Source organism: Macadamia integrifolia, chromosome 5 (genome assembly GCF_013358625.1).
Source record: "Macadamia integrifolia cultivar HAES 741 chromosome 5, SCU_Mint_v3, whole genome shotgun sequence".
Lineage (NCBI taxonomy): Eukaryota > Viridiplantae > Streptophyta > Magnoliopsida > Proteales > Proteaceae > Macadamia > Macadamia integrifolia.
The window spans coordinates 41,941,063-42,005,634 of NC_056561.1; the positions used below are offsets into that span (position 1 = coordinate 41,941,063).

Genomic DNA, 64,572 nt, shown 5'->3' on the forward strand with positions numbered 1-64,572 from the left:
TTTTACACAGCTCCTTCTTGGTGTGGTTATCAATGTTAGAGTTAAAGGCCAGGCCACTCTTGTCAAAAATTATGGTGAGACCAGAGAGATTAGAGAATAGCTCCATAATGCATTTAATTGTCTTCAAGTCTTCATGATTTGCTCCGCATAAAATAAAACTGTCATCGGCAAAGAAAATGTGAGTGATTTTAGGGGCTTGCCAAGCAATTTTAATGCCTCTAAAAAGGTTAAGATCCATGTAGGTTGCTAAGAGTCTAGAGAGTGCTTCCATGACAATGATAAAGAGGAATGGGTTGAGGGGACATCATTGTCAAATCCCTCTCGAGGTAGTAAAGTGATTGAAACCCGATCCATTAATTTTAATGGAGAATGAAGTGGTACTAATAAGGTTATTGATCATAGCAATCCACTTCTCTCCAAAACCCAGGAATCTAAAGAGAGCTATGAGGAAGCTCCATTCCACCTTGTTATAGGCCTTGGCCATGTCAAGTTTAATAGCAACAAACCCCGACTTGCCCTTTTTCCTTTTTAAGAAATTAAATATTTCTTGTGCAATAATAATATTGTAGGTAATTTGTCTACCTGGGATAAAGCAACCTAGCAGGGGGATATGAAAGTGTACAAAAATGGTTTTAACCGTGTAGCCAGAAGTTTCGTAATGATCTTGTAGGACACATTGCAAAGACTTATTGGTCTATAGTCATTAACCAATTGAGCATTGTCTTTTTTGGGGATCAGGCAAAAAAGGTTACGGTTGGCAAATGATGGAATGTTGGTTGAATAGAAAAAATCCAACACAAATTTACACGTCTTTGGATAGGAAATCCCAACACTTCTGGAAAAATATTGTCTGGAAACCATCAGACCCTAGAGCTTTGAAGGGGCCGATGGAGAAGACAATATTTCTAATTTCCATTGGTGATGGGGGCTCCGTAATCAAGCTGAGTTGATATGAATCCAGAGGGGAAATAGGCATTCAATGAAGGTTGGGTCTAGGGGGTTGGTTGTAGAGAAAAGTTGTGAGAGGAAATTTGCAAATTCTACTACAATTGCCCTAGGGAAAGATATTTTTTCCCCATAATTGTTAACAATGAATTCAGGTTTCCTCTTATGGTGATTTACCTTAGAAACAAAGTAATAGTACCTTGTATTTATGTCACCATCCTTGATGTAAGATTGTCTTGACTTTTGGTGCCAAAATCTTTCCTCTGCATCCAAAATCCAACTTACCTTATTATGGAGCCACTCCAAATTGTGGTTAGTATTATGGAAATGGTTCAATTCCTTATTTTTCAGGAAAAGATAATGGGATAAAAAAAAATTAGATTTCATGTTATTTATATGTCCAAAAGTTTCCCAGTTCCGTTTGGCCATAATTCTACTTAATGCTGCAAGTTTCGTGGATAAGCAGTTGTCCTCTAGGGATATCCACTTACCTTGGCAGAAGGAGTAGAATTCTGGGTGAGCCATCCAAGCATGTTGGTAGTGAAAAAATTTTTTGGATTTGGCAATTTTCTCCGATGTGTTAAGAACAATCGGGTTATAATCCGATCTGATAAAGGCAAGTTTGGCAAGTAAAGGATTGGGACATATAGATATCCAATCAAGGTTTGCATAAACTCTATCCAGGCACTCTTTGATTAAATTGGGTGGTTTCTGTTTGTTAGACCATGTGAAAGGGGTTATCCATGAGTTGGATAAGGTGCAAGTTATGTGTTGACAAAATATTTTCCAATAGATGGATAGAACTAGTAGGCTTGAAAGGGTTCCCTCCAATTTTTTGTTCTTGAGAAATGATTTCATTAAAGTCTCCTATGAAAACAAAAGGGGTCTTGATAGATGCAAGGTGGGTATTTAACATTGACCAAAATTCTGATCGAGGTTTGGGATGTGGAGGGGCATAAAGGCAAACCAAGGCCCAACATATGGGAATGTCTACTGTAGGGTTGACCATAATGGTAAAGATACCCGGATCCAAATGAATGGAGCTAATGGATAAAGAGGGTTTCAACAGGAGCCACATGTCTCCCATTTTACCATTATTCCCCATGCTATTTATAAATGGGAATAGTTAAAAGTCATTAGGTGCGGATGCAATTTAAAAGAGCTATGATCACTAATTTTTTTCTCACACAAGAAAATAATATTAGGATCAGTAGCTCTAACATGGGAAAGAAGGCACCCTTTAGTAGTGTTTGTGTGCAATCCTCTAACATTCCAACTTAAAATATGCATTGTGAAGAAAAAGCTGCAATAGGAACTAGCAACAGATAGTATATGTACAACGATTTGAAGGGAAAAAAGAACTGCTAAGATAGATCTCAACAGTAATGGTTATGTTGTGCAAAGTGGATAGCAAGTTAGATATTACAGGTAATAGATGATTGAAAATATAGATTTATGGAAAAAAGGAGAAAGATTGAAGTAACACAGGGGGTTATTACCCTGGGAAGAATTGTCTTTTCCAATATTTCTTTTCAAGGTTATACCTGAGATCATTAAACTTAAACATAGGTAAAAGAAGCAAGATAAATAAACCGAAAAAAGGATGGAATAAGGTAATGATACATACCCGGCCCTGCGTGGAGCTTTCTGGCTCTCCCCCTTGTGAAAAGTCATCTTCGTTTATTTTCCGTAGTGTTCAGGCTCTTCAACCAGCTTGTCACAACCCTCTTGAACAACCCTCCCTTTGAATCTCTTCATCAGTAGGTCAACGGTAAGTTCAGGGTCATCGGTTTCAGCAATTAGGTCACAAATGTTGGTGAAAGTCCCATTATCCTGTAGTTCCAGACGGGTCCTTTTACATGGCCGACGTTTAGGTACACCTTCACCAGTCATATTGAGCTGGTTCAGGGTTGATTGCAGGGATGGGAAATTATAGTTAATGGTGACATGGCTTGCATTGTTTAGCTGGTTGAATGGGTTTTGATGTTGCTTTTTGGTAGCTGGAATGATGTCATTCTTTGAGTTGAATGGAAGTTGACAAGCGGTTGGCCGATTAGCTTTTGTAGTAATAGACTTAAGTGAAAGACCAGTGGTTAAGAGGGAGGCATTGAGGGGCAACCCACTACATTCGCCAGTAGATGCTGGCAATCCCACGAACATAGGATTCACCGATGGTATCCCAAATGGGATTGGGGCGAAGAAGATAGAGGAGGGGACCACAACATGGGTAAAAGGAGCCAACATATTTGTGTACAGGGAAAGGAAATTTTGCAGCCAAAGAGGGTATTCCAGCTTGTATAATGTGGATAGGGATGCGGACAATTCAGCACGGTTGTTAGGAAAGGGCATGTTTTGGACGACTGACATGGATGAGGTTGCAAAGGTTGGTGGTAGGGCTTGGAGACATGAAGGCTCGTTATCTGCATTCGATGGGATCGCTCGTCCATGTGACAGAGTGCCACCAAGCGTGGCCATTGAGACGGGAGCCATCACAAGGAACGAGGCTAGTTCAGTATCTATGGTGATAAGGGGTCTTCTTAGGTTGACAAATAAGGGTTTTGTTAAGGCATCTTTGTAAGGGAGAGGGATGGAAGGGTCACAATGCTTGGTTACCTCATGGCATAGCTCCACATGGTGGGTGATGCAGCCACACAGAAAGCACACCGAAGTTAACTCAAATTTGAAGTTCACAAAAATGGGTTCTCCATTGTAGAGATTGATGGTGGAGTTGAGGCACACTGGCCGATTTTTCTCGATAGCAATCTTCACTCTTGCAGTGTTGGATGGAAGACCGATTTCAAGCAGGTTGAGGATGAGGTCTAAAATTTTCCCCATACATGAAACAGCATTGTGGACATTAAGAAATGAGAATGCATCAGCAGGAATTTTTTCGATTAGAACCTAGATTGGAGTGGATTCCATCTCTTTGTGATGCTTCAGAATCAAAGGGACAAACACCAAGTTGGAGCAGAAACTTATCACACCACCATGGTGAATAGCTTACCACACCCTTCTTACCTTCATAAGAGAAAAAATCAACAAAGAACCGTCCCTTGTCAGAGCAACATATGAAGATGGCACCTTTAGGTTCCCAAATGGTCATGAGCATGTCTCTCAAAGCCATAGCAGTTGGAAAGGGTTCATTGACAACCATTCCTAAAAGGGAGGTTGTCGTACACTATATAATTTTTTTTCTTTCTTTTCTTCACCACCAAACTTAGGCTTAATTATTGACAATGCCACATCACTCTATTAAGCTTGTTGGTATACTCATAAAAAGATCCTCTTTTAAGTGCGCCAATCCTTTCAGTTTACATCGGACAATTGGGAGGCGTTTGGGGTGGGATTCAAATCCTCTCTCATGCATCCAATCTCCAACACATTGGATAGCTATTGACACTAGACATGCACCCCAAGTGCCTTTAGCTGTCCAGTGCACACTGGGTGCACTTGAGATGATCTCATTTCCTAGGGGTGCATGCCTGATGCTACTAGCTATCAAAAGCATACTGGAGGGATTGGCACATTAGAGAGGATTCGGCCTAAATTTAATGATTTGGATCAATCCACTGTGACATGCCATATAACAACAAATTGGACACGGAGATCATCATCCATGAGCCCCTAGCCATTTGTTCTACTATGGCTACTTTTGGTTCAACTTGCAAGTGAAATCAAAGTAAGAAAAGTGAAAAGTTTTAAATTAAAATAAAATTAAAAAAAAAATTATAAGATAAAATGTTTTCTATGAGGAGTGTGGCCCTTGTGCCTAGACAAATGGGGTGAAATGACCACCCCCCCCCCCTCTCTCATTGAATGGAAAATGATGTTTTTGTGGATGTCTCCTCATGCACTTTTATTGGTCCTTACGCACACAAAAGAAATACACTTTTCCTTATAATTATTACCCTATATGATAGAATAAATTACTTAAATTTCTCACCATATATAGTAATGATACAATTTACATGTAATTTGTATCAGAGAAATGATGGCCCTGACCCTATGAAAAACCAAAAATCCACCCCATTTGTTCTGCCCTTATGCACTTCTTCAGTGATCCATACACTAATGCAAAGTCCACGTGATCCAGTAACATGCTTCTTTATATTTTTATTTTACATTTTAAATCAAAAGAATTTGAATGTAAAACAAAAATCTATAAAAAAAGATCAATTAAATATAAAATAATTTCCAAATTTTAATTTTAATTTTTTCCTTCTAACATAGAAATCGGCTTTGATCCTTTGTTGTGATAGAAGAAAGAAGACTATCGAAAATCACTGCCTTAATCATTTTCGAGAAACACCTTCTCCTTTTTTGTTGGTTTAAGGGGCGAGAAATTTTATTTTGTCGAAATTTTATTTATTGTATTTAAAATTTTAATTTTTTCTCTTTTTTATTTTCTTTGTGAACAAAGTCAGTAAACATTTGCACGAAAGTATGAATATCCACGTGACATGCTATTTAAGCATGTAGAAACATTTGGACCTTCCGACACTTGACATATACTAATACTTACCACGTATACAAAATTTTATAAGTAAAAACGAAATTAAATAGAATCCAAAAAAAAAAATACTACTCTTACATTTTTATTTTTATTTTTTGTTGTGAGTAAAAACAAAATATCCTTTGTTTTTTGTTTTTATTTTTTTTTAAAGACAAATTATCGTTTGTTAGAAGTTCGAACCTTGATAAATAAGTTTTCTTCTTATCCAATAAATAAATAAAGGGAAATTTATCGCGCCACCCCTGGAGAATGCCACAATGATAAGACCACCCCATCTGTTTCACCAAATTATACTCAGACACCTTGCCTTCAGTCATGGTTAAGTCAAGAGATAAAATGACCATTATACCGTTTTCACTAAAAAGCGTCCGTTGGCACCTACAACACCGACCTAGCATGTGCCACGAATAACCACACGGCTGGTACATGCAGCATCAACTGTGGTCGAGGTTTTTACCGCAAGCCTCATTCACGCCGTTGAATAGCTCTGAATCAAGATATAAATCAAATTGCCGAGGAAGAAAGAATTTCCAAATTTTATCTTTTTAATTATTGCAGAAACAGTAAAACAAGAATCTAACCAGAGAATAACCATAATTATGAGGAACAAACACATGGGGATGGGTAGAGAGAGAGAGAGAGAGAGATTTACTTGCAATCTTAAGATGATCTCATTTGTTCAGTGGGCGATGAGAGAGGGTGAGAGAGATCGGGAGTTGGATTATGACTCGGTTGTGCCGTCCAAATCATCCAATGTAGATGCCAGAGTGTCCGTCGGCACCTGCAGCTTGGACCTAGCATGTGCCACAAATAATCACACGGCTAGTATTGGCAGCACCGGCTGTGGTTGAGATTTTTCCAACAAGTCTCCTCATTCACGCCATCGAATAGCTCGGCTGAGAGGTCTTGATGGCAGGTTTTTGTGTTTGTGTCTGGACTGGAAATGTAGTATCAAAAGTGGGCCAAATAGAAACAGAGTCGTTCTTTAAGGAGAGATTACCTAAATCATCCAATGTCGCAGTAGTAATGCCACGATTGGCGGTGTCGAATTCCCAAATGACGCTGCCATTGTTGTTAAGGATACTAAGATTGCCATTTTGGAGGAATTGAAAGGATCCATCTAAGTTGACGATGCCAAATTTGCCACCGGCTTTCAAGACTGGAATGTCGTAATAGGAAATTGTAGTGTGAAGGAAGGTGGGTTTGTTGTGGTGATGGTGATGAAACCAGAGAGAGAGTATTGTTGGGAGATGGTCCAGGTGGTCTTGGAATTGGAGGGTCTAAGGGTTGTTCCAGGTGATAAGTTTGCAACGAGAAGGGAGAAGCGAAGAGATTAAAATTGGAATTGAAGTACATGGTTTCACCATCTCTCTCTTTTTCTCTCTCCACACACATATACACAGGATCTCTCACAGCAGCGGCATAAAGGTAGAAAAACAATCTTCTGAGTTCTTTCATAATAGAGAGAGAGAGTGAGAGAGAGAGAGAGAGATAGATGACGAAGGAAGTCAAGCTGAGGTTTTCGTTCGAGAGTAACGTCAATGTTTTATCATTTGAAATTTAGCTGAAATTCCATCGAAATCCGATGGTGGCCCCCAACAGCTTTTAAAGCCCGGAGATTTCTCCAATCCAAACACAGTTCCATCAGATTATCGTTATTCCTGTGGTGCTCAGTGGTCGGTGAGACGGTGAGTACTTCGTTTTAGACTTTTTTTATTAGACTCACAAGTGTGAGGATATAGGTCTCACATGCTTGCTAATGTACTAAGGGTATTTTGGTATTTTACAAAAAATATAGTAGATGACATTAGCATATAAGGTATATTCCTTAACAGTGACTGACAAGGGATCTGAAAATAATTTGGTAAAACAGAGGGGGTTGGTCATATCATTCTGGCATTCTCCAGAGGGTATGGTAAATTTTCCATAAATAAATAAGGGAAAATTATATGATTACCCATTTTTAGGTTTCTCCTTACAAAACTATCCACTATAGATTTTAGATATAAAAAAATACAAAAACATGTTTGGGTTTACAAAACTAATCAAAACTGTGATTTTCCTTCATCCTCCAACAGATTTTGACGTTTTTGCCCTTAATTCCCTATACCAGCTTATCCCCCATCCCCTCATCTTCAACATATCAATGCCGTTGCTGCCATCTCGTCCACCACCACTCCCATTGCCTTCACTACCTCTCCCTTCCACCATGCTCACCAGCCACCAACTCCCACACACCCCTTATTGCAATAGCCCCCAATCCCATCGCTCTTGTGAGAACCCACTACCTATGACGCCCCACCGCTCTTGTGAGAACCCACGACATGCAATGCCACATGTTTGCCGGCTTCGACGAAAATTTTGAGGCTGATTTTAGGAGTTCAAGGACAAGTCCTATGAGGAGGAAGAAGACATCAACCCATTTAAATGACTCATCTCCATCTCCCTTTCAATTATGGGGCCGTATAAGTCCAATTAAAGCAAAAAAAAACTCAAATTAGAACAATAAAAGGAGAGAAATAAACATGAATAAAATTATTTTTGTGTCCTCATTGTGCATCTCAGTAGATTAATGGTGGCGATCAAAGAAAAACAATCATCTAATTATCCCTGGCTAAAATGAGAAAGATATTAAAATTATTACCTCTGGAACCCTAGATCATTAGTTCATTCACGAGAGACTTCGAACCAGTTATTTATTTATTTTTTCTTTTCCAGATGGAGTAAGATAGATAGGAGGCTACTGGTATTGATGGCGGCAGTGCCAAGCTTCGATGTACTTGTGGTTCCTTTCAGGTGCTTTGTCGATTTTGCTTGCCTGAAGGGTTTGCAGGTGCCGGAGGATTTGTTGATTGAGGAAGAGTGCGATGGAGGTGTCGTGGCGTTTAGGATGTGAGATTTGCAAGTTCAAATTGGCGGTGGGCGGCAGCAATGATCTGTAGAGATGGGGGCCGACGGGGTGGAGGATTGCAAGGGTGGACACTGTGATCGGAGAAGAGAAGGTGGAGGGGTTAAAAAGTAAAAAAAAACATGCATAAGTAAAAGAGCAACAATGTTTTGGTTATTTTTGTGAAACCAAACCTAATATTATGCATTTTTGTTAAGTGAAACACAGAATGGGTAATTTTGTAAAGGAAAACCCAAAAATGGGTAATCGTGTAATTTTCCCAATAAATAAGTCTCATGTGTCGGGTGAAGTGTGGAATGTAGTGTCGGCAAGTAGCAAGTTGTCAGGTGAAAGGGGTCTGGATTTATTCGTTCCTCTGTGTTCACGTATTTAGTATTTTAGTTACTTCCAAGTTCCAACGGCGAGTAGCAGCAAGTTTGTTTTCCCTCCTTATGTTTTTTGTCCCTCCAAGATCCAAAGTCCCAACCATCGAAGGCTTCCTCCTGATCTTATTTGTTTCCATGGACCCAGCAGTTCCGAAGGATGGAAATACGAAGCAGAAGAGCAGAAGAAGAAAACGTTGTATTTGTCTGGGTTGGATATTAGGATTGCTTCTTTTGGTGGTTGTTGTTGCTGTGATTCTAGGGTCCACAGTGTTCAAACCCAAACACACAGTGACTGCGATCAAGTCTATCAACGTCGAGGGTCTCAAAGTTTCACTAGACCCTGCAATAAGAGTAGATTTGAATCTGAGCCTTAACATGGATATTTCAGTTAAGAACCCCAACAAGGCCGGTTTCAAGTACGGCAACAGTTCTGCTCTCCTGTATTACAGAGGTGAAGTCGTAGGGGAAGCGGCGATACCCCCAGGTAACATATCACCCGAGGGAACAGCTGAGATGAACACAACCGTTACCATATTGGCCGATCGGCTGCTGTTCGATTCCAAATTCTACTCCGATGTCTTATCCGGTACGCTGCCCCTCTCTACTTACACGAGAATTTCTGGGAGGGTAATCATTCTAAATCTGTTTAAGCATCATTTGGTGTCCTCTACCTCTTGCAATGTCACCGTGAATGTCCGCAATCGAACCGTGAACGATTCGGAATGCAGATACAGGACTCAGTTCTGACTTATGGATACGCACACGGTCATACAAATTGGATTGGGCCCATTCGGATCGGATGTTCATCTACTCCCTTGGCGTTTAATTCAAGATGTGTATGCATTCTTTCTGCTTTACACTCCATTTTTTTTTTTGAATATATTTTTAACATAATATTAAATAGTTAATTTCTCGTCGCCACTCACCTGCTGGTGATTCTGTGAGATTAATTAGGTATTGTACATGAGAGGTCAAGCTATGGTCTTCTGTTGTCCACACTGATTAGTTATCAGAATTCTGGCTTGTTTTGTATTTGTATATGCAATAGAAATTTCTTATTACTGTTGTCATGTGTGTGCTCGAAGGATGTGCAATTTATTTTTGGCTCTACTGATTGATAACTTAATATATAAGAAGCTGCTTCGATTTGTTTTTTCTTTCTTTTTAAGTGAAGAATCGATTTTGATAATTCTTTTTAATCGTAGTGTAATCTAGTTGCATACTTTAGCTAATTTGGTGGCGTTAGACATTTGGTGATATATGCATGATGCTGTAAGGCCGGTTAGAAAATTACCGTTTCTTAGGCTCTTTTCTCTCTGAATGCTGGTTCCAAGTGATAATGGTGCGGAAGGTAAGGGGATATATTGTTGAAAACATCCAAAGTATCCTCTTGGTTGGTTCTACTCAACATTAATCCATATCTATCAAAACTATTGAATACTATTTTTGTTTAAGCCCAATGCTCCATAATTTTTTCATTTTTGACGTTTAAACAAGTAAAGCCATAGATAAGATTTTTCTGATCTAAAAGAAAAAATTGCAAAAGGCAAACCCCCAAAAATACAAATAAGAGAAATTTTATGGCCTGAAAATACAATTTCCATGCCCTTCTAATAGCAAGCCTCTCACAGGATGCAAATTTTAGCCTCATCACAAAATTTTGATAAACTGGCCTCTCACACTTCAAGTCATGTCCAAAATCAGGAAAGTTTTCCACTTCTCTACAAAGAAACCAAGAGAGCAAACAGTATGGGGCTCAAAGAGGAAAAAGGAAGTGGAGCAGGGGGGAGGGGGACTATGATCACTGCCCATGGCCTTTGGATAAAAGACTACAGTATATAATAATTATGGCAGTAGACTATCCAGGAAGCCAAATATGGAGGGCAGAAAAATCGCAATGACAGAGGATTAGCTCTGCAGAGGCTGTTGTTGCTTTGTGACTTAATCTTCAGTGCTGCTTGTTATCCTTGCTGTTAAAGGGGCACCTTGGAAGCTTCTGTAGCACCTTCATGTCCAATACTGCATATTGCTTATTGATTTCTACCATTGCTTTCTTAGCAAAAGTATCCACATGATCCTCATGCTTCTCATACAGCAGTGGCACTGTATGCAGCAACACAAACACTGGAACCCAGAGTAAGAAAAAGAAACCAAATCAGAATTCATCTTGATGTATGCACACACACAAGTACTTTGGAAGCTTCTGTAGCACCTTCATGTCCAATTCTGTTCATGTGCATACCTTACTTGTTAGCTATTTATTTCTCCATTTTCCATCTGAGATTTTAAATCTGGTTCCATAATTGGTAATTGGATAGTATTCTAAACATACCCACAGTTTCAAAGTTTGATCTTGCTGCCGTTTAGAGTCCTACTTCAAGTTAGAGTCCTAGTTCTTCTCTAACTTTGAGATCAGAATTAATTTTCGATGTATCCTTATATTATTGCTAAAATCTGTTGTTGTTTTAGTGCACTTTTGATTACTGCTTTGAATTCATTATGATCTTCTATCAGTAGTCAATTCTGCCATTATGTTTTAAAAGAATCCTATCCCTAAAAGAATATCTTTATAAATATAGATTAGACCATTGGATCAGACTCATCTTTTGAGGAGTTGTTCTCCTCTATAATTCAGACCGTCGACCAAGGTTGTGCCCTTAAATCTGAATTTCTGATCATCAGATAATTAATTTCTCTTGAATGTGATCTATATCCCTTCACCATGGTTCTGGTTTTAATCTCAGTTTCTAAACCTAATCCTTTAGGCTTATAGAATCCCATCAACCCTTTGGGAATTCTCCCAACAACCCAAATCTTAACAAAAATGGGATCACTCTCTTGGGTCGTATTGGACAATGTTAATGAGATCTTAGAAGGATGTCTTTTCAGTATTCTCAAATAAGACTCCACAGGTTACTCCATCAACAGAAGATCTTCAGAAATGTGGAACTCTACATTAGAAAGGATGGAGAAAGCCTACCAATATGGAAAAAGAGACATCTGCCTTCGGATGGTAGAGTGACTCTCACAAGGAGTACTCTTAATAGGGCCCCAGTTTATCTTATGTCAATTCTGCTTGCCCCTCTGAGGTGTCAGAAAAATGGAGAAGATCATTAGAGATTTCATACGGGAAGGAGTGGAAGACAGGAAAAAGAGGTGCCGCTTTAATTTGGTAAGTTGGAGTTCGTGTCTTAGCCTAGAAGGTTGAGATGCCTAGGAGTCTGTCATCCAAATTTTATAAATAAGGCTTTATTAACAAACTGGCTGTGAAAATTGAGCAATGAGGGTTTGTCTCATGGAAGGAAGTTATTTTTTTGCAACTATAGACTCTCTTGTGGTAACTGGGCACCTAAACAAGCTAGAGAACCTCTTGGTGTTTCAGTATAGAATAATATTATCTAGCTGCATGGAGATCTTTTAGCAAATTGTTCTTTTGTTCTGGGGAATGTTTGAAGTTTGGGAGGATGAATGACTGCCACAGGCAAGGTTGTGTGAGCTATATGGGAGATTATACAGTTTGTCTACTCAAAAGAATCCAATGACAAATCAGGTCTTAGAGATAGAGCATGGGTATAAGTACTGGTGCCTCTGTTTAGAAACTTTTGGATCATGAACTGGACCAGTGTGCAGATCTTCTTCAAAGATTACAAAATATCTGTATAGACTCCTCCTCCATAGAGACAGAACGAGATGGAAATTAGTGTGAAAGGTGAGTTTTCTGTTAAGAAGGGAATATTCTGAAATTAAAGACAGCTGTAATATGGAATCTAATGTTCCTCCAAGAATTGGAGTTTTTACTTATGGGCTGTCACTTAAGAACGTCTAATTCTAGACCAATTTAAGAGTAGAGGTGTCAGTTTGGCCAGTAGATGTAATGTATGGCTATGAAGATGTGGTCTAGAATTATGTCAATTCGTGAAGTATAATCTGGCCTTTTTATTTGATTATGGTTGGGTCCCTCCCCCAAGACTGAAATTCCTTTTTATAAAATGCACAGATGTTGTCTAATCTCCAAAGGCCGAAGTAATTTGGAGTATGATTCCTTATGCCATTTGTTGGACCATTTGAGAGGAAAGAAATAGAAGGGTGTCTGAAGGCTGAAGACAAGGAACGGGATCTAACTTGAAGCTGTCCAGAGGGTAGCAAAGTGGGCATGTACTACAAAGGAATTTTGTGGCCTTACACTCTAGATCTTGGCTTGGACTGGAAGTCTGTTCTGGGTCTTTGACATTTTCCAGTTCAGAAATGTGTCTCTGTCTTTGTTTGCTTTCTGGATATGTTGCACAGCCACAGGTCCAAACAAGTATATATTTCGTAATTCCTTATCATTTCTCCAATTTTTGTACCAAATGCTGTGCAAAGTTGAAATGAAGTTGATGATTCGAGTCTTATATTGGTGGCATCTAACTTTAGCCTCACTAGTTGCCACCATAGCAGCATAGAATAATGGAGGGTTCCACTACCCTAGACTTTTAGGAGAGCAAAACTCAACAGTCCATCCTCTTATCTCAACATCCCCCATCATCCAAAAAAAAAAAAGAACCCACAGAAGGAGAAAAGAAAAATTGAGAGACTCGAAAAGCTAGGGGACGGGAGCATCAAACCTCACTGGAACATAGCTGGCAGGTGGGGAGGGGGGGGGGGGGGGAGTTTATGATGAAGCCTATAAGAGGCAACTCCTATTTCTCCCTTACAATAAATATTCATTAGAGTTCATGGAACAGAATAGAAAAAGTTTTAGATAAGGAGAGACCTAACCATATAGGGTCATTAATTCTTAATAGGCTTCTTGTCTCAACGATTTCAGAGGATGGATAGAAATTTTTTGATGATCATAGATTCATTACTTCTATTGTTTATTCGGCTGTTTATTTTTCATGTATTTGTCTGGGTCTGAGGCTTTCAAGGGGCTTAATTGGAGGGAGGTTATGATTCAGCTTCTTGATTTTTCTCTGTTGGGTTTTGCGATTTAGTATACCTTTCTACTTTTGAAATTTTGATCGTTTTATGTTCTTGGTTTTTAAGGTTAATGAGCTTAGCATCTGCAATGTAAAGGAGAGTTTGTGTAGTCATGGAACAAAACTCACCTATGTAGAAGAGCGTTAAGAAATTGAACCAACTGCCAACAACAGAGAAAACCCAACACAGCAAGTGACCTGCACATCGCTTTTTGCCTTAGTTGATAAATAAGAAAGAAGAAACAAATACTTTTCCTACAAGATAGAAGTATATGCTGTACCGTGAGGAATTTCTTCAAGTCCTTTCCTGAAGCTACTTCCCTGAAGGTTGCACAGGCCCGATTGCATTCATGCCTCAATTACAGTGCAATACTCACAAAAATATCTTCTGGTAATATAACCTCAGGGAACTTAGGTGGTGACCTGACTCCCAATTAAAAGAAAAAATAGTATTGATATTACATTCAGAAAGTGACTAGCAAATTAATTATTTTATTTTTCTTGAGATGGCTCAGTAAACTACCAAAATGTGTTCATGTAGGGGTGGCAATACTCCACAACCTGCCAACTGACACAAATTGACTCACTAACTCAGTATCTGGTTTAATTACTTCTGGGTTTGGGTTGTTTTGGATGAACATGAAACGGACACTGAACAAATGGGTAATTTTACATCGAATCTGTCAAACCTCAGCCCCCAATTTGCTATTTCATACAATTCAAAGTTGTGTTGTGCTAACTTGAAAGCAACTTTCAATAATGTTTGAATCATGTTTCTTCAACTCATTGACCCATTTAATTAGGAGGTTCCATTCAGGTAAGTCATTTTGTGTAATGGTCTTGCTTTGCCGCATGCTAAGCAACTTGTGTTCCATATTTGGATAAAATTTGTAATGGTAACTACAACATTTTTGAAACCTAAAAAAGCATCAACCCTAAGTAGAATCATATAACTTAGCTAGTTGATAGGATATTTAAATTAAAAATGAAAAACAAAATTACTGATGTAGCTGTTTTACTAAGGCAGGGGTTAGCATTGCTTATTTGCTTATAGCTTATTAGTTATTACCAATAATAAGCAGTCCTTTAAGCTGTCTGCTTGTTTTACTCTTTAGTTAGTTTTCATATATATACATATTGATACTAGAGAACCCATTTCTTCCCTACCACCAAAGCCAGACCCTTCAACACAGCAACATTACCACAAGTTAGACCCAAACCCTTAAATCTGCTGCATTACCACTAGTAAGATGGGGTGGTACAAATGGCTGTCCTCATTAAGACAACCATCACTGCGTATATGAAAGAGAGAGCCTGATTAGTTTGTTCATGGAATTCTAATTAGCATTTAGCTAGGGCTAAAAATGATGGTTATGACCATATATGCCTTTTCTTTTCCTCCTTTTATCTTCTTTCTTCTTTCATCGCCCCTCCTATAGGTAAGCTGGGGTACAAATCTCACAGATTCATCAGCAAAGAAAGCTGGTATTTTTTTTTTTCCTTTCTGTTTTTTAGCCACCTCCTTCAATATTGTTGTTCTTTCATGGTAATTGGATAAATTTCTTCCACAACTATTTGTTCTTGTATCAGCAACTGCCTAGTGCAGTTGATGAGCTATGGTGCATAAAAAGCCCATGCTCACTAGGAGGTCTCGAGTTCGAGCCTCCTGGCTGTTATCTACTTCCCCTCCCTACCTATTAAAAAAAAAAAAAAAGCCTATTGTTTTTGTAAGAGAGAACCATAATCTTTGAGAACTTCTTGTGTTTGTAATGGAATATTTGTTTGGTTTTTCTTCCTCTTCATCTTTGAGACTTGGTTGTGCATTACTGGGCCTTCTGGCTTTCCAATTGTATGTATCAACTCTGAGAAGTGCTCATAAAAGTGATTTTATTAACTCTACCAGTTTCATGAAAATTGTTGTTGGTTGTAACTGGGTTCTATACAACTTACTTTCTGTTGAGTTTTAATTCATTGAACTTGCTGTAATTGGGTTTCATGTATAACATGTTTGAAATTTTGGAATCGGACGACAGATGAACTGACATAAAGGACCCACAAGGGTAGAAACTTGGAAAAATGATGTTGATGCAATTTTGGTCAACCAGATTCAATTTAGAATGATAACTTTTAACGATGTACAAACCCAAAAAGAAGTGCAAATTTTCCATTCTTTAGACAAGTACACACCAATGGAAACAAAATAAGTAATATTTAAGACAGTTGAGCGATTTTCTGTGAGGTATGGGCAATCTCCCTTCTGAGATATTGGATTAATAGTGGTGATCAAATGAATACATAGACATGAGTTGCAGATTTTCAATTGGAAAATCCCTATTTAGAGTTTATCAAATATCTATTCAAAAAAAGAAGGGAAAGAAGCATTAATTTTGGCTTACAACAAACTAAGTAGAAGAAAAATTACAACCGAGTGCCACATTTTCAAAAATGTTTTACCCTTTCCCAGAATGCTAGCCTAAAACCAAATAGAAACAAATAGCACTGTAGCTGATATCAGGTAAAGAGCAAAAGTAAATATACAATAAAACCATTAACCAAATGAAAAGAACCAAGGGAATGAAACTAACTTGTTAATAAATGAAGAGAAATAGGACCAGATGAACAATGTTGCAAGCGATTGGAGAAGAGAATGGCAAGCAAAAGTAAGCAAGTGATAGCCCATCCACTCAAAGGGAAGCCAAATGATTGTCACACCAGCAACTATGCAGGCTGATATCTGCTTGTTTCTCCCAAGTTTAATATCAGCAGCTGAACACCGAACAAACAATTAATTACCATCAAGAAAAACAAGGACTGCAGTCAATTCGTTTAAATTAGCAACAGGACATGAGCAGAATTTTTACTTGAAAGGTCGACAGCCAATTCCCTCCACAAAACAAGTTGATAAATAGTAAATGCAAGAAACGGAATAACACTATTCTAACAACCTTAATGATCTCCACTGATAAATAGTAAATGTAAGAAACGGAATAACACTATTCTAACAACCCTAATGATCTCCACTGAGTCAGCAGTGCAATATCAATCCATGAATTTGACAGGTAAAAACCTGTCAAAATGAATGCTTACATTTGTACTACTGTGACTACCTAGAATTGCTCCTTTCCAGATAAGGGATGGCTGAACAGTTCAAACATGTGGATTCACTCCACAAAACAAGGTGAACAACACTGAATGTAAAAATAAAGTCGCACAACTGACAATCATAATCATCAAAATAAATCTCCACTTGCCAGTCAAATGTTAACCAAGAAATTCCAGCCATCTTGATTCAGTTAGACTTCCATGGCTGAACCAACATAACCCAGTCTGGAAACTCAGGCCACAAAGAACCAATTCCAAACCTGGGTTATGGCCTATTGAGCGATATTTAGGAATTTATCTTTCATTTGGTTTATTTTGTAAATTTATATGCTTGCTAAGTCATAGATCAGCAATGGGAGATTGAGTCCAATTGAGTATCAAATCTTGTTTTCAGATACCAATGAGGACTAGGTAGTTATGTGTGTTGTTACCATTGATATACAGTAGATTGGAATGAGAATTTTTTAATTTTTTTCATATATATATATATATATATATGTTGTACTGTGACTTGTTGGAGCCATGATGCAGTTACACAATAGTAGTGGCTTGGGATTCTATGGTAAATTTTCTGTATTCTTTTAATGTTACGGAAGTTGGATATGCGTAGGAGATTGTATTGTTATTTAGTTTCCTTGTTTACTTTGGTGAGAATGGGAGTCTTTGCTTATATTTATATTTATATTTATATTCATGTAACCATAAAATGAAGCAGATTTGGAGATTGGAAATTGAATAGGTGTAGAAGTTTATTCATGGCGGTGTGGTGGTGTGTGTGTGTGTGTGTGTGCTGCTCTTTCTCTTTTCCTTTCTTTCTGTGATAGGATTCCTCTCACCCCCCTCCCCCCTCTTCCGGTAAGCCTTGTGCCCATCAATTTTCTTGTTTCCTTCTCTCTTTCTGTTATCAATTCTTTTGCCCAATCCCCTTGATTTTCTGTTGATTTATATTAGTCCATACCAACGTTCCTGTTGGCTGATGCTCGTTTAGGAAGCTGGTCCTTCGACTCCTTCATCCCTGATCAGTTGGACCTGAAATTATTTTGTAATCATTCTTTTTTGTGTTATTGTATCTTTTGTACTGATTTATTTTCTTTTCTTTTCTTGTTTACCAAACATAGCCTTAGGCAACCTAATCTCTGGAAGATTGTGCCTTAATGTCACCCATGCTATAAGGTTGAACTTTGCAAACAATCCTGTCACTCTCTCTTCCATCAAGGCTAAATCACCAGTCTTATTTCACTTAGCTAGTCGTGTGGCATGATTGTTACTTGCAATCATTAGGCATCTGTGTGAGGTATTATTACCGAAAGCCCTCCACAAAGGTCTTTGAAGTTCACACTCTAGAAGTCAAGCTGGTCTTCTGCTCTTGTAATTTGGAGAAGACGACCACTTCTTCAGTATTACCATTAGTTCCCTTCATTTCTGATATTACAAAAGGAGCCATAGTATTGATCCTTGTTTCTATTTCTATCCTTTCATTATCAAGTTCCACTTTTACCCATCTCTCTTAAACTATTACCCCTTTGTCGTTATTTCTGTTTTATTTTTTTTTGGGGTAAGATGTCGTTATTTCTGTTTACTCATGACAGAAAAGGGATCCAAACTTCTATATAGCAACCTATAATTTGGGTTATTGAACCCTAGGCTGAGGCTGCATCAAGCCAATTTGCAAGAGAAAGCATGAAATAAACAGTATCTATATATAACCCTTGCATTATTAGAAAATTAAATTACATAAAGAGTATAATGCATGTGGCAGTCTAGACACATGAAATAAGACGTAGTAGAATGCAATAAGACATGAAAAATTAAAAGAGATATATGTAGAGGATAAAGAGTGTAAAGATTACACTTTCCTCCACCGAGGACGGCATGAACAGGTTTTTGCCTGCAGAACAAGCGATTCTTTCTTGATAGCAAGTATTTTTTGCTTTCCGAAACCGATGAAGAAGAAGAAGAGTCATCGTGCCTTTGAATCTTTTGAGCAATCTTCTCCATTAGAGATTCAGAATCAGCATCTTCTACAGGATCCGACATCTTATGCTCTGAAATAGAGGGGTCGAGGAGCAACATAGATATATAATGCATCAGGTGAAAATGCATATTTACAAACAAAACATCAAACTTTCTACAAGAAAATGGTCTGAGAAACGCAAACCCCTAAAAATGTGTGACCAGCGTAAAACTATTTGAACGTACATTTCATCGTTGCAAAATGAAAAGCGAAAACAAGAGAACAAGTAAATCAGAATGCGTAAGCTTTGGCTCCCACAGGCCACAGCTATGAGTGGTTAAAATTCAGAAGAAAAAGTAATGCGATAAATTAAGCTTCTTGCATTATATTATCAGTCAAACTACAGAATATTTTGTATGTTCGGTGTCTCAGATAGATCATCGGTGACAAATGAGATGAAAAGAAAGTGATAATCTCTCTCTCTCTCTCTCTCTCTCTCTCTCATATGTTACTTAAAGAATGGAATAACAACAAACATTAATATAAATGGATAACAGGACATGTAAAATTCCTTCAGGAGATTCGAGGAAGAAGTTTTTGAAGAAAGGATACGTCTGTGGAATGACAAAGGAAATGCGGAGGAGATCAAGCATTTCTTACTCCGTCAATGTGAAAGCAAGGATGAAATTTCGTCGTCGGCTTCTTCCTATTTTCTGTTCCCTCTCTTTAGTAACAACGTAGGAAATGGAAGTCTCAATCGAGAGAGAGAGAGAACGCAAATGGAACAAGCGCAAAATAGTATAGTTAAATTTCCCTAGGGAAGTTAATATACCGAATTCGATAAATGAATCTGACGGTTACCGACTCTCCACATCAAAAGAATCTAAGATATGGAGCCCACATATGGAGGAAACAGCGAATCACTTGGAAGTATGAGAGAGGACGAGAAGTGAAAACGGTTAAATTATCATCCCCTCTTGAGTTTTAAGGTCTTATACCAAAAGAATTTTGAGGTCTCTTTTGGTGAAGGCTGTGGTTGAAGGCCTTCGTGGATTTGGACTGATCGTCTAAGTTGCCACATTTAGGAGTAATAAATTGTCAATATCTAAGGATTTAACTTTCTACCAAAAAAAAAAAGGATTTAACTAATAGAAGAAGCACGGTAAATATCAATTAGCGAGGTTTTGGGTGATACAATTTAAGAACTGCATCCTTATGTTATGCTATTAGATAAAAGTTAGAACCCGCTTATGCTGCTTTCAAACTTTGATTTTGTCAAATGCTTGAGGTGGAAGCCTTTGATTAGTAGGAGAGTAGGGTTGATTCACTTAAGTATTGAGTAGTGGTGTAGCATCAGAACTCAAAGATAGTATGTTCTATCTTTCTTATGCTGGAAAGTATTTTTCAAATATTCTATATTATATGAATAATAATAATATGAAACCAAGATAATACCCTTTGACTCAATTATTTATCTGTGTATTGACATATTCCTTTTTGCATAGAACAATATTTTGAAACTTAATTGTTATTCGATACATATTAAGTTTGACTATCTCTACTTACTGGGGAAAGAAAAAAAAAGAAGAAGAGAGGTTTGACCATCTGATCTCTATTATTGTACATACCACCAACCCAAAAAATAATGGATGATGTTACTTTGCAGTTTTGTCTCCACTTTTTTTCACTACCCAAGGATTAGATACATTTCAAAATTGAGAAATCTTTATGGACCTTCCCTGCCTTTTTTTTTTTTTTTTTTTTTTTTGCCAACATACCGCCATGATCTTCGCAAATGCACAGATGGAGAATCAAACCTAAGACCGTGCGTCTAATTCACACATAAATAAGAAAACACACACACACACACACTCACACAATACATATGACAGGATTCGATCCCACGACCTCCTCCCCTGGGTGTCGGCTCCATAAGCCGAAGCTACCACCACTAGGCTATCATAGTATTCGTGTCAAATAGTGATCACTTGTTAAAAAGAATAAAAAAAAAATATTAGAATCAAAATCTCTCTCTATCTCCCCCACTTACTTTTTTAGGACAATATACCATTAAAAAAAAAATTACAACTTAAAAAATCTGCTATTTGCGTTCAAAGCTAGAAGGAACATATGTCAGTGGCAAACCATGCATGGATTACATATGAAATTTGAAAGTTTAGAAAATAAAAGTTTGTTCAATCCAAAGAAAGCCAATCCTGATCTTGCGATGAGGTTTACGAAAAAAATAAAATATTGTGGTGAGGTGTACCATCAGATGTGAACATAGTCCAGCCCCTTTGTGACTGTACCAGAAGATATCATGGTGACTTGTACCAGATTTAAGGAAGTTTAAAGGGCTGGTACTAGAATATATTGCATATAACCAACTTATAAACTTTCCAAAATCTGGTGCTTAAACTGAAAACCGGGCCACCAGTATTGTTAGCACTTTGCAGATATGGCTTATATCCTTCCCTCAAATTTGGCGTGATAGATTCCCGTTTCGTGCCCAACCAGAGAGTTTATCTATGCAAACACAGATGATAAGGCGGGGGTGGGTTGGAATTCAGTAACTAGTAACTACATTATGAAAAAATTGAAACCTGCAAATAGCTTGGGCTAAAATATGATGGCCGTCAAAGGAAGTAAACAAGTTTTCCTCCAGGTTTGAATTTTTGCCAAAGGAGGTTCAAGTCAAATAAGATAAAAGGGGCCTCATGTGAAGTAATCAAGTGTCTCTCAAGGTACGAAATTTTGTTTCACTCAATTTTGAACCATGGTTTTCTTTGAATAACCATCTACAGCATTCCAACTTTCAGGACAAGCATCATTACAGTGTTTTTGTGTTTTAATAATACCCTCTTGCAACAACCAAAATGTATTTATCTTTGGAAATAGAATTTGGACTGGCACGAAATTCTCCATTATCAATAATCAAAATCTTTTTACATCCAGAACTAAAATTTCATTATAATCCAAAATAAAATTTACAATAATACAATAATCTAGATGGCCATGATACAAAACCCGGGACCAAGAACAATTAACCCATCGAAAAATATCCAGCACTGAAGAAAGACTATTTAATTCAAAAACGGTCATAACGTTTTGAGGTTAAGTGTAGCAATGTACAGACGGGGGCTTACCATCAAAGTCAGGAGGACTCGGGACTTCAGATTGCTGTAGAGCTATGGCGAATTCTTCCAGCAAAGTTACTTCAAAATTCAAGCTTCCGACACAACCCTTTATCAATAGCCCTCGACTTCCCCGCGGGCTTTATAGGTGCAGCTGGGCAGGTCTCGGCAACACCATTCAAAAGAGGTAAAGATTTTGGTGTCCTAAAACCGTCACAATCTGTATCCAGAGGCAGGGTCGTCTCTGCAATAGCTCCCTCAAGGGCCTCCACCTGCTGTGACACAATAGCTTCCAAAATGGATTCATAAACCCTCTCCATGAATATCTGTTCTTGTGAAGTAGATTCCTCCACTCCGTTTACTACTTTTGCAATTTCCGTAGGCCTAATTGAAGAATCAAAATTCAGCCTTCTCAATACTTGGTTCCGGGACTCCCCCAAGAATTTCTTACACCGGGGGGCTAACATCAACTCATCTGGGCCCGGAGCAAATGGGTCAAAAACACCTTCCTCCGGCGTCCTTGGGCTACGGTCAGAACCTGTTACCTCATCAGTTCTTGGGGAAGATGAGACCCAACTCAGAGGGGACTTGGAATCAACCATAACTTCTACATTCTCTGTGTCCGCATCAGGTGTAATTGGCCCAAGAGTAGCTTTGCCATCAGCCACTTCTAATTTTGATTGTTCAACATTCTTATCTTTCATGACGTTAATCGTCGCCAGGGGAGCTTTTTCCCGTAACGGGTCCTCGCCATTCCTAGTTTTGTCCACACAAACTTCGGACTCCATGTATCGGAGGAAAACAATAACTTGAAAAAGTAACAAAAACGCAAACCAGATCTCTCAGCCAATATTCCGGAGCTTCAAATGTAAAACCTGAAACAAAGAGCAAAAACTGAAACGCACCGATTTTTGTGACCGAGAAATCCTAGCCTAAACCAACAAAGCTCATTTGGGAAAACAAAACGGAGAGTATTGTGTGCCTGGGAGAAAACCCTAATCTAGGCACGAATCAATGTGGATGGGGGATGAGGGCTGAGGGGACCGTAAAAGAAGAAACTGAATTTCTGATTCATCTCTCGCTCGGAAACCCTAAAGCACGAGAAATACGCAATGTTCTATATGGAAGTTGGAACCCTAAACAAAAGAATAAGAAAACTCATTCCAAACGATAACGCGTCAAGAGAAATAAACGCAGTCTGATAGTTGAGATAGACCTGTTAAATAGAGGGTAAAGGAAGGCAAATGGAAAGAAGACAAAGGAACTCAGCATAACAAAAGTCTTGAATCTCAGATGACCGTACCTTTTTCCTTTTTTCCTTTTTTTTTTGGAGGGAACCTGGAACGTCGAAGTCCGAGGAAGCAGAGAGTAGAAATTAGAAACTGAAGGTGTAGCACTTCACAAGGGGAAGCAGAAGGGACCGTAAGAATTTATACGACGAGTCAGATGACGTAACGTCGTTAGGGTTTTGACGGTGCCTTTCCGCTCTGAGGCCATGTTTGGAAGCTAAGAAAAGACAATAGAAAATAGGAAAAATTAGATATATCGCCCTTTATATTTTTTCTGTACATAAATACCTTTATACAAATCTGACTCTATCTCCATTGACTCTGTGAGCTTTATGTTATGTTGCTTTGTATTGGGTTTCTCTAACAATGACGAAAGTGTGATTGATTTCTATTGTATTTGTAATCTCAAGAGGAATCACGACCGAAACTCCACCTACTATTCTATCAACAACTGCTCCTTCACCTGCGACCTCAGGAGGAATCACGATCGAAACCCCAGCTCTAGCTCCAAAGGCTTTTGGTGCCTCCTGTCTCAATTCCATTTGTGCTTCTTTTTAATGCAATTGTTGCTTCATGGTCTTTTTTCTAAGCTTAAGGCTCTTCTAATGTTACTCACAATTGATGGGATTGTTATTTGGTTCTCTCTATAATCAAAATATTATGAACAGGAAAAAAAAAAGAAAAAAAAAGAAAGAGATATAGCGAGAGACATAACTGTCGCTTGAGAAGCTAAAGTGGGGAAAAAACCATAGATTGGAGAGCTTAGGGCATCACCTTCACCTCATAAGCTAAATTGGGAAAAACCACAGAAAAATTGGAGAGCTTAGAGCATCATCGTTTTCATATTTAAGGGCATCAATTGTCGAAGAAGACCTTTGCTCGTCAGAGAAGACATAACTGCAAAAAATCTTTACTTGTCGGAGAAGACAAAGAGTTCAGGATGATAGATGTTTGTAAATTTCCTAATCTCATAATTTTTTGTTTGATGGAAGGATGAAGAAAATATAGAATGGTACTATGGGTATTACGTAAAAATGGCTCCACTTAACTGATCAAACCTCTAAAGCCTCTCAAGGTGTTAGCTCGGCTAGGTTTATTTGTAATTTTCAAAGTACAACGGGATAGATGTAATTAGGTCAAAGTGCATGGGAGGTATATATAAACTTTCCTAAAAAAATAAGAAAAAAATTGAATTTGAAGAGAGATAGAAACATATAAAAATCATTGCGTAATCGTGACTTCTGTCTTATTATGCCTTTTGTACTTTTTTTTTATTGGTCCACATATTTATCCGCTTCGATGCCAAATAGGGACTCTCATTCCTCTTTTCCATTTTCAGGCTCCGATTGGTTGAAGAATAACATTTTTTATTTTTTTGAGTAGAAGGCTGGACAAGAAACACCAATTTAATTCAACAATTGTGACGGCCTCGTTCGTTTGAAGGATAAAAATGGATGGAAAATTTGTGAAAGTGGACCCCACATGATGTAGGTTGCATTGACAAGGAAATTAAAAATAAATATAAGGGAATAATGGAATATGTATTTTTTAATGGGGTTCACCCCTATGGAAATAAAGAAAATAGGAGGAGAGAGATTTCTCAAACCAATGGTGTGATATTATATGTTACCTTATTTCCTTTTGCTTCTTATTCGATTAAACTGAAAGGTGGTTCTTCTAGTTTTTAAGAAACATTTTGGGGAATCCGATGTGTATACCTTTTAAGCCCTTAATTATCGGGAACTATGTTTTCAAAGGTATTACTAAATTCGTTAAGTATGGTCCAAAAATCATTCATTTATTATTTGTGTAAGTGATACATTGATGAGCATCGCCAATGGGATTTACTAAAGTTGAAGGCTTTTTTTTTTTTTGGTAAACAATAATTCATTCATATAGAAGACATGAGTCACACAAGGGTTCAATGTTTATCAAAACAAGAAACCAAGGAGTGGAACATGGCAAATCCATTGTACATGTCATTAACGAAACCTTCCATGATAGGGGATGGGCAAAACCATAACTTCCCTGGAAATACAGTTGTAAACATAACTTTCAATAACTGGTGGAAATTCCTCTTTCATGATAGAGAGGGGTAGAGTCCAAATTGGCATAAAAGCGACGCATGCCAGACACGAAGTATTACAGTATGCATGTGGCCCAACACAAATCAGACATTGAGTGTCACAGTATGCTTGCGGCCCAAAGCAAAACCAACTACCCAAGAGGCTGGAGGCAACGACGCCGAGAAGAAACTCAATGGTTCCTACAACAACTCTGATAATGAGTGCAGGAAGCAAACCATCAACTCCAAAGACAACACCATCCTCCCCCAAAACAACTCGATTCCTACCACTTGCCACCCATGTCATAACAAAAAATAAAAAACAAACACCACTGAGTCCTCCAACACAACCTTTCTTGATGTGAGGGTTTTCTTTATTCCAGCACAAATTGAGGGTATCCTTCAAATCCCTCTTAGCTCTAAAGGGGTTTCAAACAAGCTATGTTGGGGCCTCCACCCAAATGGGATGTTCTCTATTAAATCTGCATACATATTGGGTGCTCATCTCGCCCCTTGCAAATCCAAATCAGCAGAAAAAGCTAGATCTATACCAAAAGAGGTGTGAAAAGTTGTGTGGAACTCCAAGATTCCCCCTAAAGGTGAAATATTTCCTGCGAAATGCCTACTTAGGTGCTATTGGGGTGATGTCAAACCTAAAGCAACGATGTGTTGTTGATTCAGAAGTGTATTTTGGATGTGGTCTTGAGGTTGAAACAATTGAGCATGCGTTCTTATACTGTCCGTTAGCCTAGCAGGTGTGGCTCGCCTCTGCTGTCTCTTTAAGGGTTACTTGTGAACCAAATCTCCTACTTTTGGATTGGGTCTTGAGATGGGGAAGAGTGCCAGAATCTTCAAGGACCATAATCTATACTTCGCTACCCATGCTATGACCTTGTGGGAAATTTGGAAGCTGCAGAATACAAGGTACTTTAGAACCTCTATCCCTCCTTTTCGATCCTAAGTGGATTCGGTTAATTGGAATATTAATGAGGTTTTGTCGCTCATCGAGGGTCTATCCCCTCCTAGGACCCAAGAAGCTATTGGTTCGGATACTCCAACTCCCTCTGAAGGGATGTTTTTCATCTATTCGGATGCTGCAACTGGCGCTTGACCAAGAGCTTTGGGTGTTGGTTACGTTATTTTTGATCCAATGAAGCAAGTGCGATTAATTGCTTCAGATCACTCTGTTCTGATGTCGACTGTGGTAGGTGAAGCATTGGTTGCTCGCTTGGCTCTCTCCTCAGCTCTCCATATTGGTATCTCAAATGTTATCTTATTCTAAGACTGTCAAGTTCTTATTAAGTGCCTTTCTCCCTCTCCCACCCCCTCATTCTAGTATCTCTTCCATTGTTCAGGACATCTTGCTTTTGAAAGCATCATTTTCTTTCTGCAGTTTTGTATATGTCAGTAGAACTGAGCATAGGATGGCCCACTGTGTCTCAAAATGGGCATTATCCTTTCCCCGATGAGAGTTTTGGGAATCTTCCTTTCCAAAGGATCTGTGAAATTCTGTAATTATTTTTTTGCTTCATCATTTTGAACGAAGGGATTATTGCACAAACAAAAAAACATCTATTTTTGTCATGCTAATTGAGATGACATTTTTACTATTCAATATATGATTTATTTATTTTAAGATATCATGGCCAACAAGTCATTACCAACAAAAATGGGGTACGCGCGTTTTTTTGTAAGAATAACCTATGCATTCCTTCACCACCGTCGTTGTCCTCTTCCTTTTCTTCATTTGGTCTATTTTCAATAACTAAAGCAAAAGAACTTGAATTGTCGTTGGAAATAAATCCAACCCATTCCCCCCTCTCAACATCTCCATCAACTGGGATAAACCTTTCGAATTCTTTGATCATGCGAGTCATTGAGATCCCATGTTCTCTTTCTTAATTAATCTTTACCTCTTTTTCAGCAACCTATGGCTTTCCCGGATCATCTTCGGGAGGTCGAAAGTGAGTTTCAATGGTGGTTCCCTCTTCCCGTTTGGATAACATACATAAGGTTAAAATCATTTTCTGATTTCTTATGTTTGGGTTGAAAATGTAATGAGAGCAAAATGGTTTTTTATATTTCACAACTAAAATTTGATTAACACAATCAACCTTTAGGGGTGCGGGTGTAATTTTTCAAAATATAAGGGGTGGCTAGCAATAGCCATAATCCCGGGGCGGGTCAAGAAATTTACTACATCTATTATTATTTTTATAAACTAATTTTTTATCAAGTTTACAATAAATAAACGGAAAAAGAAGAATTTCATGAACCTCGCAAGTTTTAACATCCGAACCACACATCTTTTTTCACAAAAAAAAAATAGTTATTATAGTAATGAGGCCTTGTATGACTAATGGAGAAAAAAGAATAGGTAAAAAGAGGTGGAAAACGTATTTTTTATCAAATTAAGTACAAATATGAGTGTTTGACTATGCTCGGTGAGAAACCAAACAACCTTTATGAAATGCATTTATTATTGTCAAGCGATGTGATGCACAACTTTTTTCCCACCCACTTACTTGACACTGTTCAAGGAAAAACTCATCTGTATTTATATTTCTTTTCCTACTCCAATAAAATTCAACCCCAACGAAGGGGATGACAACTGCAAACAGAGTTCGGTGTTACCCTCCCAAAGTAAAAGCATCCTAATTGATCAAGTGTTACTCTTAAGTCTTGTTTGTGTGTTTTAATAGATTGGGATCTTTTTCAACGATTCTTTAACCTCTCACATGCATGCGTGAGGTTGCGTCCCAATCATCTTGGGCTACATGCCTTCAAGTGTTGGATTACGTAAACTACATAAATATGAGAGGTTGGAGAATAAATTGTTAGAGAGGATCCAAATCCCAAGCCTAACACTATGTCATTCATTTCCACTTTGGATTTATAGACTATAGAGGGATAGTCGAATTCAATCAATTTATCCAACCGAATATCTAAAGCACTATTAAATTCGTATCAATTTATCTTAACGGTAATCGGATATTATTATCCGATACTGAATATCCAAATCCGAGAATCTGATTATAATTTAAGACTTCTTTGCTTGCCTTTGTAAAATTTTAAATGAAAGCCATCACAAATGCTCACTCACTCACAACAAATACATACATCGATTAAAGTAATTTAGTTTGGAATCACATAGCCTAGAATCTCAACAAAAACCAACTTTAAGAGCCTAATCCAAATTTGTTTTTTATTCAAATGTTGAGAAGATATGAGACATAGAGAGCAGATTTATTTAAAAAAAAAAAAACAGTTGGTACTCCAATAACTACACAAATCCATCATGACCAACTGAACCCAACTATCCTAACCAACTGAACTCAACACAAATCCATCCTAACAAGCATCACATATGATATTTCTCCACTATTATTAAAATTAATAAACTTACTTAATATTATAATTGTGCAACTCCCAAACAGTCCAAAATAAGGGGGAGTAATCTCCATGGAATGGAATGGTACATTTCTTGAGAATGTTAAGAAAAGATTTCATCCCTTGGAGAGCACCGGAGGTTTCTGCAGCTGATGAAGCAATGCCTGTTCCTTTGAAGAAACAATAGATAATGGTCTCATTTTATTTTTTATTTTTTTAATATCATTTATTCCAAATTATACCTTATTTGATTATTAAGTTTCACTACTTTTGAAAAATCTATCCCCAAATCCTCACCTTAATTACATCTTCCTTCTTTTTTTTTTCGGTAGAATTCGCCTTAAATTACCTTGCAACCAAACGTCGCATAAGGGGATTATGAGTCGGAATATGTTGTTGTCATTGGTTAGACATTATTTACCGAAAGAAAGGGAGCGAGAAAATAGATAAAAACACAATAGTAAAGAAAAGTAGAATGATAGCTGATCGGTGGCCGTGCACCGTGTTCGTACATGCATAGATTAACACTGGAGGAGGAACGAGGAAGGGGATTGATCGATTAATGGTAGGGGAATGGTAGATTGAAGAGGTGGCCAACTAGCTACGAACCATCACACTGTGCATCATGTCTTTGAATTCATGGAAATCCACGCGTCCGTCCAGATTGCGGTCAACGGAGAAGATCATCTTCTCAACTCGACAGATGTCTCCACCTTCCGGCATCCCGAGTTTCCTGAGGACCTCCTGCAACTCCTGGGCCGAGATGAAACCGTCGCCGTCCTCGTCAAAAACCTTGAAGGCCTCCGTCAGATCCGCCTCCTCCTGCGGGCTACTAGATCCGCCGCCACCACCAGATGTATTGTCGTCGTCAGCGTGCTCAAGAAGATCGTGGTCCTCGTCGTTGTTGTTCCCAAAGAAGGTCTCGTCGAGCGACTGGTGCAAGGACACGAAGTCATCGAAGGCGAGGCCAGTGTTGCCGGGCCTTATATAAGAGCGTACCATGTATTCAATCTCCGTGGGTTCGGTTTCCAAGCCGAGAAGTTCCAGGGCTAGGTTTAGCTCGGCCACTGAGATCACGCCGTCCCCGTTCTTGTCGAAGATGTCGAAGATGCGACGCAGGCGGATGCTGTTGAGGCTGGGTGAGTGAAGCCGGAATGACGATGACGACAACCGGCGGCTGACCAGTCTCGCTGGCTTATTTGCCGTCTCCATCTCTCTCTCTCTCTCTCCGTTTCACCGTCCTCCTCCGGTTGTCTCGGTGTTTGCTGATGTGGTCCTCTATCTAGCTCTTAACTCTAGCTCGATCACCCCCAATAATCCGGTCCTGTGATCGAGAGATATTTCTCTTTCTAGTGGTAGTACTCTCCGCCTCTGTCGTCCTCCAATTACTAGACCTCGATCTTCCCGCTTCCTTCTTCCCTCCTCCCTGATTAATTTATAAATGAATAATGAATTTGGATCATGATGGTGGGTGGTGCTGTAGTTTTAGTTAATTAATTACTCAGCAATAATATTGCCAAGTTTCTAATGGCGTGCCATTTTTTTTTTTTCTTTTGTTAGTAATCAATCTCAATCAGATGGCGTTTATCAAAACTGAAAAAAAAAAAAAAAAACTCAATCATATGACCCAAACCAGCTTGCAACGTGCCGAGGAAGGTAATACGTAAGTGTTCTTATTGCCTCTCCTGTCCGCTATGCAGTTGACCCTTTCAATTGACATGTTTGTAAGAATCCGTCTTCAATTAGTTCTCTATCTATTGATGTTATATTATTACAGGGCAAGAATGACCTCTTAGACGAGAGGCGCGATGGTCATTATGTATATGGTCGTAAGGCAAAACTGTCCTTATATTATATTTAAAAATAAATAAATAAATAAAAAGAGGGACGAGAAAGGAGTATGGAGACCCTGTCAAATTTTATCTTCCATTTATTATTATTATTATTATTATTATTATTATTATTATTATTATTATTATAATGTTTTTCTATTCGATTAGTCGAGTTGCATTCTTCGTCAACTTTAAGACCATAATTTACCATGTCGTAGGCTTGAAGATGAAGAATCCTTTTCCTCTTTTATGTTGTGATGCAAAACACTTTAGGTGAATTAATAAAGCTTCGAGGACTTTAACAAAATCGCGTGGGACTACAGCTTTTTATAATTCCCAGCATTTCAATGATATGATACATCATCTAGAATCTAGATATATAAAACACAATACAATAAATCCAAATCAAAATAAGAAGTCTTTTTTGGTAATAAATCAAAACAAGAAGTCATGATGTCACAAATTGGAACATAACAAAAAGATAGAAACACAAGCTCTTTTCTTCTTTCACATTTCAACTCTTCCCCTATTTATATTTGTTCGCGATCTCGTGGCGTTTATTTTTCCTAATTGACATTCGGACTATTCGAGCTTCAAACATCAAAGTAATCCAACATGACATGTGCTGAACAAGAAATCTCCCATACTATCTAGAATGGAGCAACCCAAACTCCAATCCCATTCAAGGTTTCAGAGACTTGTAGTTGTGTGTCATCTAGACGCTAGCTAGCCATGTACAAAGAGAATACAATAGTAGTACTGCTCCGGTGTCCTCACTATTGTTTAAGATCTGGAGAAATTGCTAACTAGTGGGTAGCTGTACTCTTTTTTTGGGGGGGGGGTGTGGAAACGGAAGACAGCTGTTGTCTTTATTATATATCAAGTGGTGTTTTACAAAATTAAAATACTGCATGGCATGACATGTATGCCTGATATATCTGTTTATATGATATCTTCCTATGGTGTCTATTGTAGGTTATTAGCTAGAGATATCCTTGCTGCTTATGTCCTTTACGAGTTATATAGTCACTTGGCAAAAGGTGAAGTTACAACTTCTAAAAGTTATTTGAACATTGCATTAAGTAACTTTTGAAAATATAACATGGGGAAAAAAGAGTAAGGTTTTAGTTTTCATGTTAGTTTATACGAAAAATTTGGTTCAACATCATGTTTTTAATGATGAAATTAAATTATAAAAAATAAAAATAAGGGAGTAAAATCCAGTCTATGATTTAATCATTAAAAGCATTTGATCTTGCATTTTATAATCAATATTTTGGTCCTTTAATTTGATGCTTAGGATGATACGATCATACTATCAACCTTTATCATGATTTAGTAAGCTAATGAACTATATGCAAATCAGAGGTTAAAAATGCTCAAATAAAATGATTGCATCTTATCTTTCCAATTATATCTTTTAGATTTTTTCTTTATTTTAATTATGGTATGGTCTTTCGATTATCTTGTTTTATTGTGTGTTGTCATGACTTTAGAATGCTAATTGAAAGAATATAATCCATAACAAACATTTAAAATAATAAAACATTATGGTTCAACCCTCTTTTTTAAGATTGAGTAATTTTTAAACCATTAATGGAATCACTAGCTTTTGAGGAAGGCAAGTCAAGTAAGAAATTTTGGCTTTCCAAGTATGTTCTTGAGTTTACAGTATACACATGAAAAAAAATCCTATGTTCTTGAATGCTTGATACTTAAATATAGACGTCCTAAGTGTTAGTTAAGTGCAGATTGTGCAAAGGCCCTCTTTGTTTTGTTGAAGATTTTTAATGTGAAATTTTACATTTTAAGAAAAAATTATCAATAATATATATATTTTTTGTATTTTACATAAAAAAAAAAACAAAATTTACAAGGAAAAAAAATATATTTTCCAACCCTTATTTTTTATCGCAACATTCTTTTCAACCTTCTCATAATAAGAAAGGGAAGCAAGGGAAAAAAACACACATAGAAATGACAGTGGTTATGAATGGGCTAGGCCAAAAGTGTCAATATATAACTGAAATCGTTTATCATAATTGAAACCGATCGGTTATCACCGAACTAAACCGCATCGTAGTAAATTGATCAGATTTTGGTTTTATAGACCATAATTCCAGTTCAGAACCAAATCGAACCAAAAAATCGATGATTAACCGGCACTTATTAAAGACTTAAAGTGTTTTGAAATTCGATGGACCTCTACAAAAAAAGTAGAGAAAAAAAAAAAAAACAAAGTAATAATTGAAAAGGGAGCTTCACTTTCACACAATCACAATTATTGATTTTATAATTTATAAGATCATAGTTAATTAGTTATAATATATTTTCTAATTTTACATAGAAAGTATATTGTCTTTGGCGGAATAAATGTATTAGGGGTGTCAATTCGTGACCCGAACCGGATAAACCGACTGGGACCGACCGTTTATAGACCGGCCCGGCCCGGACCGTTTATTAAACCTGTCAGGCTTGAGCCCGGCCTGTTTATAAATGGTCGGTCTCGGTTTTGCTACTTGAACCGTCGGGTGCCCGACCGAGACCGACCGAATAACGCCCGACCGAGACCGGCCTATTGTGCACCGACTTGGCCCGACCCTTTAATGATTGTAGAATACCTATTTTACCCCCCAAATTAAAGAATAAAAACTAAAAAGTAAAGACATGTTCACATTTTAAATAATAGTTATATTTGGTATCATTTATTGATTTATTGTCATTTTTCTGGGCTTGCATGAGTGGGCCGGAATATAATAACACATTTTAAAGAGGGCCCGTTTAAAAACCGGTTAAAGCCCGTTTAACATTAAACATGTCCGTAGTCCGGTTAAGGCCCGACTAAAGCCCAATTAAGGTGGCCCGATTATAACCCGAGACCGACCGACCGAATATAAAGTGTACCATGCCCTCAATAACTAAGCCCGATTAGTTAAATGGGCGGACATGGTGTAGCATTTGAAAGTCTTCAAGCCCGATTAAGCCCGACCGAAACCGAACCAACCCGACCGGTTGACACCCCTAAAATGTATATTGTCTTAACTTTTAATAAAATTTAATATATGTGGGATTCACACTAGTTGCAGGATGCAAGTCATTTTATAAAATGATGCTATTAACCCCATGTAAACCGATTGTGAACTGAATAACAAAATTGATTAAAAACCGTTAAAATCGAAATCAGATGAAAACGATTATGATTTTACCTTATTCCTATTTAGTGCGTTTTGATTTTACCTTATCAAAATGTAAATTGAATCGAAACCGAACCAAATAACCAAAACCGCACCGTTGGACACCCCTCGGCTGGGCTGGAATCGCTAATGGCACCGTTCTTCTGTTCGTGTTGGAAAGGGCACTGCAGTAGACAACCCCGGACTTGAAAAGCAATGAAAACCTGAAAATACCATTTCCCGCCTGCTCTAATTTTGAAAGATACTTTAAAGAACGCTGGGTTTCGATCGGTCCAAACCACACCGCATTTGTGCATTTGTGGTTTCGACCTCCGAAACCCCATTCTTCCCTTTCTAACTCCGATTTCAAAGACCATCCCCGTTTTCGATCTCAATCACCTGTTTCTGTGTTTTTTTTCTTTTCCAATCTTCTACTGACCACAGGGTTTCAGTCTTTGAATCTCTTTCCATATCGTCCAGTTAGGGTTTCGCATCCTTAAACTACCCCTCATGCCCTCACTGTCACTGAATTTTGCAGTTTAATTTTGTGCTCTGGGAAAAAGAAGCCATGTACATCAAGGAGGTTTCCTTGGAGGGATTCAAGTCATACGCCACAAGGACAGTGGTTCCAGGTTTTGATCCCTACTTCAATGCCATCACTGGACTCAACGGTTCGGGAAAGTCGAACATTCTTGATTCCATATGCTTTGTATTGGGAATCACGAACCTGCAGCAGGTCCGGGCTTCAAATCTTCAGGAGCTTGTCTACAAGCAGGGCCAGGCTGGAATTACCAAAGCCACCGTCTCCATTGTATTCGACAATTCTGATCGAAGCCGAAGTCCTCTTGGATATGAAGATTGCCAAGAGATCACAGTTACGCGGCAGGTAATACGGGTTCTTCTGTTTTTCCCTTGTCCTTTCATTGTTGACGATTCCTAAACCCTGCCATATATTAACCATGATTGTGTGAAGAACATGTTTTTGAATATCTTGGCAACTACAAGAACTATATTCTGAACAAGAACATGTTTTTGAATGTTCTGTAGATTGTAGTGGGCGGAAGGAACAAGTACCTCATCAACGGACACCTTGCCCAGCCATCTCGCGTCCAAAATCTATTCCATTCAGTGCAGCTTAACGTTAATAACCCACACTTCCTCATCATGCAAGGGCGCATTACCAAAGTCTTGAACATGAAACCTCCGGAGATCTTGTCTATGCTTGAAGAGGCTGCTGGGACGAGGATGTATGAGACAAAGAAGGAGGCTGCTCTGAAGACACTTGAGAAGAAGCAAAGCAAGGTTGATGAGATTGATAAGCTTCTTGACCAGGAAATACTTCCTGCTTTGGAGAAACTGAGAAAAGAAAGGATGCAGTACATGCAGTGGGCTAATGGGAATGCAGAATTAGATCGACTTAGAAGGTTCTGCATTGCGTATGAATTTGTTCAGGCTGAGAAGATAAGTGATAGTGCGGTCAATGGAGTGGAACAGATGAGAAGCAGTATTGCTGAAATTGATGACCACGCAGAACAAGTGCAGCAGGAGATAAAAGAAATGGAGACAAAAATATCGCATTTGATGGCTGAAAAAGAAGTGACAATGGGTGGAGATGTAAAAATATTATCAGAAAAGGTAGATGCTCTTTCTCATGTTCTTGTGAAGGAAACATCTGTTCTGCACAACCAAGAGGAATCTCTCAGGGCTGAGAGAAATAATGCTAAAAAGGTAGTTTTAATTTTTTTATTGGGCACCATAGGAATTTCAATTTTCCTTTTCCCAAACCTCATCCCACTGCCGCTACATTTGTAATGTATGCACTGGTTGCTATTCTTGTGTTGAGGTCTTCTCTTCTGTTTGCCCTTATATATCAGTCTACCCTATTATTATTCTACGTACAATTAGAAATCTGTAATTTGGTGTAGTCAGTGATGCTGTATTGCTGTTGTGCCAGATTACTAAAAGTATCGAAGACCTTAAAAGATCTGTTGAAGAGAGGGAAACAGCTGTAAAACAAGCTGAAGATGGAGCAGCAGATCTGAAAAAGAGAGTTGAGGGTCTTTCTAAGAAATTGGAAGAGTATGAAGAAGATTATCAGGTACTATTGACTATTTCTTTGTCTTGTCTATGGTCTCCATGGACCATAGTGGGACTCGCTTTCATATCATTGTGACTGCATTCTTAAAGAGATGGTGCCATTACTGCTGATAGGGTATCCTAGCTGGTAAAAGCTGTGGGACTGATGAGAAATGCCTTGAGGATCAATTAGGGGATGCCAAAGCTGCAGTTGGAAGTGCTGGAACAGAACTTAAACAGCTGAATACAAAAATAAACCATTGTGAGAAAGAGCTCAAGGAGAAAAAGCAGCAGTTAACGTCAAAACGTGATGAAGCTGTTGCTGCAGAAAATGAGCTTATTGTTCGAAAGAAAGATGTTGAAAATGTTAGAATGGCGCTGGAATCTGTTAATTTTAAAGAGGGTGAGATGGAAGAGTTACAGAAGGTTTGTGGCTACTCAGCAATATTCTTTGATTCTAAATTCTGGACTCTGTACCCCTATCTTTTGGATGTAATTGTTTGAGATATGCTGTAGGGTCGATTGGCTGAGTTAGAGATGGTGCAAAAGTTGAAGGATGAAGCTCGAATTCTTTCAGCACAGCTGGCAAATGTTGAGTTCACGTACCGTGATCCTGAGAAAAATTTCGACCGGTCAAAAGTGAAGGGTGTTGTTGCTAAGCTCATAAAAGTGAAGGATAGCTCTACAATGACTGCATTGGAGGTTGGCATTCATAGTGCCATATGATTTGTTAAGAATCTTAAGGATAGAGTATGATTTTATTTCATATTAAAGGCTTGTCAAGACTGTTGACCTGAATTATCCACAGGTTGCTGCTGGGGGCAAGTTGTTTAATGTTGTTGTAGACACAGAAAATACAGGAAAGCAACTGCTCCAAAATGGTCGCCTTCAAAGAAGAGTAACAATTATACCTTTGAACAAAATCCAAGGCCACTCTGTTCCCCAAAGGGTTCTGCATGCTGCTGCTAGATTGGTTAGTTTTCGAATTTGACATCCATCGTACTCTTTACATTTTTGTTCAATGTCTATTGCTCCAATGGATTTGCTGTTTTCAGGTTGGTGATGAAAATGCTGAGCTGGCTCTTTCATTGGTTGGATATGATAAAGAAGTGAAGGTAGGCCGCATTGGTGTTCCTTTCTGTATCTTGTTGTGCATACCACTTGGTTTCTAATAAACTATGATATGGGCAAGCCATGTTATTGGACACCCATAATTGTCAGCGTCGCCTTTGTTCAGGGCAAAGGTTTCTTTAACAACCCATTAAGAAAGCCTTTCCATTGGAGATCAAAATTTTTGGGCCTACTGTCATTGTCATTATCAATGATGTCCATTAAGTTTCAGATCTATCTAATTTAACCATTTCAAGCATTGAAATGTAATGTTAGACGTCATAACATGTTTGGTCATTTGTTGGAGATGGAGCCTTAAATTTGAGAGGTGATTAATCTAAGGTGAGACTTTCCATCCAATAGTTGGTTTGACCAAAGCCCTCCACGTGAATTAAAACAGTGAATCATTTAGGGCTGTGTAAAGGAAATTTCCTTTGTTTTACTGTTAAGTTTTTATCAGTAGTTATCTTGCTCATCGGAAAATAATTAACTCCACAATGTATGCTGGTACTCCATTCTTAAAAGGAGTATTGCAACATGCATTAGGGAAAAATGGAATGAACTTTGTGAAATCTTCTTAATGTTTTCGGTAAATCTCAGAATAACTTTTGTTTTATTGAAATAATAAAAATACTGAATTTTGCTAATTCATCAATTATGTTACATGGATCCATGCAAAGACAAAATATAAAAAATAATAGTAAAAATGAAAATAACATTGTTACAACTCAGGAATATCCCATTTATCTATTAATATCTTAAATATATCATTAATTAGATAAATGAATATTATAAGACATTTAGATTAGATAAGATACCCAATGAGATCCTATTTCTTCCCAAGTTATAAATAGTATATAAGACATTTGGATTCGATAAGATACCCACTGGGATCTCATTTCTTCTCACTATATAGTAGACAAGGAGTTGAACACTTGACCTCCTTGCTCTGACACCATGTGTTATTGTTAAGGTGGTGTTAGGAAGTACATTGCTTTTGGAGTGTTCTGTTGAGCATATACAATTTAAATTAAAGGGGAAATTCAATTAGATGGCTGAGTGGCTACTTACACTTATGGATTAGTAACACATACATATATGGGTTATAGCTGAGACATGGACGCTGAGGTGGTTTATTCATGTGTATTTATACTTTTTGATTTCAAAAGGCTAGCTAGACTTATGGATTATTTCATATTTCAATACAATTTATTGTTCTGATTGTTGGTGTAGAGTTTCAGTCATTGGCCATCACAATTGTTTTTCATTACAATATTAGGTTGGGTTGAACTATTTGCACTTAGTGGGCCATTTTCTTAGTCCTCGTTGTTGGACTAAGTGGTTCATTGTTCTTATCAATTATTGTTATGGAAGATTGCCTTTACATTGCCTTGTTTAGAAAGTGCTTCCTAAATGATCCACCATTTTGAGCCGACACAAACAGATTGTGGGGGCAATTCCATCCGTTGGATAGAGATAAAATGGTTTTGATTAGCGACGTATCAATTTTCAAAGCCTAATTCGATCCAATACCCTCCCGTGTGATCCATATGCAATCCCATGGAGGTCTATGCACATCCACGGTACTTTGACCAACTCTATGCAGTCTACCGTAGTCCTTGATTTTCAGTACTCTATTTTGTCATGCGGCAAACTCAAATTGAAACTTGATATGTGAGCAGGGGACCTATGGTTCTACCCTATCCACAAAATTTGGGTCCTGTTTGATCTGCTAATTGGCAGATTTTTATGGCTGTTCAGGTAAAACTTCCTGAGTGGATTTAAGAAGAAACCTTATTATTATTGGTTGTTTTCTTTTAGAAGGATAACTTGTGGACTGTCATGGCAATTTTCCAGAATGAAATACTGGGATTAGTTTTTGAAGAAGTTTTTCGTTTGTTTATTGCATAGCTCTCTAATAGTTAATGTAGACTGCAGGCTGCAATGTTGTATGTCTTTGGATCAACCTTCGTCTGCAGAAATCTTGATGCTGCGAAAGAGGTAAATTTGATTTTGGAAATACTTCATTGTTACATTGAGGATTTTTTTATTTTATTTTATTTTTTGTTTTATTTTTTATTATTATTTTTTAATTTATGTGTGTGTTAGGACAGTCTTCTATTCATTTACATAGTTGTCATAATTGTTTTATAAGAGATGAGTACACACTGCTTCATTTGCAGAAATTTTTTTGGCAATGCTATTTGCTAAGGCAAAAAAGTGTAGAAATAATGGCTGCAATACAGAAGTGGCCATTCGCCTTGAGCAGTCAAAACGTTGAATTTTTTCAGAAAACAGTAGCAATATATTGGTGGGCTCTTCTATATTTTGTAGTTTTCATTTGGATTTTGGCAATTAGTTGCCTTGACCCTCGTGAAGATTTGTGCATCTCTGTTGAATCTTTAAGCAGGTTGTCTAACTTATGTCTTGGTTCCTATTTTGTTTTAAACTGCTCATGCTCTCAATGAGATGTGACTTTGGATTATTATGAAATTTAAGTTGAACATTGCTAATTTACTCTCACTTTATAAGCTTTAACAAACTAATCATCAAATTATTAAAAACCTGTAGTATCCTGCAGATCATTTGTCCAACCTTCTAATAAATATTTGCTTATCATCCATCGTCTGGAATGGATGGTCCCACGTCAAAATTGTTAAATGAAATTGCATATTTAAACATGGGAAATGTTAGCATCTTTCATTTGAGTCTATCATTGCTGCCTAGGTTTTCTGACAGCTAACCATGGAATGTCCTTAAATTTTCATCCTAATTAGATTTTGGTAGCCTGTTTCATTGAAGAATGAGCATAAGTCATAAGAGCACATTGTTGTCCCAGCTTTCTCTTTCAAAAACAGGATCTGTGCATGAAAACTGTGGAATTTAAAAAAATGAATTGAGTCCCTCTTTAAGCAAAGGGGAAATAAAGCAGCAGTTCTGTTTGTAAGGGAGAAAAACAACCTTGTACTGAATTCATTAAATTGTCAATCAGTTTCAATTTAACTACTTCTCCAATTTCTTTTATTGCCATAGAACCACTTGTAGTTTTCATTCCCCCTTTCTCTGTTTAGACCACAGTTTTTCCGACTTTGTTTTGTGAGATCCATGTAGCCGACCCCATTAAGTTGGGATAAGGCTTAGTTTGTTGTTATGGACTTTGAGGCAGAATTGAAGTTTTGTAGGGTTTCTTTGCATAATGCATAAGCCTAGTGAAGATACACTTTTGCCACCTTGGCAAAAGCTTCATTGTTCGAATATCTGGGTATCTTGCTCCAACAATACTTCTATTTGTAAAACTCAAACTTGGTACATTATTTGACTGAAAACACCACCAGATATGCTGGTTATTATTTTGGTACTGAGATAATGAATTAATGATTGAAACCAATTGCTATTAGTTCCTTACTTTTGGGGGGATGAAGGAGCGGGGGTACCTTTTCAATAGAATGATTAGAATCAATACTAGTTATGTGGGAAAATCTTGGTAGATGTAAGATTACTTCCTGGTTGCTGTAAAGAGGAGGCAACGCTGCAGCCTGCAGGCATGTTGTGGGTTGGTATGTATTAATGTAGGTATTAGGTAGAGATAGAAAAAATGAACCTTAAGACCCCATTTGTTTAATGGAGAAAAGTGGAAAAGGTTATCTATCAAACGGGGTCTAACTTATCGTTTGTCTTGTTTTAGTAATATATTTATGTCATAGTTGATAAGGTGACAAGACGACCCAAGGTGGTGGAGGGGTGTCTAAGAGTTTAGTCGACAAGGCGCCCGCCTAGGTGTCGCTAGGCCCCCAGTGTTATTTTATTTATTTATTTTTTAATTTCTTCTCTTTTTTAATATTATTTTGTATGCTACATTACCTTTTATCATAAAAAATCATCATTAAGCCTTATCAATTCATAAAAAAATCAACATGTAGAGAAATATTCTTGTCCTAAAATACGTTTGACTGGCTAGATGATTTTATTTTTACTTTAGACTTTTTGTATTAGGTATATCACAAAACTAACTTTCTAACAGGTCTAAGATTACTTAAATCTAGGTCGTAATGACAAAGTTATGTTCTGGTTAAACTCATTTTTAAGTGCGGGGATGTTGTTAATCTCCTGAATGAAAAAATTATATGGACATCAAAACAAAATATTATTTTCCCTTACTTTTGGTTTTTAATAATGTTATACTATGATAAGATTTATGATTTTTTTTTTCAGAATTGAGAGAAACCTAAGCATTTGAAAGTTGAAAATTGCCCTACAACAAATAATCCAATTTTTGTTCTTGGACTCTAGGGCTTTGACTTTTTGTCATTTGGGAATTTGATTTATAAACTATTTTTTATTAGATCCAAATCGGGGGTACTTGCTTATTTATTAATAATATCTTAAGTAAATAATGTTTGACCTAAATAAATGTTGTGCATTGCACTAATGCGATAGTTGCCCAGACCCCGCTTGGATGCCTAGGTGGCACCTTGATAACTATTATATATATATTTAGAGTTGGAAAACTGGGTTTTCACTAGGGAGAGTCATCCTAGTAGAGTCAAAATTTTCAAAAGCTTAGTAAAGAGTCATGTAGACTTAATCGGGGTAAGAAATGACAACAAACGGTCACAACTCATCTGAATCACAACAAATTCACCGAGTTTTTATATTTTGAAAAAACTAATAAAATTGTTCCACTTTAATCGAGTAAAAGGGTAAGAACCCTTCATGTTAGATGGTTCACCAGGAGAAATTGAAACGCTAACTCCTTTTGCAGCGTCTTGATGACTAACAACTGTAAAGCATCCCTCTCTTATTTCTTATTGTAAGTTAGAAACTCTTTATTCACTTTGACACAGATATTCATAAGACTTCCTTGCCTTTACTTTGAGCACATAAGGCTCAATTGATAGAAAATCTTACAACATTGGATCCTTTCACATATTGGACTCCAAACTGGACACGTACAAGCTTTTTCAAAGTACAAGAAGATAAGATACATTATCACAATACAAGCTTTTTCAAAGCACAAGAAGATAAGATACATTATCACACAAATCAAGATGATAAGTGGGACCGGCCACTAATACAATTATACATTAGAATTATCAGAGCTGTCGGAGCTACTGGCTGGATATGAACTGGCAGTATCAATCAACCAATCATTGTAAGAGTCGAGTAGCTGTTCAATTCGTGGATCAGTGAGTCTGCCTGTTTGATGAAGTTCCCATGCAGTATCCATTCGAAGGAGAGGGGCAGGAACTTGACTTGGTGAAACATCATTTGCAGAACACATAGTGTGTAAAAAGGATCTCCATTCATTTCTGTGTTGAGCTCGGGTGGTAAAGAGATCATAAGACTTGATGTTTAACACATGAAAATCAGTAGTGTAATGAATGTAATGGCAGGGTTGTTGATTTTCAAAGGTTTGATGAATGAGAGGAGGTCGATGGAAAAGGATAGTAATGTGGTGTTGGTTTGGGTTCTCTTCCATGGTTTCTGAGAGATGAGAGGAGAAGAGATTAAACCAGTGACTTATGGGAGCAAAGAGTTGTAGGAAGGTAAGGATTGTGAGATTGGGTCGTGGAACACCTCGGTTGGGAAACATCCAACGGGAAGTAAACCAATGGATAGTGTTAAGAGGAAGGCTTAGAGCAATGGTGTAAGCCGAACAGAGGTGCCAAAAGACATTTGTAGATAAGAGGAAGATCTTGAAGTTCATATAGGGTAGTAAAGGAGAAAAGGGTAAGGAATGGGTAGTCAAGGTGGAAAGAGCTACCTGATAAGACTACTCCTTCACGACGAAGGGCAACTTTGAGGAGTTGGATAGCCGTAGTCTTATTGTAAGAAATGACTTTTCTCTGAGTCAGGTCTTGTAGAATTTCTGATGGGAGATCTGGTGGAAGAGAACAACAGAGGTTACGACCAGGTGGTGGAGGTTGAGAGATAGAGGCTCCACGGGTTATAGGGAAAAGTAGGGGTATGACGGCAAAGGTTGAGGTAGGTTGGGAGAGGAAATCTGCCAAAACTTCCTCATCAATTAACTCCCATCCCTTGTTTTGGGGGGCGGGGCTGACAGGGAGGATTTCATGTATATTCCCATTGATGATTCATTCACTTGTAAACAGAAGACTTTGATGAACAATGAATTTTGTAAAATTTGTAAACATATACAAGTATACAACAAAAGCTTCAAGAAATATCTACCTCATGTTTCAATGAACAACAACAAATTCATTGTGTTTTTTCTCCTTGTATTTAAAATTAAGAAAAACATGACTTGCCTTGACTAGGTTTGACTGGGTCAAATCTTTTGTTTTCTGATAGGTGATTTGAATTAGAAAACCTAGTTTTCCAACTATTATATACGCACACTTGTTACAGAATCTCATGCATATATGCAATGTAAGAAGGAAAATGATTATGGTAATAAATTTAGATACTCACGATATCTGTTCAATTATTTACATTTTGAACTTTATACTTTATCAATGGTGCTAACTTACTCGTATAAAAATTATATCTAGGTGTCTTGGTGATAATATGCATAGTTTGTCTGCTTGTTTTATAGGTTGCTTTTAATAGGGAAACCTGCACCCCAAGTGTAACTCTTGAAGGTGATATATTTCAACCAAGTGGTCTTTTGACCGGTGGTAGTCGCAAGTAAGTCCTCAGCCCACCGCTCCTCATCTGTCCGATTTATGCAACACTCTTCGTTGTTTTTTCTCAATGGTAGTTTATAAATTGCAGATGCTTGTCATTTAATTTTACATGGATATAGACTAGATGAATGATATTGTTTATCCACCTGTATGTATTGTTGATGCCCTTTATGTCCATTAGTGTAGTCTTCCCTAAATGTTTGATTTTGGTAAAAACCGTAGCTATTCTTAAGTTAATAGCTTATGCTTGTAGAGGTGGAGGTGAATTGTTGAGGCAACTGCATACACTGGCCGAGGCTGAAGCCAAGCTTTCATTTCATCAGAAGAGATTAACTGAAATTGAAGATAAGGTCACCCTTTATTCCTCTGTTGTTACACATACTTGATATGCACAGACATAGAAACACCTTATGTTTATTTGTGATGTCCTCCAAATATTTGCAAATTTAGTGTTACTGCTAGTGATCCTACCCATCAACTGTAAATGAATTGTATAGGAATGCCACAATATATTTATATTGGTTTGCTAAAAAATTTTCTTCCAATTTTTGTTTTTGGTTGTGTTGTAAACGTATTTTTCATTATTAGTGGTGATGCTTTATCTGAATTCCATTTGGAAATAGTTGTATACTTTCATGCGGTTTAGCTCTTTTTTTCCGAACTTTTTTGCTGCTTTTTTATTAATCAGAAATATCTCTACCAATTCGTACTCACTTAAACCTTCTGTGGTTTTGGAATCTGAAGGCTGTACCATTCAGATTGATGGTCAGACCTTTTTGGCCTAAAACCATGATCGAAATATTATTCATCTTCCTGTGATTGAAACTGTAACTACCATGTGCGTACTTCTTAAGTTTAGTTGCAATGGTGATTCTGGTTTTTCAGATGTTTTCCTCTTTTCTTTTATATAAGTGACAATTGGGATATTTTTTTTGGTGAATAAACAATTCGTTAACAAAGAAAAGAAACACACATGGACCATCCAAGAAATGAGGAGAGGATCAAACAAACTAGAAAAATACAACATATAAAGCACTGCCTTTACAGAAGAGGGGAGGCGTTGGCTTGTTAATACACATGAAGTATGGAATCCAGTGGCATAGACTAATACCCCAAACAGTAAGATATACAAGAAGCTTGCATTCCACAGATCATCCACCACACTAGGGAGGGAGGTCCAGACACCCACCCATTTCTATCTACTCCTTCCTAGGCCAATCACCAACGATCAGCCATATCATTCACTGATTAAGCTTCCATTTGAATGGGCAATTCATCTTAGAAGGTGGATAATTTGATATGTCTCAAGAGGCAAACATTCAGTAGCCTTCTGTGTTCATCTTAACCCAAGTAATCACAGTAGTCAAATGACCTTCCACAACCATGTTGAGGAAATGTCCCCCCAATACAAGCACTAACCCATCCACTATGATTGATGTTCACATTGTGCAAACATGTGCAAAGCTTAGTTTATTAAAGTATATATCACCTGCAGCATAGGTTTAAAGTATAGTTTTGTATCTGCCTATCTGGCCGTAATGGCAGATATGTGTCAGCATTGGAAGGCTTGAATACAATACGGTACCAACATGAGACTTTAATATATATATATATTGACCTTTTATCAATCGTGTCTGGTCGTATCAACTCAATTCGGTTGATTGTTGATTCGGGTTGATACTATTGATATTCTCGATACGTGCTTGCAAAACAGAAACCAGAAACAGAGGCGGAGGAGGAAGAAGAATAATGTAGAAAAAGGGGAAGAAAAGCGGAGAAGTAGCAGCCACTGCCATCGCCATCAGTGCTGTACCTAAACAAATAACAAAGAAATAGAGAGTCAAAAGTCACAATATGTCTTCTTTAGAATTAACATGTTTGACATATACTGATATACATAAAGCTCTTACTGATCTGCCATGTGGCTGATATTGGTTCCTAATGCCAAACATCCTATAGTCAAAACTAATTATTGTTAATTTAAGGTGAATTATGTTTTAAAAAATTATTTTGCATGTATCCGAAGCATATCTATATGTGTCAAAGTGTTTCCATGCATATCTTTAGTGTATCATGCATCTCTCTGATACAATACGCTACATCTCTTAAAATGCAATACTGATGTTTTAAACCTTGATTTGGTGGGTTATTATTTTTGTCTGCCAACTCTGGTATAAAATCATCATAACATGGATGATGATGCCAGCTGCAGATATTTTGAACTGTTACTAGTTCATGAAAACTCCGTTAGTGTTCATGAATCCCCTCACAAGCGTTTACAAAGCCATGAGTGCTTTTACTTCTCCATGTAACAGGATTGCCAATTATAAAGTATGAAACTCCTTGGTAATTTTTTTTGTCTTATATTAGACCGGTACAGTTATATACCTTATGCTAAATTACTGCTAGTCTTTTGTGCTAAACAGAGAACTGTTTCCTGATGAGGACAAGTGTTGAAAGGATCTTATTTTTTGCTACTGAATTATGTCAGTTATCCATGGGGCATACATAATTGACTCTATACTTATTGCATTGGTGATTTCTGAATGATATGTGAAAGATAGATGGATCTCCTCACAAATCTCTGCTATCACCCTAGCTCAGGAGCCTTATCTTTCGGGCAAGTAGAACAAACATATAGTTCTCCATGATTCCTTTATTTGATATGGAAACTTAAATCCCAAGGAAGTACTATAGTTCTCTCAGATTGTTGGTTTCAATATCTTTTATTGGTTGATTTTCTTCTGTCTTCATAAATCAGAATAGCATCATCCATGTTGATGACGAAGACATTGTAGATGATGACCCTTTTTTTTTTTTCACTTCTCTTATTTTCATTTTTCCCTTGCATTGCTATATTTGTTGAAAATGTTCTAGTAGGTTGTTCTTTCGGTACATGGCATTTAACTTGTATCCTCAATCTGACGAAGGTGATTTGAGCATAGGAATTATGATAAACACCTCTTCTTTCGTACCTATCACCAAAAAGGAAAAAAAGAGAAAAAAAAAAGAAGACACCTCTTCTGCTGAGTCATTATGAAGACCATTATTCAAGTCTGGCATCTCAAGGGCCTAACTCTGGTAAGAGTCTAGAGATAGGAAGATACATGTAGAGTTAATTTTAGCTATTGGAGCGAAGTTCAAGGTGATCAACATTGAGGGTTTAACGTTGTGCATACCCCTTTCCCATAAGCCTACTAGTCTTGTGACTTCCTTTGACCACCTAAGTATTTCCAATAAAGACAGTTGCCTGCATATGCTCTCACAAATTTTAACCAAGACCTCTGTATCAAGTTGATGGAGCTACTAGATTAATCCAGCTGACTCTTTGTGTTATGAAGATGACTCTTCTATCACAATTTCCACTTCTCGTCTCGTTTTTTCCTACCAATTATATTGTCTTATCCCCTGCTCACATGTAAAGTTTCAGCTGAAAATGGACTTGGCCAAGTAGCAAAATAAAGCATTGAAATAATCTAGAATTACCAAGAGGATGATGCCAATACTTTGGCTACTGACTACTGAGAGTGCATTCTAATATATAGGAGTGTACATGGTTGAATTTGAGCCTGAACTTCAACATGTAGCTAATCCAAAGCATTCCTATTCAGCTCAGAATTGCCACATCATCCTTCCATGTGGTATACTGAGAAGTGCCACACATATATGTTATATTCCATGTGGATGGGCTGTCCAGCCTACCATTTGCGTCCTCGCCATTTTTTTTACTTATCATTGCTTATACTATTAACTAAAATTCAAAATGCCTGATTTCCTTGAGTAGGAGGTATTACAATGATATGGCACCAAAGGTATTAGCCTTTAATGAATTCTTGTTTCTTACTGCTACTACTACTTCACCTTCCTCTCTTAGTTTTGCAGATTGCACAGTTCCTACCTCTTCAAAAGAAGTCTACGGAACTTAAATCGCAGTTGGAGCTGAAGTTATACGACCTTTCTCTGTTCCAGAGTAGAGTTGAGCAGAATGAGCATCATAAGGTTGTGCTGGTTTCCTCTCTCTGAGATTCTGACATCGTTTTTTCAACTGGATGCTTCATTGCTGTTTCAGCAACTTAAAATTCACTTGAATGTCTTAAATCTTATGACTGCTTTTGATTGAAATAATTTTTGTTTACCTTGAAAGAAATTTTTGTTTGATGTAGCTTGCTGAGCTAGTAAAAAAGATCGAGCATGAGCTTGAAGAAGCACATCTGGAAAAAAGGGAAAAACATATTTTGTATGAAAATTGTGTATCTACTGTAAGATTGCTTGAGAGCTTGATCAGAGACAACTCTAGCAAGCGGGATAGTTTGCTCAAAGATTTAGAGGAAAAGATCAAGACAATAAAGGTCGAGATGCAGTCAGCTTCTAAAGACCTCAAGGTATGTCTTTGAAAATGCTGGAGTTTTTGTATTGTCTGTGAAAAGATTTCCTTTTCTTCTGCTTCTTCATCTCATATATTATGCCACACACATTCTCCTAATCAAGTCACTGATGTTGTCATAACCAATGCATCTCATGCCATTAGGCTTAACTTAGACTTTAGATTTTGGAGATTCACAAATAACCAAGTCTTTTTGCTAGGGATCATTCTTGTGTGTTCAACAGCAAATATGTATTAACTTAAAGTGTTTATGTAAATACCATGTTCTACAATCAGAAACCTTATTAAAGGTGATATGATTTCTGTCGAACAAAAATGGAAATGGTTGGTCTGCTGAACCCATCGTGACATGGCTTAAATTTCAGCAATCTAGTGGACATAAAGGCTTGCTTCGACATAGAATTTTAATTCATGCTTCTAAACATGGCTTAAATTTCAGCTATCTAGTGGACATAAAGAATTGCTTTGACATATAATTCTAATTCATGCTTCTTTTCTGTGCTTTAACAAATCTTCGTGTCTATATTTTAAATTGCATGATATATTGTCAATGCAGGTTTGTTTTTTGTTGTGATTTGGTCCTGCAACAACTGTGAACCATTTCTCTTTCTCTTCTCCTGGAGATGACATTTTTTAGCCTTTTTTTATTTTTTTTGAAATGCCGGTACTAATTTACCTACAACCTTCTGGCCTCTCAACTGTTGTCACATTATCTATAGGGACATGAAAATGAAAGAGAAAGGCTTATAATGGAAAAAGAAGCTGTCATTAAGGAGCATGTCTCCATGGAGAATCAATTGGTTCAGTTGCAGCTACAAGTCAATAGTCTTGCGTCCGAAGTGGAGAACCATAGAGGAAATGTATATGTTTACATTAGTAATAAGGGTTTTGGTCTATGCCACAATTTTTTTTTTAATAGTGATATCAACAATGTTTAAAGACAGCCACTTTCTCCACCTTTCTTATGTAGGTTGCGTCAATAAAGTCTGACCATGATCAAGTTCAATCTGAGCTAAGTTTGGTCCGCTCAAAGCTGAAAGAATGCGATTCTCAAATTACCTGCATTGCCAAAGAACAGGCGAAGCTTCAGCACAAACTTAGTGATGCAAAGCTGGAGAGGAAGAAGATGGAAAATGAAGTACATGCATACATTGATAACTCGGCCTATGGAATTATAAATGATTACTTTTTGTCCCTAGATACTGAACTTTCTCATTTTCTGTTCTAGGTGAAGCGGATGGAAATGGAGCAGAAAGATTGTTCTCTGAAGGTAGATAGACTACTTGAGAAGCATAGCTGGATTTTAGCAGAAAAGCAACTTTTTGGAAAAAGGGGCACCGACTATGATTTCACTGCCCGTGACCCTCGTAAAGCAAGGGAGGAACTGGAGAAGCTGCAAGCCGAGCAATCGGGGTGAGTAATTTAGTTTGTTTTGCCACTCTATGATGCTGAATGCTTTTCTAGCATTTCAGTACTTTCTCGCTCTATGGTTATTAATAGTAAGGTTGATGTTTAAAAGAAATTCCTTCTCTGAAGCTGAATCAAGATATACTAATATTATACTTGTGAAAATGAAGTCTTGAGAAGAGAGTCAACAAGAAGGTTATGGCAATGTTTGAGAAAGCAGAAGATGACTACAATGAATTGATATCCAAGAAAAACATCATTGAAGTGAGTTGCCATGTTTCTCAACCTGTTGAATAGTTGTATATGTCATTTGCAGTAGCCATTCTTGTTTATTTATGTTAAGTTTTTTTGTATAGAATGACAAGTCTAAAATCAAGATGGTGATTGAAGAGCTAGATGAGAAAAAGAAGGAAACCCTAAAGGTCACATGGGTTAAAGTTAACACGTGAGTTTCTAAATTTTCTCTCCTGTTTGGAATTCTGCATTTTTGCTAGACTTGGTTGAACCTACTGCTCTGGACATTGAAATTTTTACGCAGCGACTTTGGCTCTATCTTTTCTACCCTATTACCGGGTACAATGGCAAAGCTGGAGCCTCCTGAAGGATGTAGTTTCTTAGATGGTCTGGAGGTTCGTGTTGCCTTTGGAAGTGTGTGGAAGCAGTCCTTGTCAGAGCTTAGTGGAGGGCAACGATCTCTTTTGGCACTTTCTCTAATTTTGGCACTGCTTCTCTTCAAACCAGCACCTCTATACATACTCGATGAGGTAGTAACAGATATTAATTCCTGAATGTTATAAGTTCTCAGATTGTTTTCCATATGTTGTTTATCTTGATTCTTTTTCTGCAAATTTAAAATTAATTGAATACCTTTAACATCTTATTTCTTCTGAATTTATATTAAATTAGAATATCCTGATCCAATCTTGTAATAAGATTGTGCTGTATTTGATTGCAAGAAGCTATAAAATATTTGTGTTTGTTTAATGTTTATACATATTTTGTGCTTTACCAATTCTCTTTGCTTTCTCTTCTCTTTAGTCTTTTATTATGTGGAAACATTAAGTAGAACCAATATATGCACATATTGACCTTGAGAAATGAGCATATGGGACTCGACATCTACATCTCACCCTCTCCCGATTGCATCCATGTTCTAGTTCTGGATCAAGCTTCAACCTTTCTGCCTCCTCAACATGGGGGATTAAGAGTATCCATATGTGGATACAAAATTGGGTTCTTATATGGAAATAGGGGCCTGACCTCATATATCAAGTATGTAAAATGTCACAGATTGGGTTACATCAGGGATCAGCCTTAAGCCTTTATTTGTTTGCGCTTATCATGGATGATTAACCAAGATATTTCAAGATGAGGTCCCGTGGTGTATGCTTTTCACGATGATATCGTTTGGAGGATGAGAGAAAAGCAAGGATTAATGCTAAGTTAGAGTTATGAAGATCATACTTGGAAAGAAGAGGCTTTAAGATTAGTAGATCGAAGACGGATTATATGATATGTAACTTTAGTCATACACTCATACTATGATGGATAATGATATGATGAAAATTGAGGATAGAGAGGATAAAGAAGAATGAATGCATTTGGGTTAATTTAGGCATGATTCTGATACATTGAGTTATAATCTTAGAATGTACAATGGCCGCCATTGGATGCACTGGTTTGGAGATGTATGGCGCATATTAGTGGAAGTAAAAGCACAATTTTGACGCCGAAAATGACAAGAGGGTGGTAGCTAGAATGATATGGATGTCTTTGTGTTAACAACTAACTTTCATATAAAGTTGGCTGGAGGAAAGGAATCAAGTAGCCAACCTCATTTAGTTGGGATTTAGTTTGGATAAGTTAGGTTGAGTCGAGTTCTTGTCTATTGTATTTCTTATTTATATTGTTATCTATATAGTGGATGTGTAAAATGCCAGCATTTGTACTAATGTGTTCCTCTTAATTGTTCCTAGGTTGATGCAGCTCTTGATTTGAGTCACACACAGAACATTGGAAGGATGATCAAGGCCCACTTCCCACATTCTCAGGTTTGGGATATTTATTTTATTGGGTATTGTTTGGTTTATCGAGTCTGCATGTCTTAATTTTCCTTCTAATTTTTCTCATGTGGCAAGCCTTTTAGGAAAACAAGCATAAAAAAAGCAAACCAGTATGCTCAACCTATATTGAATTATTTAGGACTTTGTTTGCATTGTCATAAAATGGGAGTAAAGTTTCAAAAAAAGAAAAAAAAAAGAAAAAGAAAAAAAAAGATTATTTTATTGGATGTAAATGTAAGGAATGCATAGTTCTCAAGTGGGAGCCAGTTATGTCGCAAAAGTGTAAAATAAGTTATGGGACGTAAAGAATATAATCCTTTGTTTAACATTTAGGCATTTCATGTCAAAACAAATGGAGCATATATATAAATTATTGGACAATGGGAAAACTAAAGTGACGATACTTTTTCTTGCATCTGGTTGAGCTAATAATCTTAGTTGACTATCTTGGGTTTGGGACACTATTTTAAAAACCGAATTGGTCGAATTGGACGATTCAGAATGGAATCGATCATGATTGATCCTGATTCTGGCCATTTCAACCTGGATGATTCTAGGATGGAAACCCTAGAATCACAGTTTTTAGGTCTGAGGGCCAATTCTAGGGTTTTTGGGAACAACTCTGACCGATTCGGATTGGATCAGAATTGGAAGGGACTGATTTGGTCCTCGATATTGTGTTTTTAATCCCCGGTTTAGGATCGTTGTATTAGTCAATGGAGCAGGTTTGTGTCTATGAACTGGAAATTAGACATGTTCCTACTTCTCAGATGGCTTGAATGTGGTATAAGTTGTTTGATATGCTGGGTTCAGAATGTCCTAAATTAATCAGAATTATTATATTAAATTGATATCAATGTAGAAGTTGAAATAGTTTCTTAATGTTTTCGGAGGGAGAAAATGGTTATGTTTCTATCATTCATTTGTGTATGCAAGGAAAATGGAACTCACTTGGTTTATGTTCATGAGAAACTACATGCATGATTTATAAGTAACAGCGAAAAATGCAATAAATTGTCTATATTGAATTGTAAAAATGTTTACACGAACAACTACAACAACTTAACCTTTTCCCAACTGAATGGGATCAACTACATGGATTCTTGGACTCGAATCAACTCTATTCAAGTTCATACTTAATATTAGGTCTAACATATGCATGCCTTTACTCACCACTTCTCCCATGGTTATTTTAGATCAGCCTCTTGCTTTTTCAGTTCCTTAGTCAAATCACTCCTCCACACTAGAGCATCGAAAGGCCTTCGTTGAACATGACCTTGTCACATTAACATGACTTTCTCGTAGATTAAAATGTATTGGAGCTACTCCCAAATAAGTTCTAACATGATAATTCCTTACTTTGTGGTTCTTAGTTTTGCCAGTCATCCATCTCTACATCCTCATCTGCACTACATTGAGTTGATCTATATGTGGCTTCTTAATTGCCCAACATTCTACACCATACATTGTATTCGGTCATATGACTGTCTTATTACTTCTCCCTTCAAGTTTTAAAGGAATACATCAACACTTAGGACTCAACTCTTCACTTCATCCATCCTATTTTAATTCTCTGTGAAACATCATCCTCTATATTATCTTCTTTATTTACGAATGAGCCTATATAATAAAATAATCATTGCGTGGAATCTCCCTCTCATCAATTTTCACTTCATTGTCCTAGTGTAAATAAGGTTACACCACCATATACTCCGTAGTCGTTCGATTTATCTTAAAATCTTTTAATTCTAAAGTTGATCTCCATAACTCCAACTTGGCATTAATCTCTGCCTTTGTCCCATCCACCGAAACATTTTTATCAGCAAAAAGGAAATGAATATGGTAAGAGGAAATGAATATAGGTGAATGTTTAACTTATGAAAATGATTATTGAGATGTGGAACAAGGTCAGCAGCGGATGCATTAATTTTGGTCTTGTCTCATATTGTTTTGGTGAATGTTGCTTCTTTAGGGTTATTTATGAGCTTAATGTTAAATTAACTAATCTGAACAGACACATTTTTCCTGTTTTTAGCAATTATGAAGTCCGCAATTTCTTAATTTTTAATTTGCTATTTAAAGTAAGTGCATATTTTGAATGTTATTTCTGAATTGTTATTAAGTGATTGTTTTAATTCAAAATAATCATGGGAAATACAATTTTGGTCTCTTTAAGTGAAATTTGTGGACCTATTTGCACTTAAGCGTCCTTTCATATACTGAGTTTCAGCCAAATTGCATGAACAAGTTGAGAAATAAATATTTGAAAAAAGGCTAATTCCAAAATTTTTGGGGTGAAAAGCCGGACCTACTACCTATCCAACAATTAGATTGGCCTTGCAAAAACAATCATATGTGAATAGAAGGGACATAGGTTGTGCAGAGATCCTTTTCCCTATGTTTTATGGTAATGGAATGTATCGGGATTTCTTGTAATTGAGCCCAAGAATCTCAAATCCTTCATTATCTTACAATAGTCTGTTAAACCCAAAATTTTGGAATAGACTTTAGCTATCCCCTTTAGTCATGCATGTCTAATGGAGCAATATTTCATAAAATTTGCTGCATAATGATTTATGCCAGTTCTATCAATGGTGGCACAGTTGATGGGGTGTTTGCTCACCTTCTTCTGTTCTTGTTTTGCAGTTCATTGTGGTTTCTCTAAAAGAAGGTATGTTCAATAATGCCAATGTCCTCTTTCGGACTAAATTCGTAGAAGGTGTCTCCACCGTCCAGAGAACAGCCATGTCAAAACAGAGCAAATAATTCCTGTGGTGTTCTGGAGATTCTATAATGAACTGGTAAAATCCCAATAGCAACATAACCCAATTGTAAATGTTGAAATATTTTTTTCCTTGTGGGAATTTGCTTTAGTCCCTTTTTCCCCCTGTATCTGGACATTAACCTCAACTATTAATGTAAAGCTATGTCACTGGTGTCCTAGTCTGCAGTAGGCTATGCCAAAATCTGCCATACAGTAGGTCTGAACGCTTAGTTCCAGCAGTAAGTTAATAGAAAATCATCAAAATAGAAAGCTGCTGATGGGGGCCTTGACATATACCACACTGATGGCCTAAATATATTTCCAAGGAGGTTTTCTGTTACAGTAAAGAATCAGTATAACATCCTTCACAGTCAGAAGAACAGAAAGTGAATATATCTCAGAATTAGTGACTGATGCAGAATGAGTAACTAACCAACTCTGAGGGTACAAACCTCCTGATCGAGGCTAGGGTACTTGGGATTGGAATAAGTCCTCAAAATTACACAGAAATCTGATGGCTAGATCAACAGATACTAACGAGATTCTGAAATTAGAACGTATGATCCAAAAATAGCAATTCACAACCAATCCCTAGTCAGCCAATGGATATGGCTGAATCTTCCATCAAAAGTGAAGGCTGGGATGGCTGTTCATGTGAACAGTGGCCTCCTTGAACCGAATCAACGGTACAACTGTTGATTTGGAGTCTTGGTAGCATAGTTGTGAAGGCGGCAAGGCAACCCAATGGGGGGGGGGTGGGATGCCTAAGTGCAAAGGTTATCAAGGTGTAAGACCGTCCAAGGCAACGTAGGATGGTAAGATATCAAGGTGACACCAAGAAGTTTATGCCTAGGCAATCAAGGCACCAGTCTAGGCGAAGCCGCCTTGATAAGTTGCTAAGCGCTTAGCCGCTTAGGTGGAAATGTGCCTACCTAGGCAACTGAGGAGCCCAAGTGTTATTTTTTATTTTCTCCATTTTCTAACATTATTTAGTTTGCTGCATATTACCTTTTATCATCAAGAATCAACATCAAGTCATAAACAATCAACATTAAGTCACATCAAGTCATAAAAAATAAATATTCGGAGAAATGTTCTTGTTTTCTAATAAGTTTGGCTTGTCAAATGTTTTTTTTTATTTATTTTTTACTTGAGACTTTTGGTATTAGGTAAAGCACAAAACCAACTTTCCAACAAATCCAAAATTGCTTAAATTTGATTTAAATTGAAGGAATTATGTTCCTGTCAAACCTTATTTGGTGTGTGTGAATGTTTAAAAAATCTCCTTGAAATGAAATAATTTTTCAGACATCAAAACAAAAGATTATTTTACCGCTCCTTTGGTTTCTAGTGATTATCTATTACAATTAGATTTATGGAATTTTTTTATTTGAGAAAAACCCTAGTATTTGAATGTTAAAAACCATCCATACAACAAAAATCTGTATATTTTATTTTTTAAGGTGGCATTGACATTTTATTCTTTTGGAATTTGAATTTGAATTGTTTTTATTAGATTCATTTTGGGGGGGTGTTTGCTTATTTATAAATAATTTCTCAAGTAAATGAAATAACAATTATAAAATCATTTACTTAATCATTATTTGGCACATACAAGTGCCAAACCTGCTTCGATACTATTACGAGTCCTGGCTTCAAATCAAACAAGCGCCTTGCACTAAGGCGACAACCGCCTAGAAAAAAAATAGAAGCCCTCACAATGCTGTTTTTTAGATATTCTATATCATGATATGAATTTCTTTTCTATATTCATTGGTTCACATTTGGGTGATATTTAGAATTAGCCAATTTGACTTGGAGTTGACCAGGGCGGTTTTCAATGGACCACAAATTCTACGAATGCTGAATTGGGGTGATTGGTGAGTCCATTTAAGTCCAACCGATTCTTTGCAATTCGAATTGGAATTGATGAAGACTGATCCCATACCCTACTTTGAGTTTTTGAACCTTCGTTGTAACTGATTGTTTTTTTATGGTTTCATATCAAAATATTTTTCATCAAACTAAAGTTTGCCTTATACCTATCGTTGCTCTCACCTCTGCAGTAAAATGGAATTATAGTAATAGGACGATGGTGTTTTTGGGTGTTGGTGAACAGAATTTTGATATATTGCACAACCGCTGGTGGTACTTGATATATGGTCTTATGTTATATCCTATCGTTGCATTCCAGATGGCTTATAGCTTCGAGTCAATCTATCTTCTGGCCTGGACAACTGGAGATTTGGGAGTGGGGACCAAAATTCTGAGTTTGATTTTTTAAACAAATTGGTTGTTAATGTTTGCTGCGAGTCTCATCAATGAGATGAAGTAGTTCAACTCTTTTGTACTTTATTACGGAAATAAATATTATAAAAAAATTATTTGACTTCTAGAATGTAGAAGTACTCTGATGAATGATCATTATTTAACTTGATTTTGGTGGAATCATATTATATTCCTTATCTTGATACATGGGACCTTTTATAGCAGTTTAAGGTGTTTACAGAATTAATTATGTTTTCTGATCCTTTGCTTTGCGTGAAAATGGCAGTGAGTTATGTTGCTCAGGGGCTGACAAAACAACCTATTTCAGCTATAGATCCAAACTTTTTAAAATAATGATAGTAGGCATTTCTTGAGCTCTTTAAAATTAAGCTTATGGCCATTGCTTTTCTACAATTAGATTAGTTGGAAAGTAAAGTATGGACCTTTTGTATCTTTTCATCATGCAGTTGTGGGAACTGAAGGATTTATTGATCTATGACCCAAAGTGAGCATTTGATACTTCTTTATTAAAAGATCACCACATTGTTGGAATCTTGATACTCCAGATAAGGTCACAATTGCCAATCAAACATTTCATGCATTCAAAACTAGTGCACAATGATCACAAAGGACATTTCTGTCGATTTTCTGAGAATCAAATGGTTGGTTTTGTTGGTGTGATGTTGTAGTTAAGTTAGTAAGCTGAGCGATTGGCAAAGAGATTAAAGAAGAAGAAACTGTCCAGGTGTTGTGAGAATCTACGAAGCATGATTTTAGATTGTGAGAATTTATTTGGGATGTTTTATTCTCCAACTAAAGGAGCGTGGTTTTAGATTGTGAGAATCTACGAAGTGAAAACATAGCCAAACATGTAATAAGATGGAAGTTGCAGCAAGCTGGTATGCTGCATTCTCTGGGAAACTCTAGTTGAAAGCCATAGTATAAAAAAAGAAAGTCTATTAAACTTAATTTAACGACTTTAACCAGTTACCATTTCTTGATGAATGTGGTCATGATTTTGAAAACTCTAATCTATGGTGTTTGCAGGTCCTGGTGCTTGTCCGGGCAAAAACTGTTGCACTATGCATTAGCCTTATTACATACCAGGAGGAAGAAACCCTGTAATTCTTAATCAGTGTTTACACACTACCTATTGATGCAACATGAAATTTTAAACATCTAATGGAAGACAAGTTCATACTGTTTGTTAACTTGTGCAATCTATTTTTTTTTTTGGGGGGGGGGGGGTTGTGGGGGTGTTGGTTCTTGGGTGCCATTATTGTGCTGTCTAGTTGCTATCACCACTGTAACTGCGTGGAACGAAACAGTGGCTATTCTCTGATGTTTTAGGCTTTCAGTTTTTGGAAAAAGTGGGACCTGTAGCAAAGCATGATGTATTGTTACATAGTATATGAATGTAACTTAATGGAATAGTTTGATTATTTATTTCCACATCTCCTTTCAAGTTTTACAACCTTGTACATGAATCTTTCTTCATCCATAGTGGGGAAAATAATATATGATTATTAACTGCAATAACATTTATATCCAGTGGAGACTTTTTTTTTTTGTTGGTTGTTTTATTGTCTCCAAGCTCCACTTTGGTTGCCAGTATTCCAATAAATTTTGGTGAACGATTTTTTTGGATCCTGAAAATTTGTTCTTCAGCTGCTATTGTTGTAAATAGGTGGAATGGTGATACAGGATTTGTGTAGCCAACCTCTTGTAGTTGGATTAGGGTTGGTTGAGTTGAGTTGAGTTTTTTAAATCTACAGTTTTCGAATATCACAAATGTAATTTGACCTTTCCATAGGCACTTTACATTGAAATATGGTCGGACTAACCATTCTTTGAAGCTTAAAACTTAATGGATAACTTTGGTTCTTCTAAATTGTCTACATGCGCTGTAGATTGGTTTGTGAATCTTAGAGGATAAATTAAATTGGCTGTATATGATAAAATCTGATATTCTAAGATCTCAGGTGTTTATCCTCTCCCTTACCTGTGTGGATGTGTTTCAATGCAGCTACAAATGGATCTCTGTGGAGGCTAGGGGTGAAGCTATTTCACACCTCATAGATTGTAATGATACAAAAACCCATACTGTGGGTGTTTTTTATTTTGGCTCGTTATTTTTGTGTTGATTAGCCATCTTGTGTTTACTGTGATTTACTTGCTTTGTATGAATTGTAACTGATGTAAGAATTTATTCTATTATTGATTTTTTTTCCCCCTGTTATCTTGCATATGAAACGGTAAAATAAAGTGTTTTTCTACTTAAAAATAAAGTAAATGCAAAATTGATGGTGGTATCAATGTGTGTAGAGGCTATTTTTATATAAACATTCAGATTTTAGATGTATCGGCTGGATTGTTGCTAATACACTACTGAGAGTAGGAAAAAAAACATGATATATATGTATATATTTTTTTTTACATTGTTCAAATATTTCAATGTAATTTTACATTGAGGAAAGAGGTGAGGTTTGGACAACATCAATAATCTCCAACAGTTTTATCTTATACATTTATGCTTGAGTCGTAGCTTCATGTGCTGTCAATCCTGCTATTTCCTTGAGTGGCTTCCACATGAATTTTCTCCTGTACAAAGACGGGGATGCAAAATAAATAAAAGGTTGGAAAATTTTGTGCGGATAATATGTTAGGGAAGGTATTATAAGAAAGGTTGGTTGTTGGGCCCTCGGGGAACGGTTGGGAGGTTGGAGAATTCCGCATTTGGATACTTCAGAGTGATCATGCTCATCGTGACATTCAAAATATAGTAAGTGTATGCAGGATCTGCTTGTCTGAAGGTTTGGTATGTTTGAGCACTGGACTGGTGGGGACAAATGCGATTTATGATGAAGCAATTCGACCTAAACAAGTAACCCATCTAATTATTATGAGTTATTAAAGGCCGATATTGCAAATAAACCATGTTTCCTTCCACTTGTCTAGATCTGAAAGCAGGTGACTGCTTGCTTGCCTACTCATAATATTTAGGGTGTGGTTTGTTCAGCGACTGAGGGTACTCTGGTGGCACTATGCCCCTGGTGTTTTGGACTCCATTCGAATTTCAAGGTCGGCATAGTACTCCAGCAGTCGGTTGGTACGTTTTCTAATTCTAGATACGCAATTAACTGATTCTTTTGGGTTTTTTTTTGTTTTTTTTTATGGGTTGGTGGGGGGTTTTTTTTTTGGGGGGGGGGGGGGTGCGGGGTGGCGGGGTGCGTGGTGCGGGGTGGGGAAGTGGGGTGGGTTTTCTAGTTCAGTTTTGTTTGTAAAGGGGAAAAAAGTACCAGTTTCCGCATTCTGCGATGACCCTGACCTTGGGTCGGAGAGTAGGAAGCAAGGCAAGGTACTGCAATTCTGATTTGGACAAAACCTGTGTAGACAATAGAAAAGCTTTTCAGAACAACAATTGGAATAGTCGAATCTAGCTGCTTCACATGCTATGATGCACAGACGTAGAGAGAGATGATTTATTAGTGTACCTTGGCTTCAATGAGCCAAAGAACGAGGCCTTTGGCATTTGGGGGCAGCAAAGAGAGCCTGTAATCGACCTCCGGTGGGAAATACCACCTCGCAATTGGTTGCTTTCCCAAGTGAGCCTGCTCCATCCATCCATGTTCATTCAATATTTCACCAAGACAGAGAATAAGAAGAGTGAATGGAAATAGAAGACAGAAACTGACAAGGGAAAGGATTTTCTCACAGGGCAGACAGGGTGAATCTTAGTAAGGGTGGTCTCGGGATCGCCGAGGCCACGGGCGGAGAGTTCCAGGAAATAGTAGCCTTGGTACCTCAGCCTGGTGAGGTAGCGTCCCTCGTAGCCTCCCTCGTGTGGTGTGTAAATGGCCAACGCCTTGTGCTCCTCCACATCTGCCAACCAACGCCCCAGGTCCAACTTCACTAGGTCCCCTCCTATGAAGTCCCCTATTCCACCACCACTACACCTCACCCTCACCCTCATCCTCAACCCAACCCTCCCCTCTCTACTCATGCTTCTGCCCACACTCACTGCTACATTATTATTATTATTCCGAGCCCAACACAACCACCACGACCGCTGAAGTTTCCCGGAAGAACTGTCGGGCAACAGCGTTCCACAGAATGTTGACACCACCCCCGCTGCCATATTTATCTTTTATGATCTTCTAGGAAGTAGGAAGGCTAACAGAGATTGAGGACCCCATGCGTCGACAATTGATGATTATCTTTCTTTATGAGTGGCGGTGGTTCTTCCTACTATGTCTATCACCATCGTCGTCCCATCCCCTTTCTCTCCCTCTTCCATATGCACCAACCCCTCTACGTACCTTATCCATTTCTTGTATAATGGTTTGGTGCACACTGTTTAGTAAGTGATGAGGCAAAATATGTCACTTCCCTCAGCACGGCTAAAGCATGTACCCTACCTCGGCCTCCATCAAGCCGTGCTCCATCTCGGCCTCCGTCAGGCCGTGTTACTGCCTCTGCATCAATCAGGCAGTGCTACCACCTCGGCCTCCATCAGGCCGCGCTGCACCTCGACCTCAATCAGGCCGTGCTCCACCTCGGCCTCCATCAGCCCGCGCTCCACCTCGGCCTCCATCAGGCCGTGCTCAACCTCGGCCTCAATCAGTCCGCGCTCCACCTCGGCCTCCATCAGGCCGCGTTGCACCTCGGCCTCAATCAGGCCGTGCTCCACCTCGGCCTCCATCAGGCCGCGTTGCACCTCGGCCTCAATCAGGCCGTGCTCCACCTCGGCCTCCATCAGGCCGCGCTTCACCTCGGCCTCCATAAGGCCGAGCTGCCACCTCGGCCTCCATAAGGCCGAGCTGCCACCTCGGCCCGACGTCAACAACAAGGATTCTAGAAACGTGTTTTCGTCCACCCCTACACTCAAGGAACGTAGCCTATTCCGGAGGTCAGGACTCTATCCACTACACGTCATCATGACGTCACACGGTTGATCTCTCCTGGTTAAGAGGGGAATATTCCAGAAATATTCCCAGAATCACAGAGCCACTCTCCTTGAGGACTCCACGCCTAAGCAGGACTCTTGACAATCGTCTCCCACTTGCCCTCCACGAGCAATCTATAAATACCTAGGTAAGCCTCCATCACAGAGGGATCGATTACTCACTTCTCATACTGTAAAGCTCTCTTGAGCATCTGTTGTGGAAAGGTCTAACTTAGGCATCGGAGAGTCCCCCGTTGGGTCAGCCCGGCTCTCCTTGTCATCTCTTCTGTGCAGGTCGGCCATAGCACCAGGAACTATAGGAGAGATAGTTCGGTCAAATTTTTCCGCATCAGTAAGATTTCACGGTGGTGGTGAGGAGATGCTGAGGAGTGTGTGATAATTGGTCATTACTCTTCTCACGGTGATTTAGATAAGCAGAAATCGTTACTCCACATGAGGAAAATATTCATAAGAGAACGACCGCAATCAACTCTGAAAAACATTTCCCTCTTATGTAGTTAATAATTCTTAAAATTATTCCTGATGGATACAATTAGAGGTTGAAATTTTAAAGACAACGAAAGAGTAATAAAACTATGGGAGGTGCAAGAACTCTGCTGGTCTGGCACCCTGGCTTGGGAAATGTAACCCAAACGTGTGAGCCAATGAGAGTAAGGGCATCTTCAGAAAGCACATGGGTTGGGCAGCGTGGTCATTTTGCAGGCTAATGGGATACTATGCAGAGGCATCTTTAGTGCACGGTGGACAGGGGAGCAATGTGATCAGACCACTGGAAGACCATGCAAAGACATCTTCATTGTACTGTGGGGAGGATCCGGCTTGTCTTCGACGACTGACACTCCAATGAGCATCCAATGATTGGCCAATGCTTGACATGTGGACTCCGACGAATCCAACGGCTGTCTTCAACAACCCATATCCTCTCCTTGCTGTTGAAACATGAACCCAAGACTATGAGACAAACCAGATCTTCTCCTTGCTATTGAACATGCTTCTGAGCTTATGCTGCTCTGTGACAATCCAATTTGGGTTTTGCAATCGAATGCTATAGATATGGCTCTGCCTTGTGATCATCAAAGGTCATTAATTTTAATTCAAGAATATAACACTGCAAAAAGGCAGTACCAAGTAATTGAGTTCCTCAAAGCTTCATGTTATCGAAACCCTCTTCTGGCTTTCCATCATCATTCCTGAGAAGCATGGGATACCGAAGACACACTTCAAGAAATGGAATTGAGAACTCACTCCAGGAAGAACTAAAATATTCAAGCCCTAGAATTCTAGCACATGTTGAAGCTCCAAGAGTGACTCAATAGAGAGTATAAGATCAACTAAGTATAGGAATAGAATTAGGGTTTCTTGAACGAAATGTAGTAGAAAATTTGAACAACAACAATGGAACTTAAAGTCAAATCATTTGTATTGAGGTTGCAATCCGACTGGCTCAGGCGTTTCATTCCTATCATGGTTGTTCGTTTCATTTGCACATGTTCATCGAGGAAGAGGTAAACTGGCTCACACAGGGATCCAGCCGGTGGATTCGTTGGAGTCCACATTGTTGGGGATTCTTTACTATAGAATCATATGAATAACCCCATTGATGTTAGAATACAAGAATCATAAATCAATCATAAAAGATTAACCATGGGTGTAGTCCCTAAATCATTAACACACAAACATATAGATTTACCCCATACATGATAATCAATTAGAATAGAAGAATACCTGTGTGTAAGTTTAGAAGTCCCATAAGTATTGATCACGTAACTCTCTCCCATGTACTTGAAGATTAGTCCCATAAAGATTGTAACAAAGAACTATACAATGGAATCCCAGTTGCTAAGATCTTCTGTAGCCTTTCACCCTTGAAATACTCTCACATGCACTATTCCTGGGGGGAGTCCGTACTTCCAAAACCATGAAGGTGTTAAAGTGACAGCTGCAGGGACCTTTAGATTCTATTTATAATAGAATCACTAAAACTTTAATTCATTCCCACAATGGATTGAACTAGGAGTTTCCTAATCAGAGTGGGTCTATAATTGCTTAAGCCCAATGGACCACATAAAAGTCCTACCACACTTGTTAAGCATCAACAGATTGTTGGATGCTCGTTGGAGCGTCAATCGTTGGAGACGAGCCAAATCCATGTGGAGAGAGCATAATGTGGTCTTTTCTTACACATTTGTGTTTGCGCTTAGAGGGCATAGGCGAGCAACGTTTTTCCCCTTAAAGATAAAGGTAAATTATTGCTCAAGCACCCAAGTTTTTTTGTTTTAATTGAAAAAGGGAAATATATATATATATGTTTGGATTGGATATCTTAATATGAAAGAGATTGTTCATGTACCTGTGGGCCAAACAAACCATAAGGAATACTACGTTAAGTCTGATCAAATAATATTAATGATAATGCATTGTGAACATCGAAATGAAGCGGTGCTATATAGGCTTGAAGGTCACGAGTTGTCCATGACTAATGTCACCAAATCGTTGCCACATAAGCTCAAACTGCCGCCGTAGCATCATATCACAAAATCAACATATGACTAAATCGTAATATCACCATCATGGCGCCATATCGTCAAATTGCTGCCATGAGCAATTAAAAGACGATGAAACGTAACCAGGGGGGTCCAGCTGGGAAACCCATTGTCCTAGGTTGCTACCGATCCCACTTGATATCTATATACAATATTTGAGAAGGAGAATTTATTGGAAGAAAAAAAGAAGCTGAAGCCCTTAGCTCGAAGGCTACATCTCAGAAGGCAAGAAGAGCCTTTACGAGAGAGAGTTCTCTAGGAAATCTTTCTGAAAGGCCCTCCCTCCCGTGTCTATATCCGATGAACTAAAACTCCAGCAGCATCCATGATGCATAGGCTCCCGGGGTAAGGCCATCTTCTCTTTTCACAACCCACCTCATGTGTCTGGACTCCGGACACAAGCGGACATAGTTCTATTTCCATATATATCATTACTTTCATTTCACTTTATATTGTCCTATCTAAAGGAATAAACAAAAGAAAAAATTATTACTTTCTACTGATATATAACCCGGATCCAAACAAAGGAGGCACAAGGAATTCCCAAACGGCCAAACGTCTTGGCCTGATTTTAAGAGCCCAAATACAATCCCAACACATTTTTTTTTCTGCCATAGACGGTGGAACTCACTCGACGTCTTTATTCACTACTGCTACAATAATAATTTTTGTGACATTAGTTCTCTCCTGACGCCCCCTCCCCCTCCCCCTCCCCC

At 37.9% G+C, this 64,572-nt stretch overlaps 5 protein-coding genes and 1 pseudogene across 11 annotated transcripts; 2 read left to right on the plus strand and 4 right to left on the minus strand.

The window, feature by feature from the left end:
* The first annotated feature begins 8,675 nt into the window (after positions 1–8,675).
* LOC122079632 lies at positions 8,676–9,801 on the plus strand. Its single transcript, XM_042646259.1, has 2 exons — positions 8,676–9,317; positions 9,460–9,801. The coding sequence occupies exons 1-2, from the start codon at positions 8,798–8,800 to the stop codon at positions 9,555–9,557; spliced, it is 618 nt and encodes a 205-aa protein (XP_042502193.1). The 5' UTR covers positions 8,676–8,797; the 3' UTR covers positions 9,558–9,801.
* Positions 9,802–10,292: 491 nt separating this feature from the next.
* On the minus strand, positions 10,293–20,483 carry LOC122079633 (annotated as a pseudogene).
* Positions 20,484–21,652: 1,169 nt separating this feature from the next.
* LOC122079631 (unknown protein 1-like) lies at positions 21,653–23,523 on the minus strand. The gene is made up of 2 exons (XM_042646258.1): positions 23,183–23,523; positions 21,653–22,754 (listed from the first exon to the last, which is right to left on the minus strand). Exon 2 carries the CDS (start codon positions 22,665–22,667, stop codon positions 21,963–21,965), a length of 705 nt encoding a protein of 234 aa, XP_042502192.1. The 5' UTR covers positions 22,668–22,754; positions 23,183–23,523; the 3' UTR covers positions 21,653–21,962.
* Positions 23,524–29,084: 5,561 nt separating this feature from the next.
* Positions 29,085–30,077, minus strand: LOC122078866 (calcium-binding protein CML42-like). Its single transcript, XM_042645046.1, has one exon. The coding sequence runs from the start codon at positions 29,833–29,835 to the stop codon at positions 29,221–29,223; it is 615 nt and encodes a 204-aa protein (XP_042500980.1). The 5' UTR covers positions 29,836–30,077; the 3' UTR covers positions 29,085–29,220.
* A 3,734-nt stretch (positions 30,078–33,811) lies between these two features.
* On the plus strand, positions 33,812–58,593 carry LOC122078568 (structural maintenance of chromosomes protein 2-1-like). Of its 7 annotated transcripts, none has more exons than XR_006140112.1 (22): positions 33,812–34,514; positions 34,676–35,356; positions 35,583–35,726; positions 35,840–36,130; positions 36,221–36,406; positions 36,513–36,677; positions 36,760–36,819; positions 38,753–38,815; positions 43,371–43,462; positions 43,715–43,811; positions 47,344–47,460; positions 47,625–47,843; positions 48,565–48,705; positions 48,816–48,983; positions 49,074–49,258; positions 49,423–49,516; positions 49,609–49,697; positions 49,791–50,016; positions 51,229–51,303; positions 53,962–54,116; positions 55,879–55,959; positions 58,374–58,593. XR_006140112.1 is itself a non-coding variant. In XM_042644600.1 (21 exons), the coding sequence occupies exons 1-20, from the start codon at positions 34,197–34,199 to the stop codon at positions 54,079–54,081; spliced, it is 3,531 nt and encodes a 1,176-aa protein (XP_042500534.1). In that variant the 5' UTR covers positions 33,813–34,196; the 3' UTR covers positions 54,082–54,116; positions 58,374–58,593. The 7 variants fall into 7 exon arrangements, 3 of the variants coding, with proteins under 3 accessions (XP_042500534.1, XP_042500533.1, XP_042500535.1); XR_006140113.1 differs by having other exon boundaries at positions 55,909–55,959; XR_006140114.1 differs by lacking the exon at positions 58,374–58,593 and adding an exon at positions 56,274–56,474.
* A 143-nt stretch (positions 58,594–58,736) lies between these two features.
* Positions 58,737–60,546, minus strand: LOC122078569 (NAD(P)H-quinone oxidoreductase subunit N, chloroplastic-like). The gene is made up of 4 exons (XM_042644602.1): positions 60,063–60,546; positions 59,842–59,958; positions 59,647–59,732; positions 58,737–58,948 (listed from the first exon to the last, which is right to left on the minus strand). Exons 1-4 carry the CDS (start codon positions 60,483–60,485, stop codon positions 58,876–58,878), a joined length of 699 nt encoding a protein of 232 aa, XP_042500536.1. The 5' UTR covers positions 60,486–60,546; the 3' UTR covers positions 58,737–58,875.
* Between the last annotated feature and the right edge of the window lie 4,026 nt (positions 60,547–64,572).

Coding starts and splice junctions, on each gene's coding strand:
- LOC122078568 (XM_042644600.1), top strand. CDS start 34,197: ATGTACATCAAGGAGGTTTCCTTGGAGGGATTCAAGTCATACGCCACA. Junction 34,515..34,675: donor AGATCACAGTTACGCGGCAG/GTAATACGGGTT, acceptor AATGTTCTGTAG/ATTGTAGTGGGCGGAAGGAA. Junction 47,844..48,564: donor CAGCTTCTAAAGACCTCAAG/GTATGTCTTTGA, acceptor CATTATCTATAG/GGACATGAAAATGAAAGAGA.
- LOC122078569 (XM_042644602.1), bottom strand. CDS start 60,485: ATGGCAGCGGGGGTGGTGTCAACATTCTGTGGAACGCTGTTGCCCGAC. Junction 59,959..60,062: donor AGATTCACCCTGTCTGCCCT/GTGAGAAAATCC, acceptor TGGATGGAGCAG/GCTCACTTGGGAAAGCAACC. Junction 58,949..59,646: donor ATCGCAGAATGCGGAAACTG/GTACTTTTTTCC, acceptor GTCTTTGTACAG/GAGAAAATTCATGTGGAAGC.
- LOC122078866 (XM_042645046.1), bottom strand. CDS start 29,835: ATGGAGACGGCAAATAAGCCAGCGAGACTGGTCAGCCGCCGGTTGTCG.
- LOC122079631 (XM_042646258.1), bottom strand. CDS start 22,667: ATGGAGTCCGAAGTTTGTGTGGACAAAACTAGGAATGGCGAGGACCCG.
- LOC122079632 (XM_042646259.1), top strand. CDS start 8,798: ATGTTTTTTGTCCCTCCAAGATCCAAAGTCCCAACCATCGAAGGCTTC. Junction 9,318..9,459: donor CTACTCCGATGTCTTATCCG/GTACGCTGCCCC, acceptor TTCGGAATGCAG/ATACAGGACTCAGTTCTGAC.